This window comes from Chionomys nivalis, chromosome 23 (genome assembly GCF_950005125.1).
Source record: "Chionomys nivalis chromosome 23, mChiNiv1.1, whole genome shotgun sequence".
Taxonomy (NCBI): domain Eukaryota; kingdom Metazoa; phylum Chordata; class Mammalia; order Rodentia; family Cricetidae; genus Chionomys; species Chionomys nivalis.
The window spans coordinates 2055983-2113465 of NC_080108.1; the positions used below are offsets into that span (position 1 = coordinate 2055983).

Genomic DNA, 57483 nt, shown 5'->3' on the forward strand with positions numbered 1-57483 from the left:
GGCATGTCTTGATCTCCTGCTCCCCAGAGATCAGAGCCACAGGTCCCTCCATCAGGTGTCCTCAAGACACCACTGTTTCTCTAGATTTCTTGTCTCACCTCTCAGGAAAGTGGAAGCTGCCAGAGGTGGGCTCTGAGACAGGGGTCTGGGATGCTAATGCGGAGGCATTCCCCAAACAGCGCGGTGTGAATGGGTATCACACGTCCCAATTTAGAGTAAGAAACCCAGGCTCGGTGTGTTCCATGCAGAAGGCCATGTAGAAAGAGCCCCAAAATCTGGGTCCTGCTTCTTCATGTTACACATCCAGCGCATATAAGCGACCGGGACAGGATAGGGCCAGCTTTCCTTAACTGACTGGGACCCTCTGGGCACCCCACCAGGGCCTATATTCCTCTTCTCCAGTCAAATTCTAGGAATGGGTGTGGAGATACAGATGGAAAGGGAGGGGTGTTCGTCCCATGGGTCCTCCCATTCCCAGTTGTCCTGCCTAGGCCCTGATGTAGTCCGTGTGAATTGCATATCCCAAGTCAGTCACCATCTTCTGCCAGCACTTGGTAGGGCATGCAGATCCGCCAGAGCCAATGCCACACTGGGCAGCCAGCGGCCCGTGATGCTCTCCTACCGCGGACAGCACTGGGGTGGGAAGGAGGGAGTGCTGGGGCCAGGGCCACCCTCTCACTTCCTAGCCTCTGGAGAAGCGGCCTCGCCGGTTCGCATGCGCATTCAGCTGCTCGTCCTAGCTCCCCGGGACCACGCCTCTGCCTCCAATGGGCGGAGGCTTAGAAGCTGGGCGGGACAGAACGAAGCCCCGGGGTCCAAGCTCCAGCGCCCAAGCTCCAGCCCCAGCCCGCCCGCCTCCCGGACAGCAACTCCCCGCCTAGTCCCAGGCTGCAGCGCGGGCTGGTCCAGCCTCCGCTCCGGTGCCCGTGCTGTGACCTGCATCCCGGGAGTCCGGCTCCAGCTGCGGCGACGCGGCAGGTAGGAGGCGCTGCGCGGAGGGAGGCGTGTGCGAGCGCGTGTGTTAGTGTGCGTTTGGATGTGTGGTGTGTGTGTGTGTTTGTGCAGGTGCAGCGAGGGCCCGTGCGTGCCTAAGCAGCACGAATCGGAATAGGGGCTGCACATTCCGCGGATTCAGGGCTGGGAGGTGAGCGCTGGCCTGCAGGCCTAGGAAGCGGAGCACCCCTACACACACACCTCCCCACCCCCGAAGATCCGCCCGCACTCAGCCCCACCTCCACCCGCAGCAGCCCTGGGTGAGGGGCATCCCTTGCCTCCACCTGGGTATTCCGTTGCTGTGCTTCTAGTGCAGAGGCGCTGGTATGTGCTTAGCATCGGGCTCGACTCTTTCTAATCTTCCTTACAAGTCCCCTTTCCTGTCCCCACCTCTGTCCCCCTCACCCCAGTCACCTTCCAACCTTTCTAAGTGCCTCCATCTCACAACTTGGAAAAGGGCATGAGGCCAAAGACCCCAGGCGCCCCTTCTTGGTCATGGTCCGCAGGTTGAATGGGGTCCTTCTCCCTGACTTTAGGGCTGGGTGTGTGGTACTGGGAGCAGGACGGATCTGGCCGAGACTGGCTCCCCACCCCCACCCCTCAGGATTAGGATTCTTCCTAGGGAGCTCAGAGGTGGAGTATAAATCAGTATAGATCGTTAACAGGTGCTGCATGTCCAGCTCTGCTCCTAGCCTGCCCTGTGATAAGATTCAACCCCAGACTTCACACAGATGAGCCCTAGCCGCCATAGGGAAGCCAGCCCCCCTCCAAACCTTAGAGGCTAAGGTGACCCAGCCAGAACTGGCACCCAGGTCCCTAAGGCACAAGCTATGATCTTCTCTCTGTGCCAGAGGGTGGAGCAATCAGCCAGTGCTGAGGGAAGCTAAGTGTTCAGGGAGCAGGGGAGACCTTCCTGGGAAGCTCTGCCTTGGCAAGGGAGGGGGGATTGAGACCTCCCATTATTCCTTCTGGTTCTCGCTACAGGCTTAGTGTCCAGGGTGGAGTTGAAGAAGACCAGGTGTGGGGTATGGTAGGCCCAGTGGTTGCTGCCACTGCCCCAGGCTGGGTCAGAGCTGGAGCCTGGGTGGAGTCCGCCCTGAGAGGCTTCTCTTCCCATTGAGAGGCTGGTGGGCCAGCAGATAACCCTAACTCCTGAGGATAAGGCAGAGTCAATACCAGGCGGGGCCATCCTTGCCTGGGAACCAATAGGTTCATCCACACAGGGATTGGGGAAAGTTCAGCAAGGTGAAGAGTCTTATAATCGAAACCATGAAACAGACCACAAGCAAAGCACACAGAGATGAGAGGCTGCATGCCAGTCTGGAAGGGGGGTGTGTCTGACAAGGGCCTGCTCTGCTACTCTGGGGGAGAGGCTGCTGGGGAGGCTCCAACAGGGAGGGGCCCCACTTCCTCTCTCTTCTCCTCAGCACCTCACCCGGGTGTGACAGGAGAGGAGAGGATCTGTTTGGAGCAGGAGTGGGAGGTCCAGGGGGACCCTTACAGACCCCACTGCCGTGTAGAAGCAGGTGGCTGCCTCCGGGGTGTGCCCCAGTGAGGTGGGGCTTGGGTGCTGCTGGCGGGAAACCTGTGGCTTTCGGTGGCACATCTGTGGGCGTTTCGGAGGCCTCTTCCGTGTTAACCTACCCCGCTTTCCCGGATAGCTCTCGGGATGACACCGAGTTCCCATCCCGCAAAAGGAAGTCTTCCTTGGCGCCCCAGACAGTGCTAACAGACTACCCTCCACCACCGTCTTGCCTGAAGGACCTGTCTTCTTCGTCCTCGAGACTGGCTCCTTGTCTTCCTACTTGCCCGTGCCCTTAAAGCAGAGAGCTGTCTTTGCCTGTGGTTCAGTTTCCCCTCGTGAGGCTAAATGCTGCCTTGTCACAAGAGACTTAGGGATGCTGCTGCTGACGTTAGCTCTGGTCACTCTGCACTTATAGGAGGTGTTTGGTAGCCAGTCAGCAGCCATTGTCAGTGAATCCCCATCACTGAGGAAACAAAGAGGTGGACAGCAGTGGTTTTTTTTCCACTCCTGACTTTAGTGAATGAGAGGACCTGCTGATCACTGTAAGGCCCCTGCTTACTGTTCTCTGTCAGACTGGCCAAGTCCTCTGGCCTCTCCACATCCCCCTTATCCCCGGGGAGAAGCAGGGGTAGAGCAGCTGAGGGGCAGCCTACATATGTCTTGCAAAGGCTCATTGGTGTGAACCGTGGCTGTCCCCAGTTACAGACAGCGGGCCTGTCACTCCTTCTCCAGTAGCCCTGTAGGTTGTGCAACCACCGGCAGGCTATCTGTAGCTAGTCCGTCCATTGAGCCTTCCTCTGCCTTATCTCTCAGTGCCTGCGGGGCCCCTTCCAACTACCCAGGTCCTCAGACAGCCTCTCTCCCTATCGTTTCTTGCTTTCCTACAGTTCCCTAAGGTCCCCAGGCTTGACCTTCAAGGCCCCCACCTCTGTAGTGTGGTCTCTGGGTTGTGGTGCCACCCTGGGGTTGCCTCAAAGCTGGCGGAACTGGTAGCTTCCTTTCAGCCTTAGACCCTGTCTTTCCTTGCTCACTAAAAGCAAAATGTGCCGCATGCCTTTGGGGTACCAACCTGAACTTCATGAAGCCCATATTTGAACTCAGGTGTGAGTTTGTAGAGTGTTTGCTACCCAGCAAGGGTTGAGTTACCATGTCCTGCTGTCATTTGCTGGGACAGTTGTCCTTGGGACCCCAGACTTCCCAGAGCTGGTTGTGAGAGTAGGGAGACCACAGACTCTGTGGTCTTGTGTCTCTGTGGAGCGTGTGGTCAGGTACAGAAAGTGCCAGTGGCCAGAAGAGACCAGGCCTATTCATGGGCACCGGGTTACCCATCTCCGTCAGGCGTACACAGGTGTGGGGGAGTCTGCTCATGTCTGCTCTCGTACCCTCTGACCCCTGCTGGGTGACCTGCCAGTCAGCCTGAGGTAGGGACTCCATGACTTCTCACTAGTAAGGGTAACAGGGAACTTCATGGTACATTGGGGGGCAGTTGGAGCTGTGATGTCGCCCTCCTTGGAGCGGGAGGGAACACTTAGGCTCCATCACTCACTCACCCTGTCCCCTGGTCCTCATCTTCGCTAAACCCCAAATGCCAGAAAGTCAGTGGCTTAAAACAGCGTGGGTTTATTTCCACTGTCCTCGGATGTCGAGGTGAGCCATATGGGACGAACACCCAGCCTAGATTCTTTGGGGGGGCTCCAGGGGAGAGTCTGGGCCTTGCCTCCTCCAGCTGCTGGCATTCCTTGTGACTGAGTCACCCCAGTTTCTGTTCCTCTCTGTTTTCCTCTTCTGCCCTCGAACCTCCCCCGGGCCTCCCTATCCTCCTGCTCTTATTTAAGTTTTATATTGTTTATCTCTGTGTGCCCGTGAGGTTTGTGTCTGTCTATACCCATGCCGTGGTTGGCGAGTGGTGGTCAGAGGGACAGTGTGTGTGGTTGTTTTACACCGTCTGTCTTTACGTGTGTGGTGGGCAGCAAGTGCCTTTACCTGGTGAACGGCTCATTGGCCGCCCCTTCCTGGTTTTTTGAGCCAAAGTCTCCTGTAGGTCAGAATAACCTAGACCTTGGACTCCTCATCCTCACGCCTCTGCCTCCAGAGTGTTAGGGACACCAGCGTGTGCTACCACATGTGGCTTCATTCGTTCATTCATTCTTCATTCATCCATTGTGGGCAGCGGTGACAGACGACCCCAGAGCCTTGTACATACTGGGCAGGCACTCTGCCACTGAGCCACATGCCCAGCCCTGCGTCTCTCTTATGAGGACGCTTGCTTGCTATTGCCGTTAGGACACATCCAGGGTCCTCTCCCTGTCCATCTGAAAACCTTTAGTGCTACATGAGGCCCACATGAGGGTTTAAGGGTTCCCATATAGATAGCTTGGGAGCCATTATCGGCCCAGGGAAGAAACTGATTGTTTTGTCTTTGCAGACGCCCCCCTCCCCCCACCATCCCCACACCCAGCTCTCTGGTACCTACAACAGCTGGTTCCCCTATTCAAGGTCCTGGATATCTCACGAGATCACCCTCCGTGACTGAGTGTATCCTCTGCCTGTTTCCTTCCTTTCAGGCAGGCTCAGGGCTACTTTATCTCTGACCCTGGTGCCCAGCCTGAGTCCACAGAAGCCAGGACTTCGTGACATTAGGAGAGAGGTCTGTGTCCCCAGGTCCCTACGGTCACCCCAGTGACTGGATCCCATTCTCTAGGATGTGCTATGGTTTTTAGCTCACATGAGATATGCATTGCAGGTCACTGGACCCTCATGGGCACATTTTAAGAGACAAGTGAGGTGAGCGTGGTGGCTTTAACTCTAGCCCTTGGGGTGGGCAGTGGGGGCTGGGCAGTGGAGGGCAGAGGCAGCCCGATCCCTATACTCTATATAATCAGTTCCGTCCTAGGCTATGTAGTTCACACTACGTAGCGAGACTCTGGAAAATAAATAAATAAGAAAATAAAGACACAGGCCGGTGAGAATACTGCCGGGTGGGAATAGGTCTGAGGGTGAGGGGTCAGATTGGGCTTTGGTTCCCAGAGGTGAACTGCTTGGCCCTTCCTGGCCCAGGGCATTTCAGGCCCAGCTTGCTATCTGGAAGCTCAGTTTGTCTCCACCTGGGCATGGAGAGGGGGCACTGGCATCCAAGGCTGCTATGGGCAAGAACTGCACTCATTGATAGCCGTGCACAGGGTCTGGACATGTGACCAACATGTTACCCAGTCTGCCATCCTAGGAGGCAGTGTCTCCCAGGAAGGAGCCCAGAGCACTGTGTGTGTCCTGTGAGCCGTGGCCTGCTTTCCGTCCCCACAGCCAGCACCATGCCCTGACAGTCGCTTCTCTCCAGTGTGGCCGGGTCTCCTGAGTCTTGTGTGTGCCTCCTTGTCTCTTCTGCCCCCTGTAAGTCCCGAGCCTGGCTCTCAGGGTTTGCTTGTTGCTACTTCCTTCTTCCCTTTCCCCCACACCCATCCTCCAGCCTGCCCTAACTGGTTTCTCCATCCTCCTCCTCCTTGCCCCCCCACCTCTCTGAAGCCCTCCTCCTTCCCAGAGCAGGCTCGTTGGCACTCCTGAGGTCCCCCCGCCCCCCTCCACCATCTGATCTCTGGAGCACAACTTTTTCTGACTCTTGCTTCCCCCTTGGCCAGACACAGGGCAGGTGTAGGGGTGGGACCCTGGGGAAGAGGTAGTGGGTAGAACCCAGCTCTTACATAGAACAGGCTCCTGCCTCTGCCCTCTTGGCAGGGGAAACAGTCCAGTCTGTTTCTAAAGCTGGAACTTGAGTTGAGAAAGGGTACCTCAATTTCTCCACCTGAGAAATGGGTACTATTACTCATTGGGTTTTAAACCCTCAGTTTTAGAAGGAGGTGGAGTTAGGGTGATAGCCTACCCATGCAAAAAACAGGGGTGGGGGAGCAGGGGAGATGACTGTCCTGGTGACAGATCGATCTATCAGGTTGGAAATCAAAGCAGTCTCTGCCCCACCATCCATGGTAAGAACCTGTAATCCCGAGAGGGCAGAAGCTTGCCTGGGGTCCCATGACGAGATCAAGCCTCCTTTTATTAGATTGTCTATCCTGATGGGGAGTGAGTGGCACCTGTGTCCTGGGCCTGAGCATCCCGTCCCCGCCCACCTTGGTAGGATACACTCTGCTGCTGGGAATACAGGCTGCATCTGCCGCACCCCCACTCCATTCCCGGCTCAGTGTCAACTCTACAGCATGTGGTGCTGGGCCGTGAGGGTGTGGAAGGACCCCCTGCCCTTTGCTGCCCAGGCTGAGGGCTTCCCTGCGAAAGTGAGTCTTTGAGAACTCAAACTGTGGCAAATTAGTCGCCAAAGCAGAGCCCATGCAGGAAGCCTCTTCGGGTTCTTGGCCACATTTTCAGCTTCTTCCTGTCACTGCCATCGGCCTGCAGGAACCCAGGGACTGAAGGACTCTTCCCCCAACCCCACCCCATCTCAGCAGCCTTCTGGTTCCAGAGGCCTCCCAGCTCCTGCCTGTTTATGCCACCTTCAGCAGGACCTAAGTCCCAAACGAGGAACAGCTGTGGGGTCAGGTCTGTGACTCAGGCCACACAGACAGAGCCAAGAGAGAACTGGTTTCTCGCTCTGCATGTATGTGGAGGTGTCCAAGTTCCCCAACCTCCACCCCTTAGGGCTCAGACTCTGTGATCCATGCGCCTGGCCCTGCCCTGTGTGGCCTTGGTGGCAGGGGAACAGGGGTACCTCCTGGCTGTTGGTGCATCAGAAGCTCACTGTGGAGGGGGATTGGACACCAACAGAAACGATAAGGGGAAGGGAAGGAGAAAGACAGGATTTCCCAGTGTGGGTGCCAGCCTGCCTGGCGTTGGCCGGGTGACTCATTTGGGCCTGGCCGCCTCAGCTGCACAGCCAGAAGCCTCTACAGCCAGAAGCTGGGAGCCTGGAACCCTGGGTGGCCTAAGCCCAGCTTTCTCCATCCATCTGCCTTCCTTCCTCGGCAGAGAGAGAGAAAGAGAGAAAGAGAGAGAGAGAGAGAGAGAGAGAGAGAGAGAGAGAGAGAGAGAGAGAGAGAGAGAGAGAGGCCTGGGCTACAGCTTTGGAGGGACATAGAATATAATTAAAGCCTCCGCTCACGCTGCTAGGGATGGAATCCTCACACATGCTAGTCCCACACTCTAACATGGAGACACATACCACCATGCTTCATCTGAAAGAGTAATCAGCATTCTCCCTACCCTGCAACCTTCCCTGCTCCTGGGAGCACTGACCACAGTGTGCCCTAGTGCCCGCCCCCGCCCCGCGTGTGCCCAGAGCACTGGTTACAGCCTGTCTGCCACCCTGGGCTCCTCTTTACCTGTACTGCCTGGAGGGTTAGCAGTTCTGAGTATACCCAACTGGAAAGCAAAAATAGTGCCATAGTTTGGGTCTGGATTGTACCCTCAAACCCCCAGCGAGGTGCTGTTGACTACTGAGGAGCCCTATTTCTTCCTCCTGCTTTCACTACGAGCCACTATGGGTTGTGAGGTTCTGACTCACCTCGAGGTCCCCAGCGTTGCCTCCAGCCCCACGCTGGAGGTCGGAATGTTATGGGTTCGCCCATCGCTTTTTGGAACCACAAACTGAGTCACTGTTAACCTTGTCTCTCTGGGAGTCGGTTATCTCTGGTGTTTATCATAGTCACTGAAAGCTGATTGATACAGTCGTCATTAGAGGTGAGTTACAGCTGCTTTTTAAAAATTCATTAATATTGTTTTGTTATTATTAGTGTGTGGGAGTGGGGGGGTCATGTCCCAGCAGGCATGTGGAGACCAGAGGACTACTGTGAAATCAGTTCTCCCTCCCTCCCTCCCTCCCTCCCTCCCTCCCTCCCTCCCTCCCTCTCTTCCTTTATGTGGGTTCTGGCTGTTGAACTGAGGCTGTCAGGCTGTACAGCAAGGCTCTTCACCCTGAGCTATCTCACTGACCCATGTTTGGGCTTTTTCAGACAAGACCTTATGTAGCCCAGGCTAGTCTTGAATTTCCTACGTAGCAGAGTCTGGCCTTAAACTCCTGATCCTCCTGCCTCTAATTTCCTAGTGTTGAGGTTGCAGGCTACACAGCACCGTGCCCACTTCTCACACCTCTGGGAGCCACACTAAGTGGGCACCGTGCCAACAGAGCAGCACCTCAGTCCCTAGTTCACAGTTCCATTTGTCTGCTGCTGACATTCAGGTTGTTCCCATATCTGTGGTGAATTCAACTGTAGTGACCATGGCCTGCGGACATCTCTTCAGCATGCTGATTTCATTTCCCCAGGATACGGACCCAGGAGTGGTATTGCTGGCCGAGGCTAGTTCTATTTTAGATTGTTTTGTGAGTGTGACAGGGTTTTAGTATATAGCCGAGGCTTGCCCAGAACCCATGGTCTTCCTGCCTTGACCTCCCCGATGCTAGGATAGTCGAGGCTTGCCCAGAACTCACAGCCTTCCTGCCTTGACCGCCCCATGCTAGGATAGCCGAGGCTTGCCCAGAACCCACCGTCTTCCTGCCTTGACCGCCCCATGCTAGGACTCTAGGCGCGTACATGTTTGCTGCAGTCTGTGGAGGCTGCACATCTTACCCGCTTTGTCTCATTTTTCAAGGACTCTCCCAGGTGTGAGAGAGCACGTCTTTTTGTTTTGATTTTCTATTTCCTCGTGGCTACTGATGCTGAACTGCTGTTTGCGTCCCCGATGGCTGTTCATGTTTCTTTTTCTGAGAAACACCTCTTTAGGTCATTTGCCTGTTTTCCAACTGAGCTTCTGCTCCACAGGGCTGCCCAAGTTCCTTATTGTGTTAGAAAATTAGTCTCTTATCTGAAGTGGGCTTTGGTTCTGTGGGCACTCGGTGCTCCGTGGACCACTTCCTGCGTGTGGAAGTTTTTTAGTTTGAAGTCAGGCTGTTTGTCTACGTTTGCCTTTGTTTCCTGTGCTTATGGGGTCATAGCTGAAAAATAAGTGCCCAGGCTAATATCGTGGGGTTTCCCATTGCCTCTGACAGTTTGACAGTTTCTGGTATTTGTGTTTGAGCTGGGTTTTGCATATGTGAAGTTAGGGTATAATTAATTCTGTTGCATATGGGTTTCCCCTGTTCTCAACCCATTGCCTGGAGTCTAGACCCTTTTCCCAGGGGTGATGTGAAACCTTTGCTGAAAGTCAATGAACTGTAAACATGTATATAATCGTCTCACGCCCCAGTGCCATGATGTTTGGATGGTCATGTGTGTATGTGTGTGTTTGTATGTAATCCAACACAAGCTGGAGTCAATGCCTCTGTAAGATCTGACTATAGGGCGCTTTCTTAGTGATTGATGTGGGAGGGCCCAGTCCACTGTGGGTGGGGCCGTCCCTGAGCTGGTGGTCCTGGGTTCTATAAGAAAGCAGGCTGAGGAAGCCATGACGAGCAAGCCAGTAAGCCGCATTCCACCACGGCCTCTGTAACAGTTCCTGCCTCCAGGTTTCCTGCAGTCTTTGAGTTCCTGTCCTGACTTCAGTGATGAACAGCAATGTGGGAGCAAAAGCCAAATAAACCCTTTGCTCCCCAACTTGGTTTTGGTCATGGTGTTTTGTCATAGCAATGGAAAGCCTAACTAAGACCACACACACACATTTGGACTGGATCTCATGTAGCTAAGGCTAGTCCTGAACTCCTAGTTATTCTGCCTCTATCTCCTTTGTGCTGGTGTTACAGGGATGCATCTCGCACCAGCTTAATTCCAGGAGTGGGGGATATTTGTTTATTTATTTATTCATTTATTGCGATACAATCCTATGTAGCACATTTGCTTCATTTTCTGGGTAGGCAAGGATGACCTTTAATTCCTGATCCTCCCCGCTCTGTCCTGAGAGCCAAGATTATAGGCATGGACCAACACACTGGGTTTATGTGGTGCTAAGGGCAGGGCCCAGGGTGTTGCACAGGCTAGACCAGCACTTTACCCACTAAACTGTGTTCCTGGCCCCTGTAGTATTTTTTTTTCTACCAACAATTTGACATCTCTAACTTTGTCCTTTTTGCTCAAAATTGCTTAAGCTATTCAAGGATCCTTTGTGGTTCTCTATGAATTTTAGGGTTCTGTTTCTCTTTCTGTGAGGAGCGTCTTCAGAATTATGCTGAATGGGATTGTAGGATAGTATCTGCTTTGACATTATTTCTTTCAGTGCTTAGCGTGGAGTATCTTGCCTTTTATTTGTGTCTTCCTTCATCTTTCTCTATGTTTTACAGTTTTGTGTGAAGGGTTTTCACCTCCCTGTTCACATTTTTTGTTTTGTTTTGTTTTTCGAGACAGGGTTTCTCTGTAGCTTTTGGAGCCTGTCCTGGAACTAGCTCTTGTAGACCAGGCTGACCTCGAACTCACAGAGATCCGCCTGCCTCTGCCTCCCGAGGGCTGGGATTAAAGGCGTGCGCCACCACTGCCTGGCTTCACATTTATTCCTAAGTATTTTACTTTGTTTTCTTTCTGTAGCTGCTGTGGATGGGATGGGATTCTCTCAGTTTCGTTTTTGGGTAGTTTGTTGTTAGCACAGAAACACAGCTGAGTTCTAAGGTTATCCACCTCTTTTTATCCTCCTTATTTTATTAAGTTTTGAACATTACTGTTCTATCTGATTTTGGGGGGATTTATCACTAAAGGACGCTGAGTGTTCTCAAATATTTTCTTTACTTCTGACAAGAGGATTGTGCCGTCTGTCCCCTATGCTCCTAACTCCAGGTTTTTCTTTTTCTTTTCTTTCCTTTCCTTTTCTTTTCTTTTCAAGACAGAGTTTCTTTGTGTAGCCCTGGCCCATCTGGAACTGTCTCTTGTAGACCAGAGCAATGCCTACCTCTCCCTCCCAAGTGCTGGGATTAAAAGCGTGTACCCCCACCACCCAGCAAAACTCCAGGTTTTCTGTGTTTGTGCTCCTTAGGAACCTCTGGTCTATGACTTTTTCTTTTTTATGTATGCGTATGTCTATGGGTGTGTGCACCCTAGTGCAATGCATGAAGGGACCAGAAGAGGGCATCAGATCCCTGGAGCTGAAGTCGTAGGTGACGTGAACCCCCATGTGGGTGCTGGGAACAGAACTCAGGTCCTTAAGAGAGCGGAAAGTGCCCTTGTCCTCTGCACTTCCTCTCCAGCTCCCCTGTAACTTTCCATTTTGACTTTGGTATCAGAGTGATCTGGCTCTGCTTTTTAAATTGATCTAATGAAGTCATGCAGTAAGGCCTGTTGTTTAATGCTATGCCCGTGAGCTCCATCTGTGGGGCTGTGTATAACCAGGAGTTCGTTTTCTATTGTTCTAACAGACAACAACAAAGCCCTCTCACACAGTCCCTTACAGACGGTCCTTGAGTAGTTTCTAACATTCCACATACCAGTTTTTACTGGGGTTTGACATGTCTGGGATTCCCACACTTGGGCAGTAGGAGGAAGGGAGTCAGGAGTTGAAGGTCTTTAAAAAAAAAGCTTTCAACAGAAATCTGTGCAAACATTCTTGTGTTTCTGTGGGACAGCCTCCATGTCTCGGTGTAGTGAACTAACTAGATGATGGACTATGTGTTGCTTGTACTCAGGGGGACAAAGCAGCTCTGCAGAGTCACTGTGTGGTCGACCACACCTGCTGGGTGTCAGAGCTCCTCTTGTGCTTTCCTTGTTTGGTTTCTGACGATGGAACCCAGGGCTTCACTTGTGCTAGCCCATCACTGTGCTGCTGAGCCTCGCACCCAGCCTGTGCTTGGGTCGCGTGTGAGCAGTCGGGTCGCGTGTGAGCTGTTGGGTCATGTGTGAGCTGTCGAGTTGCGTGTGAGCTGTAGGGTCACATGTGAGCTGTCGGGTCGCGTGTGAGCTGTAGGGTCGCATGTGAGCTGTCGGGTCGCGTGTGAGCTGTCGGGTCATGTGTGAGCTGTCGGGTCATGTGTGAGCTGTCGGGTCGCGTGTGAGCTGTCGGGTCGCGTGTGAGCTGTAGGCTCGCGTGTGAGCTGTCGGGTCGCGTGTGAGCTATCGGGTCGTGTGTGAACTCTAGGGCCATGTGTGAGCTGTCAGGTCATGTGTGAGCTGTTGGGTCGTGTGTGAGCTCTCGGGTCATGTGTGAGCTGTTGGGTCGTGTGTGAGCTGTCAGGTTGCGTGTGAGCTGTCAAGTCACATGTGAGCTGTCGGGTCGTGTGTGAGCTCTCGGGTCATGTGTGAGCTGTTGGGTCATGTGTGAGCTGTCGAGTTGCGTGTGAGCTGTAGGGTCGCGTGTGAGCTGTCAGGTCATGTGTGAGCTGTCGGGTCATGTGTGAGCTGTCGGGTCGTGTGTGAGCTGTCGGGTTGCATGTGAGCTGTTGAGTCACATGTGAGCTGTCCGGTCATGTGTGAGCTGTCGCATCATATATGAACTATCATGTCGTGGTGCCTCCTCTCTCTAGCCCTGCTGGTAGGATGGGATGGTGTCTCACTATGATTTGAGTTTGTGCCTCCTTGCTGATGGGTGAAGTCCAGCACTTTTCCTTCTATTTGCTGGGTGTTTGGAGGAGTTGCTCTTTCTTTTATAGTGTGCTATTTTGCTATTTTTTGTTTGTTTTTGCTAATGTTAATTTTAGTTTTATTGTTATTTTATGTGTATCGGTGTTTTGTCTGCATGTATGTTTGTGTACCACACACACACACACACACACACACATACATGCCTACTGCCTTTGGAGGCTAGAAGAAGGAATTAGATCCCTCGGAACCAGAGTTACAGATGGTTGTGAGCCACCTGGTGGGTGCTGGGAACCGAATCTGGGTCTTGTGCGAGAGCACCAAGGGCTATTAACCGCAGAGCCAATTCTCTGGCTACAGGCGTTGCTGGTTGCGGGCAGCCCCATGGCTGGAGTTCCCCTGCCGTTTTCTGGGGATTGGTTCTGTGTGTAGTGTGAGGTAGGGTCAAGAACCTCTTCCTCCCATGTGGAGAGCAAGTGGAACCATTCATTGGAACAATGGTTCTTCCCTCGTGCTCCAAGCCATAAAGCAGGTGTCCTTACACCTATGGACTGAGTAGACACTTCTGTTCTGTTCCGTTCCACTGATCTGTTTGTCTACCCTGGCAGTGTCTTGGTGACCAGGACTTTAGGGTTGGCTGCCTGACCTGGGTGTGGCTCCCCTAACTGGGCCTCTGTTGATGGCCTTGGTTGTTCTTGGTCTTTTGTGTGCTGTTGGGCTTAGGACTCAGCCTGTTCTCTGATTGTCCTGGCTCTGTTATTTCTCCTTCCAGAGGCTCCCACTCCTGACAAAGACCCTGTAGGCTGTGTGGCCTCTGCCGGCCTCCAGCCTAGTCCATCCCTGGGGCCCTATAGTCTGGGCTTAGTCACAGTGGCTGAAGGGCAGGGCCACAGTCAACTCAGCCCGGCCAGTGGGGTGTGGGCCCTCGCTGGCACACAGCCATCAGGAAGGTCAGGAGGCGAGCAGATGCTTGGTCCAGCAGGCAGAGGTGGGTGGTTCCAGCTAACTGCATGTATGTTTGGGTATCACGGGCATGCCTCGTGCCCATGGAGGCAACAAGAGGAATCTGAATCCCCTGTTAACAGTTATGAGCTGCCATGTGGGCGCTGAAAACCGAAACTCCATCCTCTACAAGAGCAGTCAGTGCTCTTAACCACTGAGCCACCTCTGCGACCCCGGTCCTGCCTCTCCCGAGCTTGCTCTTTGTAGCTGGGATGGAGTTCCTGCCACCCTCAAATTTGTTGGGATGGTTCTGTGGTTACCGAATCCCAGTGTCTCACTGTGCGTAGTGGAGATGCAGAGGTACTTTGTAAGCCCTGTGCTCAGAGCTCTGTGCTCAGAGGGGGAACTGGGAAAATGAGCCAGAGTATCCAAACGGATACAATGTAACTGGTGCTGGGCTCCTGGGGGCTCCCAATGGCCAAGGCAAGGGCTGGATTGTGTAGGAGAGGGGAAAGCCTTGAGCCCACAGCTTGAAGACCTGCGAGAAAGGCCTGACACCAGAATGTTGGGCTCCAGGGTAGAGGATGCAAGGGTGAGATTGTCAGGGAAAGGGACGTGGGTGGACATCAGATGGCTGGGAATCCCAGCCTGTCCTTAACGTGACACAGGGTCTTGTCAACTCAGACACAGCCATAAGTGGTCACGCCTGGAGCACAGCCCTGGGGAGAGAGGCTGGTGGGTCAGTCTGCGTCTTCCTGTTTATGCTTTGCTTTCGGAGATGGTGCCTGGAGATGGGAGAGGCTACGGTCTGTGACCCCTTGAGACTCTGACCCCATGGGGGTACTATGTGGCAGCAACCTCTTGGTTGGCGCGCAGGGGCTGAAGGGTTAGAGGTCAGGTCCCCAGAACAACTCCAGAAGTAGGCCAGGGTCAGCCTGCCTGTCAGGGATGAGGGAAATGACTGGGGTATGCATGGTCGAGCCTCTGGTGACCTGCTCCTGTCCATCCATGCCCTACTTCCTACCCACCCAACTCCTCCTCACCCAGTTTCTTCTGGCTACCCCATCTTTTCTTCCTGAGAGCGCAGATCCTCCCTGTAGTGTTGAGCCCTCTGTGGCCTGGCGAGTGGCCAGAAGTTTCATTTGCCGTCCTGGCTGTGTGATCTCAGCCTGCTTGCTGCTGCTCTCCCAGCCCTCTGGGCTCCGAAATACTGGAATCCAAGAGCTGATTTCTCGGCTCCCTGATCTAATTCTTGTGACTTAAATTGCTTCCTGAGCCCTGGCTGCTGAAGCCTGTAGGGCTGATGAACCTGCTTCGTGCCTAAGGGCCCTGAGGTTTTCCAGTCTCTCCTTTCTCTTTTCCCAGGCCTCCAGGGCAGAGGGAGGCCTAGGGCGGAGGAGCCAGGGAAATTAAATGGTTGGCTTGAGGCTACCCTGCAACCCTGGGTAGATGAGTGACTGCAAATAAAGAACAAGGTTTTGTGGAACGGTCATCTTTTCCTTCCCATCTCTTCCCCTCCCTGGAGAATCCTCCACCTTCCCTTCCTTTGGGCCGCAGCTCAGTTGGGGATTGTATTGGGAGCCATTGCCTAGTGCTCTCCCCTGAGGCCCAGGTGGCCACCTCAACCTGAGGACCTGGGTTCCAATCCACTGTCTCCATGGGGACATGAATAAGGTCCCTTACCTCACAGAGCCTCAACCCTCATTCTGAAAATGGCAGCAGTGTGCCCGCCATTGCTCTCAACACTGGACACAGCAAGCCTCTCACTTAGTGGCTTGCCCATGGTGGGTTTCAGAGAACAGCAACCTCATTCCTACCTTGGCGATGAAGGATAGGGGCTCGGAGAGGCTGAGCGACTTTTCCACGGTTATTACCCAACAGTTGAGTAGTTTGGCCAGGATCAGCGCCTACATCCATCCTTCTATCAAACTTTGCTCAGAAACCATTCTATGAATTCTGCCTCAGTTTCCCTCACGGTCAGCCTGAACCTCAGTGAATACCACAGTGTTGTTTACATGTGCCCCAGAATGTGTAGATTTGGGGAGGTTGAAGAAGGAGTGTGAGAGACCAGACCTCTGTCAAATCTCCTGATGGGTCAAGCCCTACTGGTTCCGGGCACAACCCCTGCTCTCCGGGGCCTTCTCTGACCATACTGATGCAGGGTGTGTCCCTTGAACTTGGTCATTGTTCATTTAGGGCTGGCTAAACAGGATTGGGAGTGTGAGGTGGGTGTGGCCTGGCCAGCCCTGGACACCGGGCACTGGTGGCCTGAGGGCTTGGTATCACCTTCCAGACACCAGGAAGGAGAGACTCTTAATAGCTGAGGCAGGTAGTCCGTACCTGTTGCCTCTTTGCCCGATAGCAGGTACTGGCTGTGTGAGCTTGGGCAGACCTCGGCCCCTCTCCCTACCACCTTTCCTGCCTGTGCTATTGGGATGTTTCTGGGAGGGGGGTACATTCAGTGGTCGGGGTTCAGCGGGGGCTATCCATGTTTGATGGTCTTCTTGCCCCCCTTTCTTCTAGGTGCCGCCTCCTCTTGTGGTCGTGGTCACCATGTTCTCCTGCGTAAAAGCCTATGAGGACCAGAACTACTCAGCACTGAAGCGGGCCTGTCTGCGCAGGAAGGTGCTCTTTGAGGACCCCCACTTCCCGGCCACTGACGACTCACTCTACTATAAGAGTACCCCAGGGCCCGCAGTCAGGTGGAAGCGGCCTAAGGTTAGTTTCCCCCCAGGGAGACTGGGTCCCCCATCCCACCGGCAGCCTCCTGGTCAGGTCCTCTAAGGCATAGTGCACTCAGGGACCAAGGACTGCAGATCTCGGCCTCCCTTCCCATGGCCATGTCGGGTGTATGTGGGCCCCGTGTGCAGTAAGATTGAAGGGCAGTTTGCTTTGCTGATTTTCAAGTCACTTCCTGTACAAGTAGAAGCATGTACTCTCATGAAGCTATAAGGATGGGCAGCAGGTGACCAATGTAGGGACCTGTACCCTGAGTGTTGGTGGCCTTGCCAGCTCCCAGCCTGGTCTAGGGCCCGTGAGTTGTATGCTTAGCAGAAATAGTTGGCCCTGGGCCATGACTTTTGGTTCTGGGTCTTATGTGTGAGGTGGGCATAGGAGTTCTGCCGAGTGGGGCTCCTTGCGTTTCCGTGAAGGGGAGGGTGCTGGAGGGCTCAATCCAGGCTTCACCTGGTGACAGAGAGACAGTCACTGAAAAGGGACTTTAGTGTGGGAAATCAGGCTTTTCCAGGTCCCTTGGGCAGGACGTCACAGCCTCCTTCATGCCTGTTCTCAGAGAAGGCGCCTCTGCTGCAGGGTCAGGCTGGGGGGGAAGTGCAGTCACACAGAGACTATTACGTTGGGGTATCGGGTCCCCTCTGGCAATGACAAAGCAGGTGGGACCTGGGGCCCATGAGGGAAGCACCCCCACCTCCTGGGCCTGGCGTGTTGGTTCTGAGGGCATGTAGAACCCTGCACGTCTCTACGCTCAGAAGCAAATAGCGGTCAGATTTATACTGTCCGGTCTCTCTGGTCCTTGGACATTTGGAGAAAAATGAAATTCCACATTCATGCCCCTCCCACCAACCAGCCTGGGGCATCACTGTGAACTGGGGCTCTTGTCAGGGAAGGGAACTGAGGCTGAGAGGAGAAGGGACCACATATTCAGGAGTGTCACTCTGGCCCTTCCCTGACACCAGATGGACCCTGAGTTCTTTGGCCTCAGACCTTGGGACTTTGGGGGAGCTTCTGACCCTGGCTTCCTTCTCCAACCTACTGATAGGATTTTGGCTTTATAACCCCATGTCTGCTTCGGCAAGACGTGGGGTAGGAGCTGGTTCTAAAAGGGCCTTTGTGAGATCCTGATTCCCAGGAGAGAGGGTGGACACCTGAGCCTCCTGCCACCACCCTCAAGGCACACTGTCCTTGCCCTGACCCTCTTCCTAAGACCGTGGACCACAGTCTGGAACGGGCTTCAAGAGGCCCAAGGCTATGCAGGGCAGGCTGGTGACTGGGTGTGACCCGATGGAGTCACTGCCCTCTCAAGGCCCTTTCCCCAGGGTTCAGGAATCCTATCTCCTCCTTCCTCCTCCTTCCTTGGCACCTGTCCAGATGCCTTTCCAGCTCCTGCTGAAGACAAAGAACACATTGCCTACCCTGGCAGGGTCACGGCACACATGGCTGGCAGCAGAGCAGGGGCCACAAGGCAGCCGCGGGGCTCCGGTTTTGGTCAGGCCTGAGCCCAGTAGGCAGAGTGTGTTCCCATGGGCATGATGCCACAGTTAAGACCTAGACTTAACTGGGGAGGGCAAGGTCGACAGTGGAGGGGAAGTGGAGCAGCCTGGGTTGGGGTGGGTTGCCAGCTCCTGACCGTTAATGTCCAGTCGCTTGGCCTCTGGCCTGAGGCAGCTGTGCTTCTGAGTGGTCCTATTTCCTGGGTCCTGGGCCTGATGCATTTTCCCTACGGCCCGTTCTGATTCCACTTCTAGAAACCTCTCTCTCAGTTGGTCATTATGGTGACTTCTCTGTTCGTAGAGATTCTCCTTAGACAGCCTCTGAGGCCGAGCCACTCAGTATCCTCATCCCTTACCCTCCCAGTCTGGAGCTTCCCAGCCTCCCAGGCCCTGGGCACTCAGTCTTCCTGTCCCTGGTTTCTCAGTCCTTCCAACCTTCCTGCCTCCCAGGCTCCCCTCTCCGTAGTCCCAGCTCCCTAGCCCCTTAGCGTCCTAACTTCCCAGGCCTTCAGGCAACAGCTTTCATGCTTCCTAGCCTCTGAGTCCAACATTCCTCTCCCAACTTCCCGCCTGTCCATCAGCCTCCCTTCCTCTAAGGCTTCTCCCGCCCCGCACCCCAATATTATGAAGAGCCTGCTTTTTGAGCAAGTCAGGCTTGACTCCAGCCTGAGGTGTCTTCTTTTTTTTTTTTTTTTTTTTTTTGGTTTTTCGAGACAGAGTTTCTCTGTGGCTTTGGAGCCTGTCCTGGAACTAGCTCTTGTAGACCAAGCTGGTCTCGAACTCACAGAGATCCGCCTGCCTCTGCCTCCCAAGTGCTGGGGTTAAAGGCGTGCGCCACCACCGCCCGGCTTCTGAGGTGTCTTCTTGAAGTGAGGTGTGGCTTTGAGTAAAGTGTCCCCTCTTTAAGTGGGGAGAATAATTCTGGCCGAGTATGGTTTCTGGAAGTTGAGGAGCTGGAGGCATCAGACACATGGAGGCAGCAGCCAGCCACCCTCATCCTTCTGGTCAGCCCCTTGGTGGGGAGCCAGAGCTGGCCAGTTTCCTGCCATTCCCCCTGCAGGGGGCACCAGGCCTGCCCTCTTTGGCGTTCCTCTTTCTACTCCCCCGCAGGCCTCTGTTGTGTTCTTTGCCACTGAGGGAGCCTCTTCCGCCTTCCTTACTGCTGGAAAGAGGAGGGGGAGGCAATGGGGGTTTCTGGGGAGTCAGGATGTGGGCAGAAGCCACTTCTGGTTCTCAGGCTGAGGGCTACAACAGTCTGGCCTCCAGCCAGCTCTCTGCCTTCCTTATGTCTGGGCATTCATTATCTTGGGAGTTCTAGATGGAATGCATGGGGATTGGTAGGAGCCCTGGGAATGTTTTCTAGTTTTGAGACCCTAGCATTCCTTGAGGCAGCCTGGTGTGCCCACTGCCCAGGATCTCACCTCATTTTGGGAAGAGTGATCTTCTCCGAGTGCTGACCACTTGGCCTGCCTTAGGAAGACCTCTGCTCTGCCTAAAACAGCCCTTTGGGTACCTTCCGCTAGTCTTCCCAGAGCGCCAGGGAAGGCCCCTGGCTGGATTGCTGAAGAAGGAGATGGGGGAGGGAGAAGGGGCAATTGCAGAGGGGGCACCATGTCCTGTGACTTTCCTGTTGTGTCCAGGCAAAGTTCCTGCAGCGGCCACTCTCTGTGACCTTAGATTCAGGAGTGGACAGGAGGAAGGATAAGGACAGGTAGTGTCTCCTGAGGGTGCTATTGCATGCATGGCTGCCCAGCTCTTCTGACCATCCGCTCCTGGCTGGGCTCCTGACTCTACACTAGCTGAAAACCTGAATTTCCTGCTCAGCCAGGAGGGGCGTGGCTCTGACCTGGTCAGACCTGGGCCAACTGGTCTGACCCGCTGAGGTTACCACAGGTTCAGAAGCTAGGGCCCTGGAGGCTAGTTGGCCAGAGGTGTGGCACCCCAACCTGGGGGTGGTTCAGTCCGCAGGGCTCACAGCAGGCCCCGTGCAGTCCAGTCTAGGGCACTTGGTTATCCCTCCTCGCCCAATCAGTATCCTCTGTCCCCAACTTGCCTCCCCGTGCCAAACACATCCCTTGTCAGAGAACTCACCGGCAGATAGAGGGACTTACATGCAAGGTGGTGCCCAGTATCCCAGGTCCAGCTCATGGTTTCCAAAACAACCAACCAGGAATCAGGAACCCAACAAAGGAAATAGATTCATTTACAGATTTGACCTCGCCTGCTGCAGTGTTAAAATCTGTAGGAAAAAGGAAGCAAAAGCCATGAAATCTGCAGACACCGATGCACCTCCGATTGGTGGTGAAGACTCATCTGTCCTAGGAACTGGCTTATCCCTAGGGGACTTTCTCTTCTGCAGCTGAAGGGATCTCCTGGAATAATTAAATGTTCTTTTAGAGCCACCACTAGTAAGATGATGTGGAAAGGACTGGAAGGTGAATGGGTGGCCTGGCACCAAGGTGGGATGTGTGTGTGTGTGTGTGTGTGTGTGTGTGTGTGTGTGTGTGTGTGTGTGTGAGAGAGAGAGAGAGAGAGAGAGGAGAGAGAGAATGAGGGGAAGGGTAGTATTCCTCTGATTGTGGCTGGACTGATTTCATCTTCAGGGCATTTGGGGGTCCTTGTTCTCTCCAACTCCCTGCTCCTCCCCCACACCTAACCCCTTCTTCCCCGTATCTGCTCTGAAGGGACCACATTCCTGGCAACCTCAACTCATATCAGGTTGTCATTAACTCCATTCATCCGGAGACTCGGGCCTGGCTGTAGTAGGGCCTGTCTCTAACTCGTGGTCAGCTAGTGACTCTTCTGGCCTACAGTGGTGGACAGGGACAGGACACCTCTTCCTCCTGGGTCTTGTTGACGCACATGGAAGGGTAGTTTTTGTCACTTATAGGATGCAACACACCTAGATAGAGGCTGGGAAGCATCTGAATTAGAATCTTAGTTCATGGCGCTGCAGGGCCTTGGACCTTGGCTCTCTCTGCCTCGGTGTCCTTATCTCTGAGAGCACTACCACCAGGAGCACCTTCCACAAGATCAGTCCTCGGAGCTATTTTTGTGATGTTTTTTCAGCGGTAGCAAAGGTAACATGTGCATCCAGGTACCAGAGGTGTCAGGTATCCTTGATCAGAGCTGGCAAACCTGAGCCTTCAGGTGCAGGCGGCATGCTCAGGGGTGGGATGGAAGTGGTTCTCTGGAATTCCATCTCTCTCAGTTTGGGGTGGGCATGGCGGGGCGGCGGGAGGGCACTCTGGAGTCCAGAGCCAGGCCGGTACAGGTGGTACAGGCGTAGTGGCAGGGAGAGCCCATTGGTGTACCCAACCATCCTGCTCTGCCCTGTCTGCTCAGTCAGTTGTACTTGACCTGGGGTGCCCCTACCTTCTGTCTGTCACAGGGCGAGATGAGCACCTTGCTGCCATCTCCCGCTGCAGCTCTGGTGGCACTGGTGGCGGCTCTCTCATTGTGAATTCATGCTACAGAGTCCTCTAGATGCGAGGCCCCGCCCCTGCCCCCTTTCGGAGCCTCCCTCTGTGAAGAGACATTGCTCTGTCTCAGTCTGGGACGCTGCATGGGTACGGTTGGCTGGAAGATAAGATTAGGAGGAAGCTGGGTGGCACCCAGAGCTTCCTGAGAGTGGTCTTGGGGACAAGAAACAGGCCGCCTGGCTGGGTTTCCTTTGATCAGAGACAGCAGGATACACACCTGTGCCTTGGAGAAGCCACCACGCAGTTTGCCCCTGGCTCCCCTATAGCCACAGCTAGAAGTGGTCCAGGCGTCCGGTTCAGTTAGTGCCCTCAGAGGAATTACCCTTTCGTTTCCTGGCTTTTTTTTTTTTTTCTGAGCAATTGAGTCCCAAACACTGTCCTGAGATCCCATTATCCCATTTTCCCTGGCAGAATACTCCACCGTCACCATGGAGGCCACACATACCCTTTAGGGCCAGCATTTGAGGACGTGGAGGAACAGAGAGGATGAGCATTGGCTTCTGTTTGCGTGTCCAGCAGCAGACGTGCAGGAATTGAGGTCTGCCTTCCAGGCTCTCCTGCCCTCTGCTGGCCGTCTGTGGAAGGGTTTCCGCTGCTGTGTTGTGACAGCTTGAGCCTAGGAACAGACCTGGAGACTCCGAAACAGGCAGAGACGACTAGCTCTAGCTCCCACGATATGCCTGGGACATTGAAATGTGACCTTCCCTGGAAAGACAGAGAGGGCACCAACTACCAAAGAAAGGGATCTTCCTTAGGCCACCCTGGGGGAACCAATGAGTTTGAGTTTATGGGGACACTTATGGTGGCTATGCCACCAAGAAGTCCCACCCCAGTTAACTGTTTTGTAGTAGTGATGAGGATCTCAGGGTGGGGGAAGAGAGGGCTCCAAAGTGATTTCTGGTCCCCTGGGCATCCGATTTCCCGCCCTCTGTCCTGCCGAGGGACATGGCCAGCTATCGGATGTCTTTAAGTCTGTGACACATTTAGAGGCAATTGCACTATAATGGGATCTTTTATGAGGTTGGCAGGCCCTCTTGAAGGTCTACTGCGTCCATTCCAAGTAAATGCCAATTGCCCTGGGGCTCATCAGCTACAGGAATGTTAAAGATCAGAGCCAAATTAACAGAAGCCTCCTGGGCCGCCAGTGTGAAGGGCCGTCAGTGTGAAGGGCCGTCAGTGTGAAGAGCCATCAGTGTGAAGGGCCGTCAGTGTGAAGGGCCGTCAGTGTGAAGGGCCGTCAGTGTGAAGAGCCGTCAGTGTGAAGGGCTTTCAGTGTGAAGAGCTGTCAGTGTGAAGGGCGAAGGGCCGTTAGTGTGAAGAGCCGTCAGTGTGAAGGGCTGTCAGTGTGAAGGGCTTTCAGTGTGAAGAGCTGTCAGTGTGAAGAGCCATCAGTGTGAAGGGCCGTCAGTGTGAAGGGCCGTCAGTGTGAAGGGCCGTCAGTGTGAAGAGCCGTCAGTGTGAAGGGCCGTCAGTGTGAAGGGCTGTCAGTGTGAAGGGCTTTCAGTGTGAAGAGCCGTCAGTGTGAAGAGCCATCAGTGTGAAGGGCCGTCAGTGTGAAGGGCTTTCAGTGTGAAGAGCTGTCAGTGTGAAGAGCTGTCAGTGTGAAGGGCCGTCAGTGTGAAGAGGTGCCACCACGTGTATGATGATGATGGTTCCTTCAAAAGGGCGAGGATGGGGAGGACAGGCCAGGGGGCCAGGGGACCAGCGGGCCCAGGGGGCCAGCGGGGCGGTTCAGCTGATCAGGCAACTGTTATTTGAGTCCGGGCCTGGGTTGATTCCAGCGCCGTTTAAAGGTGGAAGGAGAAAACTGAGTCTACGGAAGTTGTCTTCTGACCTCCACACGTGTACCCGTGCACACATGTGCTTCATCACACATGCTCCTACAGGAAGGATACTAAACTAATGCGTTATTTTTTAAAGGAAAAATATTGAAATAGGCGTGCTATCTGCCTTGTTTTGTTTTTACCTGCTCCGCCTGGCTACGGAAACGGCTTCAGGTAAACTTAGTGAATGATCTCTCCACTGTATATGATCCTCATTTCAGGGTGTATCCCAGCAATACGCCCAGCCCTGCATCGAATCTGGAGTGGGTGTTAATTACAGCCCACTCAGGACAAGATTACTCTCAATATTTTTCACCTACATGGCTCCATTTCCTGATTCATCCATTACTCCCACCCCCGTGTTTTCAGAGGTTGTCATGAATCAAGGTCCTTGTGACTCCATCAAAGCTCAGGTGTTCTGCATCTCAGCAGGGGAACAAAAGACCCACAGTTCACTGTGGGGCCTCAGGTCCCTCCGCCTAGCCCTTACCTGCAGGGAATTCCCACGCCAAGTAGCCCCTTCCCCCTGCAGCACTGGGTGCGGCAGTGATCACTTGCACCTCCCCCACCCTTCACCCCTTTGGGGAACAGTTGTCCTTCCGGGGGCTCCCAAACACAAATCTGACTTTCTCATCCTTTAGGGTGGCCATTTTCCTCTGGGCTCAGCCTCAGCTGCTTGCCTTGTCCTAGCCAGAGCCCAGTGGCTGCCACCACAGCCTTCTTTTTTTTTTTTTTTTTTTTTTGGTTTTTCGAGACAGGGTTTCTCTGTGGTTTTGGAGCCTGTCCTGGAACTAGCTCTTGTAGACCAGGCTGGTCTCGAACTCACAGAGATCCGCCTGCCTCTGCCTCCCGAGTGCTGGGATTAAAGGCGTGCGCCACCACCGCCTGGCTACCACAGCCTTCTTGAAATCTAAAATAGAATTAAGAATTAAAAATTAGCCGAGTGGTGGTGGCGCACGCCTTTAATCCCAGCACTCGGGAGGCAGAGGTAGGCGAGTCTCTGAGTTTGAGTCCAGCCTGATCTGTACAGTGAGTTCCAGGACAGCCAGGGCTACACAGAGAAACCCTGTCTAGAAAAACCAAAACCAAAAAAAAAAAAAAAATTAAAAATTAAACAATTTTTAACTTTTTTCCAAAGGTTGGTTACTCTGGAACCTCCCCTCAGGGTATGCCTCAGCCTGATTTTCCCTGGGCACAGAAAGTTCAGGCTCGGTTGTTAAGTCTGAGGGCCCATGAAACTGTCACATCAGTTAGGAGGCGTGTCACTCCCCAAACCAGGGATGCCCCACCCGGCTCATTTTTGGTTCAGTCTGTTCTCTGTAGGTACCACTGGGTGTGGGATTTCCTGGGGGTGTAGCCGCCTATGACCTGCCCCGCCCCCATAACTCCATTAAGTTCACTGGTTCACAGGGTTTGGCTTGGACAAAACCCTCTCTTTGATCTGCTCATGCCCTGTCTATCTTGGGTGAATAGAAGTTTCTTCACATCCCCCAGAGAAAGTCGCACACCCAGTGGACTGTCACCTTAGGGCATAGCAATTACAGACTCAGGGGTGGGGAGCCTCATGAGGGTCATGTGATGATTTCTCAGGGTCTTCTAGCCTCTCTCCTGCCGGCCTCCCAAGGGGATGCTTGAGTTAGCTCATGGGTTATCACAGCTGCTCGGCTTCAAGATGGGGACGATCTTGTCGAGCCCATTAAACAGGCATCGTCCTCAACCTCTCATCTATGAAGTGGGCACAGTGCTGGGTTCTCGGGGCCAGGGGGGGTTGTCTGAGTTAAAAGGCTCTGTCTCAGTGCGAGGCCTCCCCGCCCCGCCTTCCTGCCCCTCAGCTCAGGTCTTCTCAGTTCATAGTCTCTAAGGAGGCGATGATGGTGTGTCTAGCTGCCTTCCTGGGCTGGGCATACTGTGGTGCTATCTGCTCCCTCAGAGATCCACCCACATCTGACTCCAGCCTGGGCAGGGTGTCCTGTCTGTAGGAGACAGGAAGCTATGCTTTTGGCGTGTGTCTCTTGGTGCAGAAGCCAAAGCTGCACTTTTCCCACTCTACAGCCCTGCCTTGGATCTTTAAGGGCAATCGCGGAGTGGAGAGATTGGAAAATTAGACCAAGACCGAGGAACTAGGACGGGTAGGGCCTGAGTCCTGCCAGACATGACTCCGCCCAGCTGCTGCCCCCGCCTGGTTCCTAGCATCTCCTGTGTCCCCGTGGCCATGCCTGTGTATCTCCGTGGAAAATTAACAGAATTTCTGCCCCACGCTGGCATTCATATGACCTGCGTTCCAACAAGTCCTGCCTGTCTTTGAGCTTCTGTTCCTCGTCCTTATAATGGAGTAGCAACCCCATCACCACCTGAACGTCCTCATTTTCTACTCAGCGTTAGTCCTTTTGGGGCTTGTCATTTGATTGCTTCACGACTGGCCTTGAGGGCCGGCTGCACGGGGAGATCTACTCAAGGCAAGAAGAAGGTGGTAGGGTCCAGCAAGCCGAGATCTTTCTTCAGCTGTCAGTTCACCATAGTGGAAATGCCCTCTGGCCGAGAAGGGAGACACAGTCCAGGCAGGACTTTGGGATATGGTTGGCCATGTGGAGAGAGAGGGCAGAGAAGCTCCTATGCCCCCAGGTTCTCATGCTCTTCTCTCCCTCCCTGCAGGATATCTGCGATGATCCCCGCCTCTTCGTAGATGGCATCAGCTCCCATGACCTGCACCAGGGCCAGGTGGGCAACTGCTGGTTTGTGGCTGCCTGCTCGTCACTGGCCTCCCGAGAGTCCCTCTGGCAAAAGGTAAGGTCTGGGGAGCAGCAGCTGCAGGGGCTATCAGCCCGTGGCGCTCACTGCCAGGAAAGTGTGGCATTGGGAGGCTTGTGGGGCTTTCTGAAAGCCTGCTGCTGGGTTGGGCTGGGCCTCAGCAGACTGGCCTTCCCTCGCCTGTTTAGCCTGGGATCCTCAGGGTAATTCCCAAGGTGATTCTGATGTGTCCCCTCTCCAACTACTGAGGGATGAGGGACCGTGGAGCAGAGGCTACCCCTGTAACGTGTGCATACTGCCTGTGTTATCCTCAGTTTAGGGATACCACTCAGCGCTCAGTAACTGCTGTGTGACACGGGCCAGTTGCTGGCTTTTCCTGGGCCTCAGTTTTCTCAGTTGTTCATCAGAGTGTGGTCTAGACAGCTCCATGTTTCATGATTTCCGGATTCATGCTGTTGATGTTCTGGGCCAAGGGCAAAGGTTTGGGGATTGATGGAATGGGTCCCTGGCCTGCCTCTTGAACCTTCTTGGCAAGGCTCAGCAGGATACCTTAAATATAACACTTGGAACTACTTTCCCAAGGAGGGGAGGCCATTTTCAGTTACATAGTGAGTTCAGGACTAGTCGGGATGTGTGAGACCCTGTCTGAAAGCCATGAAGAAGAAGGAGGAGGAGGAGGAAAGAGGAGAAGGAGAAGGAAGGGTAGGAGGAGAAGGAGGAGGAGGAAGAGACACTGTTTTTATAGCACCCCTGGCAGGGTAGCTCTCGGTCAGTGATGGCCTCACTGACCTATTTGGCAATAATTATTATCCCTAAACATAAGCATGTTCCAGGTGTTCCAGGCAGGGGAGATGGCTCAGTAGGCAAAGCCTTCAAGCCTGAGTTTGATCCCTATGACCCCACTGTGGAATAAGAGAATATACTCCCACAAGTTATCTTCCTGCCTCCATATAAATAAACAAACAAACAAACAAGTAATTGAAACAGGATGCAGGAATAGGATACGTTTTTTTCTTGCTTTCCTAGGCATCCATCAGCCATCAGAGGGAGCTGTGTCCTTAGCACACCCAGGCCTTTGCAGGGCTTCTATCCTCCTCTCCTGTCTCCTGGAGAGTCTGGGCCCCTAGCCACCCAGTAAGTGTCCCTGTCAGAGTCATGGCCCCTGCACACTGTGGGCCTTTGGTACTCAGAGCCCACTGCTATGGTGTACAGGGGTGGGAGTCTATGCTGGACAGCCCAGACTGGAGGGCGAAGAAGGGTGTGTCTGTTGTGGGTGTCAAGGGCTGGAGAGAACTCAGCCCGGAACCATCCACCATCCCATCCACCATCCGGGTGGAGGACTGGTCCTCAACACAGCAACCTCCAGCCCGACTCTGAGCAAGGGCTGCACGGCCTTGGCTTGCAGGCATGTGGGCCCTGTGTGTTGCTCCACCCTGCCCTGTAATTGCCTGTTTATCCGAGTCTCCCCTCTAGAGGTGAACTCCCCAGGGGCAGAGCTGGCCCAGTCTGCCCCTTCTTGCTGAGTCTGGTGCGATGAGCAAAGGTTGGGGAACAGAGGGCTGCCCCACCTTGAACCCAGGACATCCCTGTGACTCTGAAGCTGACCTTGGTGTCCATTTCCCGTGGGTCTCTTGATGGACTGGAGCCTAACCAGGTCTGGCAATGCATTGTCAAGGAAGATCCTCACCTTGCTGTCCCACCGACTTGGCCTCACAGCTCTGCTCCCTGTCTAGCTGATGGAGAAGCTGGCCTGCTTCTCATCAGTGTGGAGCCTCCACCTGATTCAGGACTGAGACTCCATCCCTGGTAGTCTCCCAGGCTGACCTCGAGGAGTTTGGCGGTGGGGGAGGCTGGGCCAGGGTTGGATGCGCTAGGCTGATTGAGGTCCACCTCCGGGAGCTGCTGTGCTGACAGTCCCTGGTTCATGCGAGGAGGCCCTGGGGAGCTCATTACGGTGCCTTACATCCCCTGCGGTCCCCACTGACTGGTCCCTGTTTGTTGTCACCCTCTTGTTCTGGCCTGTTGCCCCGCAGAGCCTCCCTGACCTTCGTCTGTTTTTTCCCCTGGAAGAGCAGTAGGGGGAGTTGTGCCCCGAACCCCGCCCACCTCTACTCTCCCAGTGCTGAGTACCAGATGCTGATGTATCTTACCTGGGGCACCCCTGCCCTTCCTCTAGGAAGCTGTTCCTTTCTTTCAAGACCAGACGGAGCTGATGGGCACAGGATTCCAAGCTTGCCAGGCTGAGTCTGTTCTGGCTGTTAGTCACTGACGTTGGCTTCGGTGTCAGCCTGGCTTTCCAGGCCCCGTAGACAAATGCTGGGCACTTAGGAGTGCCCTTGCTGACACAGCTTCTCTCCCACCCTTCCCTCGTGTGTCCCACCCAATCTTCTGCTCCGCAGGGCTCCCTCTCGTGTGGGTCAGTATGGCCTCCTCCAGCTCAGTAGTTTGTTCCCTAAGTCAGATGGTGGGTCTGAGGTGACCAGGCCCCGTGAACCCACAAGTAGGATATGGTTAGGTTAAATACTTGTCATGGGGCTCAGCTTAGGCCAGATCCAAGGTTCTTTGGGAGGTGGCCTCGCATGGGCCTGCTGCCTGCTTGTAGCTGCCCAGGACCTGGGAGTAGCCAGTCAGAGTCCTGGCTGGCAGTAAAGACAGAAGTGTCCATCATGCAAAGCAAGAGTGTTGGGGTAGCGAGTGAGGCAGGGGTTGTCAGTCCTGGGCAGAGTAGAGGGTGCTGGGACCAGGCAATCTTTGTTGCCAGTTTAAATGTTTCCCAGTTTTCCCGGATTGCAGCAGAGAGACCTTGCATTCAAGGCCCACCTGGGCTATTCATTAAACCCTGTCTCAGCAACAACGAAACAACAACAATGATAAATCGAATGTCTCCCACTCTGTCCCAGCCCATGCCTCAGTTATGAATCGGTTCATTAGGAAGTGATGAATGGGGGCGGTGGAGAGATGGCTTAGTGGTTAGGAGCCCTGTCTGCTCTTCCGGAGGACCTGGGTTCCAGTCCCAGGCATGGCAGCTGACAACTGTGTGTACCTCCATGATCCATCACCCTCACACAGACATACAGGCCAAACACCAATGCAGATAAAATTTTAAAAATTGAAAAAAATAAGTAATAAATGGAGGACTTAGCCATGTCCCGGGTACACAGTATGTTCTGGGGTCTGAACATGTGAAATGCACAGGAGGACTTAGCCATGTCCCATGTACACAGTATGTTCTGGGGACTGAACATGTGAAATGCCCGTAAGGTCCACGTGCCATTCTCCACCCAGAGGCAGCCGTGTTAGGGTCTCCTCATCCTCTTCTCTGCTGGGGCTGAGGAGATTGTCTGGGGTTCTCCCTTTGTTTTCCTGCACATGTCTGCAGCCACGGGGGGGCCCCTTCAGAGCGGCCTTTCTCTCCTGCATCCCCTCCTCCATCCAGCCTCCGATGGCTCCTCACAGGGTCTGTCTGTCCAGTGGCTGGCAGAGTTGCTGCGTCCACCTCCTTCCCTTTCTGGCCACAAACGTATATCACAGTTTTTCGCTGGCTCCTCCCGCCTGCCCGTCTGTGGGTCCCCAATTACAGCTGTCACAGCTTCCTTCACCCCTGACTGCCTGCAAGGTGCACCCCCTTCCCCGGCTGACCCTGGGTCCCCTTAGGGATTAGAGAGGCTGACACCCCACCCCCGCCTTCCCCCGGGATGTAGAAGCCTGAGTGTCTGTACAGATACCAGTTTCCTCAGCCTCAGCCTCTGGCTGTCCTTGCCCGTCTGCTGTGCTGGCTGGCTACCTGGCACAGAGCGCTTGGCACCTCTGATTTCTCAGCCTTTCTGGACATCGTTAGGTCTGTGAGGTTAACACCTGCCCTCGGCCCTCGGCCCCGTCACTCTGGCAACAGCTCCATCCGTCCTCACCTTCAGCCACTTGTTACTGTACCCACAGCTTGTGTAGGACCCTTTCCCTGGTGTGCTTCTAGGCTTCTAGGTCACCTTTTGTTGTTGCCATTCATTCATTCATTCATTCATTCATTCATTCATTCATTCTGTTCAGCATTTCTGCCATTCACTTAGCTTTCGGAACATCCCCTGAGCACGGAAGCCATGTTCTTCTCACTTACAGGGATGAACAAGACAGACACACACCTGCCCTGCCAGGGTCCAGGGGAAACACAAAACAAACAAAATGAAGGCTGGGATCCAGTTCAGTGGGCAGGCACCAGCCAGCCCCGTGCAAAGCTCGCGTTTGCACCCCCACTCACGCACGTCGGCTCTCACACCGCACACTTTCTCTTGTTCACACGCATGCACGCACACTCTTTCAAGCACTTACGCAAACACAAATACGAACTGGGCTTGCCATGTGGCTTGGTCGGTAAAGGTGCTTGCCAACTAACAATCAGGGTTCAATCCTGGAACCCATATGGTGGGTGGAGAGAACCGGCTCCTTCAAATTGTCCCCGACCTCCATATGTGACCTATGGCATTTACACACACACACACGCACGCATATACGCACACACAAATGGAATGAAAATGATTTAAGATCAGAATGTCACTCTGGAAGTGCAGAAGGCATTCCTCTTCAGAGAGGAAGTTGAAGCCCCTCACTCTGTACTCCTCAGCCATATCGTCCTGAAGGCTGGCGAGCGAGCAGGCAGCTTGATTCAGCTCTTACCGTACTGGTTTCTGGGTGCTGATGGTGGCCCCAGTTTGTTTTTCCCAGTGCTGGGAACTGAATCTAGGGTCTGTCCGTGCTAGGCAGGGGCTCTGTCGAGGAGACCCTGGACGCCTCCTCCTTACCCTAAGATCCCCAACAGCGAGGCTGAGGCAGGAGGATTGCGAGGTTGAAATCAGTCTAGGTGACCCACTGAGATCCTGTCTTCAAGTAAAAGGATCAGATCTAGGGGCTGTAGTTTGGTGAAAGAGGCTTTGGGTTCAGTTCCCTGTATTGCCGAAAAAAACAACCCAAATGAAAAGCAGCTTGCCATGATGGCTCACACCTGTAAGCCCAGCACTTGGGAGACCCAAGCAGGAGGATTGCTGGGAGTTTGAGGGCAGCCTGGATAGCTACACGGTGAGACCTTGTCTCAAAGACAAACAAGCAAACATAACAAGCAAGCTATGCTAATTATCAACCCACTTGGCCTCCATCTAGCAATGCAATGTGCTTCTGTCCCCTAAACCCCTCTGATTGTTTCCAGTTACGACACCTTGCCCCCTGACTCTTTCCTGTGTGTGACATCCTGTGACAGCCACATCTCTCTATCGCCACTGCCCAGACACACTTCCATCTCTAGTCCCACCATCTGTCCGCATACACTGGCTGGGCTCTGCCTCCAGCCGATACTTGCCAGGATGTGGGTCTCCTGCTTGCTCCCTGGCCTGGGGAAGGTGTCTCCTAGGGGAGGTGGAGGATCAGTGTAGGCGGAAGGCCTGGTGGGATTCGGGTGGAAGTGAGAGCCGGGCCTGTGGCTATGTGGTGTAGTGTGTGGTAAGATGGATTGAACCACGGCTTCCAGGAGCAGAGTCAAGCAACTGTCTGGCAGGTGATTTGGGATTTGAGAGTTGCAGGTTCAGCCAGGTTGGGTCCTAGTGATGCTAAAGGAGAGGAGGATGCCCAGGGCATTTGGGAAGCAGAATTGACAGGACTTGGCAGGTGGCTCAGAGAGAATGAAGAGAGGATGAGGCACCGGTGGCCCCAAGCTGGCCAGGAAACCAGTGACGGACGGGTGCATCTTGGTGCTGCCCTGTCCCCTTTCCCGAGTTACCTCCCTGTGTCTGTACCCCTCACTTCTCTCCCAACAGCCCCATGCAGCGCTCCCTCCTTCACAAACAAGCAAGCCTCCGGCTTGTTGCTCCTACTGTAGTCAAGGTGATTGCCACAGCAGTTGACATCAGCGCTCCGGTCCCGAAGGAGCCTGTCACCCTCCAGCCTGCCTACAGCATGTTACCACCTCTGCAAGGAGCAGAAAGGAGGCAGCTGGACACACACTCCCGTCCGTGTCCCCGTTCTGAGAACTGGGCGGGGCCAGAAAGGGCCAGTGGCCAAAAAGGAGAGGCTGGAAAGGGAGGCGGGCCTTCAGGGGGCCTCCTCTCTTGGCACCTGAGGCTCCAGCCCACTTGGTTCCCTGACTTCGGGAGTGGTGGCAGTGGCAACAGCTGTAGCGCCTGGGCCATGGCAGAGGACGGGCCGCCGAAGCAGCAGCTGGACATGCCTCTGGTTCTAGACCAGGACCTGACCAAGCAGATGCGGCTCCGAGTGGAGAGCCTGAAACAGCGTGGGGAGAAGCGGCAGGATGGTGAGAAGCTGCTCCGGCCGGCCGAGTCTGTGTACCGTCTCGACTTCATCCAGCAACAGAAGCTGCAGTTTGACCGCTGGGATGTGGTCCTGGATAAGCCGGGCAAGGTCACCATCACGGGCACCTCGCAGAACTGGACGCCTGACCTCACCAACCTCATGACGCGCCAGCTGCTGGACCCTGCTGCCATCTTCTGGCGCAAGGAAGACTCCGACGTCATGGATTGGAATGAGGCCGATGCCCTGGAATTTGGGGAGCGCCTGTCTGACCTGGCCAAAATCCGCAAGGTCATGTATTTCCTTATTACCTTTGGCGAGGGCGTAGAGCCCGCCAACCTCAAGGCCTCTGTGGTGTTCAACCAGCTCTGACAACAGCCCTGGCTACCCTGCCTCTGGCCCTCAATTCCCCTTGCCTGAACCTCCTGCCACATGTATATTTTGAGGACATTCTTCTAACTGCTCCTTCTGTGCTTGACTTGGCTAGAGGCCCCCTGAGTCCTACATGGCCCCCTTTCCTGTGCTGCGGCTCACAGGGCTTACCCATGGCTCCATAGTCTAGAAGCTGGACACTGCTACTGTAGACAATAGACGTCTTTTGGGTTCGTGTGGCCAGATGGATGGACTTCTTGGGCATCTGCCATTTCTGCTTCATTGTGGTGGAGAGAGAGGGACTGAGAGACCAAAAGGCTAAGCAAGAGATCCAAATAACCAACCACTGGATTTCCTACAGGGATGGAAGACTGAGACGTGACAGGAACCGCCTTCTGGGGAACCTGGCAAGAAGGCATTTGCCTGACGGCTAAAGCTGGCATCAGGAGATGGATGCCCAGTGGCACTCTGGCAGCGGGAAGGTGCTTTTCCCAGTGTCAACATCAGCCTGCTGTGACCTTAAGGCCTTCCAGACACTGGGCAGGATTCCAGCAGGGCTTGGTCTGTCTGGCTGAGGGTGGCTGGCTTTGCAGGTCTCACTCGGGTTGCTGTGGAGAAGGGAAAGAGCATGTAGAAGCTGATCCAGCTCTAACTGCCCACACATACGTATATGTTGAGAGATAGCATGCTATATTTGTACGGATGCATGCCCAAGGGCGAACACTAGTCAGGAATAAGGCTGATTTTAGTTTAATTGTTGAGCAGTTGGTACTAGGTCCTGGGCTTGGTGGAGGTGACCCTGACTGTGTCCTCCTTGGTACAGGGCTTTCTGAACTGGGAGACTAAGGCGCAAATGGGGAAGCAGAGAACTGAGTTAGGGGGGTCCAGGGCTGGAGGCACATGGGTAAGGCTTTGGGGCAGTTATGATGTCTGATGTCTGAAGTGGGTTGAATGTTTCCAGGTGTGATGTCTAATACTGGACTGGCTTCAGAGGCTATCCAGGAAAACCCACTCCCCAGACCAACAGGGAAACAGAGGCACGGGTATCGGCAGACTCCGTCCTGCCCCAAGCCTCATTTCCTTCACCCTGTGCATGCCGAGAGCCTCCTTTTAAGGAGAAGCCTCACCTGCCACCTGGCATCAGTCAGAGGCACCTCAGTGGTGCCGCCCACTCTGCCTCAAGGCGGCCTCATCTGAGATGCCATTGCATGGAGCTCTGAAGGTAGGATCTGTCCAGTGGGTGGGCGGCCAAGAGGGCAAGCCCCAGCTCAGGGTCAGGACTCTGGAGGCAGGAGATAGGCTGTGTCGCTGGCTCTGGTGGCTATTGCTTGCAGAAGCACCTGCTAGTGCCTTCTAGACGCTGCTGACTCTAGGGAGCCATACCTAGACAGGGGCCCCACCTTTCTGACGTCTCCCTACAGCTCTCAAGACCCCCTTGGTTCACACTGCCTGTCCTTCAATTCTGTCTCACCCCGTATTCCCTGTGGGGGCTTGAGTGTCTCTGCCGTGCTTGTCACATGTCCCCAATAAAGACTGCATGCCCTCACTTCTGCAGTGCGGTGTGCCTCTGTGATGTGGTTTGTATCTCTGGCTGCAAGCCCACATCAGAAGCATTCCCTCCCTGTGGGGACCTTGCAGTTCTGAGGAACTCCATCCTGCCAACCTCCAGGATGATTGAGCAGTGAGGTCCCACGTCAGGACGGGGTTTCATCTGTCTCATCTGTCTTGGGTCTCCTGGCTGCCCTGCAGGGACCAACCCAGCCCCTGGGGTATGAAAGAGCTGAGGCTGTGCTTGGGGCGGGACCTTGGGAGTGGAATGGGTGAGGCTGACACAGGTTTAGACTGGTCTTGGTCACTGCTTGGGTGTGTCCTCTAGGAGTCCCTGACCCTCTCCTGGGTTTGGCCTTCCAGGTCAGTCCCTGGTTTTAGGTCACCTCTTCAGAACTGTGTCCTCTGACCCTGCCACTGGGGTAGCTGGGGAAACTGTCATCTTAGAGGCCCCCTCATGGCTCAGCCCTCCTCATCTCCCACATCCACTCATTTTTGGATAGGGACAATTGAGGCCCATGGGAGGAGGCCTCCATCCTGAGACATGGAGGGGTGACCTGGAAATCGGGTTCTGAGCACCTGAACCTTTGATCCCGCAGCTGTGACCTCCTGTGATGGGCTCGGGAAATACATTCTTCCACCTCTTTTGAGGACCCAAGCGTCTTAGGATGGCTTCCTACAGAGAGAGATGTCAGAGGGCTCTGTGGGTTGGCTTGCTAGCTTCAGAGCACTCCGGAATTCTCTCCTTAGCTTCTGTCACCTGGCTCCCATGTCTCATAGTGTCCAGAGATGCCCCCCCACCCCCGGTTCAGGAGCCTCTGTGTTCCCACGTTCCCCTCCCAAACTACCTCCTTCCATTTTATCCAGCCAGCCTTGAAGCTGGCCTCCGAGAAAGGCAAATTCCAGGAGAGAAATCCAGCTTCCAGCCCTTGTGAACTGCAGTGGTCTGGCCCTGTCCCCAGAGTGTACACACACGTGGATATGACCCATTCACCACGGAAACCACTGACAATCGTGGAACCAGGAGTCCTGCTGTTCTGGAGCCTCTGCCTGGCAGAGAGCCAGTGTCTGTAGCTCCAGGGCTCTGTTCTGCCTGCCAGTGACTGGCTGTGTCTGGGTTGTTTTCTACCTGGTAGTTAGCAGTGCCTCCCTTACAGGTGCTGGGAAGGTCACACGGAGAATGTCGGCGGAGCTAAGACCCTGGAAGTCACTTGTATGTCAATAGCTTCCTACAGACGCTGTAGATTATCTTGGGAGAAGGGTTGGGAGAAGTTACACTGAACAAGAGCTTAAGATTCAGAGAGGTAAATGGCATTGCCTGCGACTGCACAGCCGGCCAATGCTGACGGCAGTAGGTGTGGGGGAGGGATCGGCTGGTGCCCCAGAGAGTGGTAATGGACCGAGTTTTCTCTCATTACTATTAGGCTCAGATGTCCCAGCGGGAAGGACATCTGACCATCACACTGTGCCTAGAGAATGGGGGACCAGAGTTCTCTTGCCCTGGCCCAAGCAGTGGTGCCTGCCCTGGGCACACAGGGGTGGTTGGATGGTACGTGACTGCCTGACCTCTCCAGTCTCTGGGTCCGAGACCTGGGGAATCTGAGACCCGTGAAACCAGGCCGAGACTCGAGGAATACCACAGTGGAGGCGGGGGGGGGGGCTGCTAGTGGAGCCACAGGGAATCCCCCTGGCGGCCCCCACCCTGGCGGTTCACCAGGGTTGCTCAGAAGTAAGGTAGCCCTTGGGATCTAAGGCAGACATCTGAGCGGCTCCTACCTGTTTCCCATTCTTCACACTCATTTTCACACTTGTTCACACTACACACAGGTCCTGGGCAGTGTCACCCTTCCTGGGCTCTTGACCCCTAAACCCAGCGTAGTCGCTGCTGCCCAAGGGGGAATTCTGGTCAGGTTCTTTAGTCTGAGACGTGCTTAGGAAACTCAACACCAGAGGGCGCTCTAGGGTACCCTCTCTGCACGGTGTGGCTCACACACACAGAGACACACACACACACACGCACTTAAGGTGGGTAGTGTTGGAGGGTGTTTTTTTTGTTTTGTTTTTGTTTTCAAGACAAGGTTTCTCTGTGTAGTGCTGGCTGTCCTGGAACTCATGCTGGCCATAGACCAGGCTGAGCTTCAACTCAAAGAGATCCGCCTGCTTCTTTCTGTCTCCTGAGTGCTGGGATTAAAGGTGTTTGCCTCCACTACCAAATACATTGGAGGTTATTGATGACTCTGGGAGGGAGCTTTTCTCAGGGGCTGTCTGCCTCCCTGTCCTTAAGTTCTCAGACTGATGTATCTGCAGATACCACAGCCCTCTACAGTGTGTAAAGTTCCTGATGGCCATCTGTTATCACAACAGCCCTGGAGGTGAGGGAAGGGAACTTAGAGGCCTCCCTGTGACCAGCATTCACGTTTTCCAGTCAGCTTTGGTGCTGGGCCAGGCCCTGTACTGGGTGCTGGGAATCCGAGGAGGAACCACGTTTGGCCGTAGCCCCATTAAGGAAATCCCTAGTGCTGGGGAGCCAGGAGGGGCTGCCCAGCTGCCAAGGGTTAGCCTCTTGGGGGTAAAGGAAGGAGGGTGCAGGTTGAGCCAGGCACACAGGATGTGCCTTGGGGCATCATGAGGTGTTGTGCAGTTGTAGTGGATTTTGGTGGAGCCTGCAGAGAGGAGATGTTGGGGCAGGAGGTGAGGAGGTGAGCAGATTCCCAGGTCATGCCCTGGCGATGCCCGTGACATATAGGGACCACAGAGCATCCTTCAGAGCAGCCACTCTCAGTCTTACCGCATCTTACACCTCTCACCTCCCCACGTGAGTTCATCCGCAGATGTTGATGGGTACAAACCTAAAGGAGAAGGAATCGTTTGAAAGATATGGAGTTATAGGCTGGAGAGATGACTCAATGGTTAAGAGAGCTTGTTGCTCTTCCAGAGGACCTGAGTTCAGTTCCCAGTACTCACGTGGTGGCTCACAACCATCTGTACCCCCTGGCCTCTGCAGGCACCAGACATGCAAGTACACAGAGACATACATACAGGCAACATACCCATACATGTTAACTTTTAAATATATATAGTAAATATATTTACTCTTGAAGTAATCCAAACAATGTTTGGAATCCAAAATTTTAGATTTGAGGTTACTTAGGTATTTTTATATTTGTTTTACTTGTTGAACATTTTTAATCTGAAACCCCCAAACCCACAGATCCAAATTCTCAAATCTTCTGAACATCACATCTGTGCTCAAAACATTTGGGAGTCTCGCTTTTCCAATTAGGGACGCCTACCTTGAATCATTAAATACACAGTGCAGTTTCAAAGATAGACACTTGTCAGTTTGCTTAAAGAGAAAAGTCCTTCATAACCGTGGCTCAGTTGCCTTTGCTGCTTTTCATTTTCTCTTGCAATTTATTTGTTGAAGAAACTAGGTCATTTGTTATGTGGATTTCTCACTGGGTGGATTTTGCTGGCTGTGTCCTCATGGGGACGTTTGGCGTGTTCTCTGGTTCCTGTGCTTCTGTAAGCCAGGATTTGTCCCAGTGGCTTGGAAAGATTGATGCAGAAGACACATCTTGTCCTCTTGCCTCTCTCTCTCTCTCTCTCTCTCTCTCTCTATATATATATATATATATATATATATATATATATATATGGACCATTGTATAATGGTTTTCAGACAGGGTTCCATATATGAAGCCCACCTAGAACTTGGTATGCAGCCATGTGGAAATTTCTGGCCGTCTTTCCTCCACCTCGCAAATTCTGGGATGCCAGGCATGAGAAACCACATCGGGATTATTTGGTGCTGGGGATCCGACCCAGGCTTCCTACATGTTAGGCAAGCACTCACCAGTGAGCCGCATTCCTAGCCCTTATTAGTCCCTCGAAACAGGGTCTAGCCCAGGCGGGCCTAGAGTTCGTCTTCCTGTCTCAAACTCCCCAATCTCTGCCCTGCAGCCCAGTGCATCCATTAATTCTTCAATGGCTTCAGAATAAAAGGGACAAAATTTCACCCTTTCCTCCACACTATTGCCTGGGTTATGTCTTCAGACAGAGACCCCTTCCCTTGCGGTGCAGAGAAAGGCAGGGTAATGCTCCATTCTCTCTCTGTATTTCCCATCTTGAGAAGTCGGTCGCCGCTGCCCTTCTCCCATAGTGGCTGTTCTGAGTCTATGACCTCATGAGCTTGAACACGCTCACTGCTCAGTGCATGGCAGTCCCTTGCTAAAGCTCAGGCGCATCTACCTGTGGTAGCTTCCCGAGTCTTCTGGCCTAGATAGCGAGGCTGGGGACCTCCTTGCCTGGTGATGTAGCCGGATGTGGCCTGTGGGTTGATGTGCTTGGACCGGCCCCTCCCACCCTCACTGCGCAGCAGGCAGCACAGAGACCAAGCAGCAAGAGCTACTCTGAACCCACACTATGCCGATTCTAATGGCTTGACTCAGGAGGGGAAACTGAGGCCACTAGGGATCCTGACTCTGGATCTCCAGCCCGGGAGCCTCATTATCTGCTTCTTGGCCGACCGTGGGCTCAGGGCCAAACCCTGCGGCTGACTAATGATCCTCCCAGGTCCCGGCTTATCTCCCGTGCCCTCTGAGGGCTCCTCCTCCTTCCATTGCTATCCAGAACACCCAGTGCAGAGTCTCAGGGGAGGAGGCAGGCCCTTGGGCATGACTCTCCGCCATTGGGTACGATTCTGTATCCCTGGGCAGTTTCTCTGGACCTCAGCTTACCCATCTGTGCAGTGGGATGACCCCACCTTGTATAGGTCCCATTTTTTTTTTTTTATTCAGTGTTCTGTGTTCAGAGAAAGCTAAAGAGACAATGCAAGGGGTTAGGACAGAGGTGAAAGCCCACAGAGTTGGGTGAGGGCACAGGTAAGGAGAGGAAAGGAAGGAACTGGCGATACTGGACCATGCCTGGTTACAGACCTGGGCCCAGGTTGCTAAGCCTGTATTGGAACCCTGCCTGTGGCAGTCTTGGCTAGCGACTTCCCGGGGCATCATCCTGCATAGCCTTGGGGGGGGGGGCACAGTAGACAGCCGTGTGCCTGGCACCTCACAGGGCTCCTTCCAGAAGAGGGGTGGTAGTGCTGCTCCCGGAGTTGGCACCTTCATCTCCCTAGAGACAGCGCTCCTTTGTGTGTGTCCCCATTGATAGAGTAAGTTGTGTGAACAACACATCCCAAATGAGTGTGAGGGCGGAGGCTCCGACCAGCACAGCCTCTCGGTGAAGCTGCCGCCCAGCCTGTGTGTCTGGGCGCTGCTGTCTGAACCAGGGTGGCTTTCTTCTAGAAGGAACTTCCTGTGCTCCTGGTGGGGCTCAGCCGTACTTTTTTCATACACAGCGGAGTGAGCTGGTTGTCCTGACGAGGAGGGCTGAGTGGTCCCCCTTCCTGCCTGCCGCCTGCTGTCAGAGGACCTCTGTTTGTTCTCTTGTCCTTGGGGACACCTCTGCCAGCTCCTAGGACATCTCAGAGCTGTGGCCAGTGCCAGGGTACTCCCTATTCTCCCTCCCCTCCACACCATGGGCGCTTTTGTCCCTTCCTTTCCTGCCAGACTCAAAGCGTCTTATGGGAATGTACTATGTCTGGGTGATCTTGGTCCTCAATGTCTAGCACAGTCCAGGGCCCACCCAGGAGTTCATACAGCTAAATAACTCATCTGTCAGTTCACAGGCCTGGGTTTGAATCCCAGCCTCAAACCCAGCTCTACCTGCCTCCAAAGACCATGAGCTTTTATTGTTGTTGTTTTCCTGACGCATTAATTTTCTCACCTGTCAAGCGAAGATGGGGCCACTGTGAAAAGTACACTGACCTAGTCTGTGTCAGGTTCAAGCGTTGCAAGACGCTCTATAAATACTAGATACTAGAGTCCTAAGGGGTGTCTGTGCGTTTGTGCATGCAGTCAACATATGTGTAACACACGTGCACCTGGGCCAGGTGGATGTAAAGCAAGAAAATAGGAGGCTCCGCCCACGGGGAGCTCCGCCCATGGACAGCTGTGCCCGCGGGGCTGACACTTCAGATAGTATAGCTACTGGGGCACTTGATGTATTAACCCAGTGAAAGTATGGATTTTGGGGACGTGCTTGGCCCAGAGGCTGAGGGATGGGGTCCTTGTCTGGTCTAGAATTAAGGAGGGCTTCCTGGACAACAAAATGGCCACTGAAGGAGGAATCTGTGAGGAATGAGGGCAAGGAGCTGGCCTGGGAGCCCAGAGCAGGTCAAGACCTGCGGTCAGGTGGGAGACCCCTTAGGAGAGTGACATCATTTGTCTGTTTGCTGCTGAGTGGGGACCAGGGTGATTGTGGGTGTCAATGCCGTTACAGTGTCTGGGAGTCAGAGATGCTGAGGGGGCAGGGTGGTACTTGTGGGAAGGCAGGAGCGGAGAGGACCTGCTTAGGTGGAGAGGGAGATAGGAGTCTGGCATGGCTGCTGGCTTCCAGCTGGGGCTGCCTGGATGGCTGGGGTGGACGGAACAGTGTGAGGGAGGCTTGTGGTTAGGAGGGGCCCGAATCTCTGACTGTGATAGATACAGAACCCAGGTCCCAAGACCAGAGTGCTGACAAGTCCAAGTGTCCGTGCAGTGGTGGGCTGGAACCCAGTACTCCTGTTTCTTTGGGGTCATGCACTCCCTTTCTCTCAGGAGTCAGATGCCTCACAATGTCCTCATCTTGTCTCCCTAGGTCATCCCAGACTGGAAGGAGCAGGAATGGGACCCCGAGAAGCCTGATGCCTATGCTGGCATCTTCCATTTCCACTTCTGGCGCTTTGGGGAGTGGGTGGACGTGGTCATTGATGACAGGCTGCCCACAGTCAACAACCAGCTCATTTACTGCCACTCCAACTCCAGAAATGAGTTCTGGTGTGCCCTGGTGGAGAAGGCCTATGCCAAGTAGGTGTGGCCAGGCGGGGTGGCCAGGTGGGTTGACCAGGCAGAGCTGTCTGGGTGGGATGGCCAGGTGGGTTGACCAGGCAGAGCTGTCTGGGTGGGATGACCAGGTGGGTTGACCAGGTGGAGCTGTCTGGGTGGGATGACCAGGTGGGTTGACCAGGTGGAACTGTCTGGGTGGGTTGACCAGGCGGAGCTGTCTGGGTGGGATGACCAGGTGGGTTGACCAGGTGGAGCTGTCTGGGTGGGTTGACCTGTGGAGCTATCTGGGTGGGTTGACCAGGTGGAGCTATCTGGGTGGGATGACTAGGTGCATTGACTAGGTGGGGCTGTCTTGGTAGGATGACCATGTGGAGTTGACCAGGTGGAGCTGTCTGGGTGGGATGACCAGGTGGGTTGACCAGGTGGAGCTGTCTGGGTGGGATGACCATGTGGAGTTGACCAGGTGGAGCTGTCTGGGTGGATTGACCAGGTGAGTTTACCAAGTGTAACTGTCTTGGTGGGTTGACCAGGTGGGTTGACCAGGTGGGGTTGTCTGGGTGGGTTGACCAGGTGGGTTGACCAGGTGGATGGAGCTGTCTAGGCGGGATGACCAGACTGAGTCACTAAGCCAATGTGGACTGTTGCTGGGTGTCTGGGCCATTTGGGAAAGGCTCTGTCACAGAGAGGTGAGGGACTGGTGTCTACAGCATGGTCAGAGCCTTGGCCCAAGGACCCTACCTGCTAGGTCTGTTGGGGTGGAGTGGAAACCGAGACTATAAGGAAAGGAACTGGGAGAAGATGGGGCCCAGGCAGGCATCACGCAGCATTGGGTGCAGGGTTGACACTCGGGGCTATGGCAGTAGATCTTACCCTCGAGTGTGTATTGCCGAGCTCCCCTGGGGCCTTTCCTGGTCTGGATGGCAGACCGTGGCCCAGATGCCTGTCTTCCTCTCGTAGGACCCGGCACAGAATGAGCAAGAGTGTGCTGAGGAGTGAGACATTTGGGGGCAGGAATGTCAGCTGGTTCCAGCCAGCATGGAAGGGGTCTCTCCCTGGGTTCTCTTTCCAGGCCTTTGGGGGATGTGTGTGTGTGTGGGGGGGGGTAACAGAAAGTGTGAGAGGAATCACAAGAGTCTGCATTCAAGAGCCTACATGGAAGAGAGAAAAAGGAAAGGAAAAACAAATCCAAAAGAAAAACACCTGAGAATTTAACCCTAGGAAAGCAGAGCAGTCCCTGGTGGCCAGTGTGTTTTCACTGCCATTGGTGGGGCTGTGGTGGAAGACCTCCTGCCGGCTACGCAAGTGCTCCACCACTGAGCTACAGTTCCAGCTCTTAGTTTTGTTTTTTTTAAATAAAGTTTTATTGATTATATATGACACACACATATACACAGTACTTCTTGCTAAGCCACCAATTCATTGTCCAGTAACTACTGCCCACAATGCTATCACCATTACCTACATCCAAATCTTTCCACACACACACACCCCAGCAGAAATTCTTCCCCATCAATCAGTAACTCCGTTTTCTCTCCCTGAAGCCTGCAGAACTCTGTTATTCTTGCCTATGAACCTATCTCTCTTGGGCACCTTGTATATAGGAAATCCTGCTATATTATTTTCTCTGGGTCTGGCTTCTTTTACTCAGCATGATATATATATTTTAAAAGATTTATTTATTCATGTATTCTATGTGTACAAGTGCTCTATCTTCATGCACACCAGAGGGAATTTGATCCCCTTACAGATGGCTGTGAGCCACCATGTGGGTGCTGGGAACTGCACTCAGGACCTCTGGAAGAGCAGTCACGTGTTCTTAACCACTGAGCCGTCATATTTCCAACATCCCACTATGTTACCGTTTATTCCAGCACTTTCCGCCGGAGCTCTCAGTCATGCTTTACCTGTTTGCAGACAGACAGTTGGGCAGCGCCCCCACTCGGCTGCTGTGAACGGTGCCACTGTGATCACGGGTATTCAGGTGTCAAGTCTCTGTTTTGATTCTTTTCCAGTGTTTCCCAGAAGTTCCAATGCTGTCATGTCATGTTATGTCATGTCATGTTGAATGTCATGTGACATTCAACGGGACTCTTTAAGGAACTCTCTTATTTTATGTTTGCTTTTCATTCTTTATTTACTTTTAATTTTTAAATTTCCTCTCTCTTTCTCTGTGTGTGTTGTACTTAGGCACATTTTTGTGTGTGCATACTTGTACACGCGTGTGTAAATGTGTGCACACTCGTGGGTACGTTTGTGTCTGCATACTTGTACATGCATGTGCACACATGTGTGTATGTTTGTGTGTCTGCGTGTGGAGTCCTAAGGCTGGAAACATCCTGGCTTGCTCTTTCCCTTCACTCCCGAAGGCAGGGTCTCTCAGTCAAACCCAGAGCTCACTGATATGACTAGTCTTGCTAGCCAGCTTGCTCTCGGGATCCCATCTCTGCCTGTCATGGCTGGAACTGCAGGTGGGCCCCCATGCCTGCTTGCATTTACTCAGGTTCTGGGGATTTGAACTCTAGCCCTGGCATTTTCCTGACAATTGCTTTAACCAGTGAACCGCCTCCCCAGTTCTTCTTCACTTTTTAAGTTGTGAAACGAGCATATGCCTTTTTGAGCAAATCCAAAAAGTATGGGACAGTGAAGGCCACACCCCTTCCTGCTTCAGGCATCACGACCGTTAGCATCTGGGCCTCCAGCTACCTCTTTTAGTCTCTGCACCCCGCTTCCTCTATCAAGGGCATCTTTCGGTATCATTTTGTTGTTGTGAGACAGGCTCTCACGCAGGCTTTTCCCAGACTCACTGTGTAGCAGAAGCTCGCTTTGAACTCCTGGCCCCTGTGTGGAGGTTACAGACTGGTGCTACCAGGCCAGCTTCTTTTAACATCTCTGATGCGTTTTTGTTCACAGGCATCCTTACAAAGCGTGGCACTGTTTTGTGTGTCTGTCTTTACCGTGCTGTGCTATCTCTCTGCTAATCATGCTCAGAGTCACTGTGTCATTACAGAGTAGATTCTTAATATCTTTTTAAAGTTCCCTCAGGGAACTGGTTACTGATCTCCCAATTCTGCACACAGTTATTTCATCTCTCCATGCCAGAAGCTACTTTATGGAATTATTGCTTACCCCTCAAAACATAACTGGAATTCAGTGGTCCTGCATTTTCAGGCATAACAAGCAAACACTACCATTTCTCTCTACCTCAAAGGTTCTTTTCCAACACTTTCTAGAATGTTCCAGAGCATAGATACAGCATTTGTTGTTGTTTTTTTTTAAAGCGCTATTCTTGGTTGTACACTTTTTAAAAATTTATTTATTATATAATGTATATTATATAATATATAATGTATATTTATTATATATACTGTGGTCTGCCTGCATGTACACCTCCAGGCCAGAAGAGGGCACCAGATCTCATAGATGGTTGTAAGCCACCATGTGGTTGTGGGACTTGAACTCAGGACCTCTGGAAGAACAGTCAGTGCTCTTAACACCTGAGCCATCTCTCCAGCCCCAGCATTTGTTTTTAAGACCAATTCCTTATAGTTGTACATTTTTATCATTATGAATTATATAACTTATGCAGAATTGTTGGGAAATTCAAGTCCTACAGTGGTGACTGGCTCAGCCCGACAGCTCGAGACTGGGAGTCTAGACCTGAGCCCCATCGTTGGCCGTGCTGTGGCTTGCTGTGAGACCATAGCAGTTGGCTTGATTTCTGAGCTTCAACTGGGAACCCCCCGCCTGTCGTTCCCCAGGCTGGCAGGCTGTTACCAGGCCCTGGATGGCGGCAACACGGCAGATGCTCTAGTAGATTTCACCGGCGGTGTTTCCGAACCCATCGACCTGACCGACGGGGGCTTTGCCAATGACGAGGCCAAGAGGAATCAGCTCTTTGAACGGGTGTTGAAGGTGCACAGCAGAGGCGGCCTCATCAGTGCCTCCATCAAGGTAGGAGCGCAGAGTACACCTGAGTGGGACCGAGCCTGGCATCACACCGACCCTTGTCTCCCATGACTGACATACTTGGAGAGCACAGCTCCCCTTCCGTGGTGCTGAGCAGCGATGCAAGTCCAGCCTTAACCCCCTGCACCACGCAATGCTCCTAACACCATTTAGACTCCCTCAGACTCCTTTGGGTGCTCGCGTCCCTGCCTCTGAGTTACATTGTCAAGGCAAACGGTGTCAAAGCTAAGGGCAGCTGTAAGTGGGCAGCAAGTCCCTGAGGCAGGTAGCCTGAAGCCGGTCTCCAAGGGTCCTATGCTCGGTCACTGCTGGGAGATAGGTGGGTGCATTGGAGTCAGTGTTTGAAACTGTGGTACCATGAGCCTGGCCCGCTGGCTCTCTAGATACGTGGAGCCCTGGTTTGCGGTATCTGCTGAGTCCCGTGGAGTAAACACTGCCCATGTTTTCACAAGCAGCTCTTAAAATTTCTGAGTGTTACCAGCAGGCATGGTTCTGCACATCTGTAATACCAGTACTTGGGACCTGGGAGGCAGAGGCAGGAGAGTTGCTCCAAGTTCAAAGTCAGCTGAATCCGCAAAGAGAATTCTAGGTCACTCAGGCCTATGCATTGAGACTTGAAGAATTCTAAATATATAGCAGTTGGCTTCACTGGGGCAAGTTGGCACCAACATACTCTGGAATGGCCCCTGCAGGTGGTTGGTCCCATGGGGTTCCGACCCTTAGTTCTGTGTCTGTGCAGCTGCAGTTCCCACCCCTACCTGAAGGGGGCGTCGCGGCTCCTTAGCTTGGATTCCAGTGTGACCCTCCTGTCTGAGATCCTTTGTCCTCCTGCAGGCTGTGACAGCAGCTGACATGGAAGCCCGCCTGGCATGTGGCCTGGTGAAGGGCCACGCGTATGCTGTCACCGATGTACGCAAGGTGCGCCTGGGCCATGGCCTGCTGGCCTTCTTCAAGTCGGAGAAGCTGGACATGATCCGCCTGAGGAACCCCTGGGGCGAGCGGGAGTGGAATGGTCCCTGGAGCGACACGTGAGGCCTGGGGTTGGGTGGGTACAGGCACAGAGGCCAGGACAAAATGTGACACTGGACTGACTGGGTCTTGCGGGTCTGGGGCAGACGGCCTGAGGAAAAGACAGGACACGTGCTTTCCAGTGTGTGTGGTGTGTGTGTGTGTGGTGTGTGTGTGTGTGGTGTGTGTGGTGTGTGTGTGTGTGTGGTGTGTGTGTGTGGTGTGTGTGTGGTGTGTGTGTGGTGTGTGTGGTGTGTGTGTGTGTGTGGTGTGTGTGTGTGTGTGTGTGTGTGGTGTGTGTGGTGTGTGTGTGTGGTGTGTGTGTGGTGTGTGTGTGGTGTCTGGGGGCGGGGTCATCAAGGACAGTGGCCTGGAGAGGGTGAGCTGACCTTGACCTGTGGGGACGCAGAGGCCAGTGTGACGCAGACAAGAGTGGGGAGGGAGGCCATTAGCTCCCCAAATGCTCTGTACTTGGCCAGTGGTCCCGAGGGGTCGGAGTTCCTCATCCCAGCTTTATTCCTTGGCTTCGTAGCCCTGGCAGGAAGACAGATCACAGTCTCCAGTGGGAGGGAATGGAGGCTTGTTGGAACTGGGTCGGGCATGACTTTCAGCTTCCCTAACCACGATGCTTGGTCCGATGCTGTGTCTTGGGGAGGTGGCCCTGGCAGGCCGCTCCTCTTAACCTGTTTCCTGATGCTCACATCCCAGCTCGGAGGAGTGGAAGAAAGTGAGCAAGGGTGAGCGGGAGAAGATGGGCGTGACCGTGCAAGACGACGGCGAGTTTTGGTGAGCGTTCTCTCATCCTGGGTTGGGCTGCCGGGGACCCGTGTGACAGGCAGCAGAAGCCGGGGCTCCATCGTCATCGTCAGTTTGCTCTGTGGCCACCTCTCCAACCTGCTCCCTCCTCTGTAAGACGGGTCCTTGTACCCTGTGTCCTCTCTGCACGCCTGAGAGACACTGGAACTCTTCCGACTTCCAGGCTAGTCCTAGCAAGCAAGCCACAGGGCCAGCAGACGGTCACCTCAGGACAGCCATCTCCTTCATCCAACTTCCTGCCTCTGTCCCTAGCATTGGTCTCCCTGTGTCTACCCTGCATCCATCCCAGGTCCATCCCCCCACATCCAGTCATCTCTATCTATTCCCTTCATCTTTCCCCTGCATCCATTCCTCTGTGCCCATCTCTGTGGTCCGTCATTCCCTGTATCTGTCTCACATTCCCTGCACCCATTTGCTAAAAACCTATTCCCTAAATCTGTTCTTTTAACCCAACACCCTGTACCCATCCCTCACATCCACTCTCTCCATCCTTTTTATGTACCCCTGCACCTACTCAACCCCCTGCACCCATTCATTCTTCTGTAGTCGTCCCTTTATCTGTCTCTGTACCTGTTCATTCTGTAAATCCAGCCATCCCTGTATCCATCCCTTCCTCCATCCCCCATACCTCTTCTTTCCCATGTCCATCAACTCCTCTGACCCCCATGCTTGTTCATTCTCCTGTATCTATCCCCTCCTCCACCCCCCATATCTCTTCATTCCCCTGTATCCATCCCCTCCTCTGACCCCCATGCCTGTTCATTCTCCTGTATCCATCCCCTCCTCTAGCTCCCGTACCTCCTCATTCTCTTGTATCCATCCCCTCCTCTAGCTCCCATATCTCTTCATTCCTGTATCCATCCCCTCCTCTAGCTCCCATATCTCTTCATTCCTGTATCCATCCCCTCCTCCATCCCCCATGCCTGTTCATTCTCCTGTATCCATTTCTTCTTTTGCACACACCCCTCTTCTTGTATCCCTTGAACTCATTCATTCCCTTACAGTCCTCCCTTGAATCCATTCCACCGGCTGTCTGGACTCTGTTCTGGTGCAGTGCTGTTCTTCACAGCACACTTGATAAGAGATTCAGCCACCTATGGGAGGGGAAGGTACAGGGTACCGTGTGTGAGGTAGATACCACGCAGAGCCCAGGCCAACCAGATCAGATGTCAGTGATACTAGCATCCTAATGAAGCCCCCTTTTGCTGTGTGGGTGAGGGCTAAGCAGGAGCTCCAGTCTGCACTGCTGTGGACACAGTCTGCTGTGGAGTGCAGTCTGACTCAGAAGTCAGATGTCTTAAAACAGTAACATGGCTCCTCCATGGAAATGGGCTGCTTTTATAAAGTCCCTTCTCATGCATATTCATGTTGTGTGCTTTCCCTGGTCTGGCCCATGCTCCTTGAGGTGTGCCTGGCTACTGCCTGGAAGTAGGGATGGGGGCATCTTGATTCGGGCCTTACAGCAGCCACGGAAGATAATGGGTAGCAACAGATTATGCCTGATGTCCATGGGCAGTGAGAAGGCACTGTCCGTCAGTCCGGACAGCCTCACTTCAATCTCCGGGATCCACACAGTGGAAGGACAGAACCAGCTCCCCTAGGCTGGCCTCTGACCTCCATTGCATGCCATGCACACCTGTACCCACCTCCCAACAATCAGTGCTTAACCCAGCAGTAGGATAGTAAGATGCGCACACTGTTGTCAACACTGTAAAATGCCCTCACAGCCAGCGTACCAGCTGCTCTTTGTGTTGGTAACAATGTTGCACTCTTTCATCTTGCTCAATCCCCTGCCGGCCCTGTGAGGCAGGCAACTGTTGCTAGACTCATCCCCGTTTTACAAATTGAGGCCGGAGAGAGATTTGGGGTCTTGGTAGTATTGTGTCTAACTTGCTTCTGTGGAGCTGTGGTTAAGGGCATTGTGGGGTTCACCGAGCTCCGTGCCTTCCTGCACACAGGATGACCTTCGAGGACGTGTGCCGGTACTTTACCGACATCATTAAGTGCCGCCTACTTAACACATCCTACCTGAGCATCCATAAGACATGGGAGGAGGCCCGGCTGCGTGGCGCCTGGACGAGGCATGAGGACCCGCAGCAGAACCGCAGTGGAGGCTGCATCAACCATAAGGACACTTTCTTCCAGAACCCTCAGGTGGGCATGTGCAAGGTCCCTACCCTGTCCCACCCCGTCCCACCCTGCAGCAGCTGTGAGACCTCACCCCTGCCCTGCCAGGGGCCCTTGCATCCCTCAGGAATGACCCTGACTGTCTTTGAGCCTTATTATGACTATCTGTGCATTGAGGGCCAGTGGACACCGATTGGGGTCATGACGTCCCATTCTTACTGTCTGCACTGTGTGTGGTCACAATGAAGACACTGGCTCTCGGGGACTTGGCTATTCCCAGGAAATGTCGCCAGGTTGTGCCCACCGTGGGAAGTCTCCCCAGTAGCTTCTTCGGCCAGTCAGAGCCCATGTGTTTATTCCTTAGACTCAGGGTGTCCTTATTGAGCACCAAGAGTGTGCTAGGCTCTGAGGTGAGCACTTACCACCACTGAGGTCTCCCAGTCTTCGGGTGGGGTAGTCACTGTATGAGTTAATAGGTTCCTCTCCCAGAGAGGGACTGATTTGGAGAGCTAATGGGGTGGCCCAAGCTCATGCCACCAACATGGCTTAGGCTTAGTCCCAGAGGCCAGGCTCTTGGGAGCACGGGAGGTTGACCCCGGCCCCACCATGGGTCTCTTTTCATGGCCACACCTGCAGTACATATTTGAAGTCAAGAAGCCAGAAGATGAAGTACTGATCTGCATTCAGCAGCGGCCCAAGCGGTCAACTCGCCGAGAAGGCAAAGGAGAGAACCTGGCCATCGGTTTCGACATCTATAAGGTGAGACCTGCAGCCAGCGGGACTTGTGGTGAGGGGTGCCGGCTGTTGTATGCCTGCTGGCCCTGCTGGCCCTGCTGCCCCCCCCCCCCCCTTAGGGCTGAGCTTTTCCTCTCCTGCAGCCTCTTTTGGGTTGGAAGCTTTGCAACCTCTTGGGCTGCCAAGTAGGCGACCTTGTGCAGAGATAGGTAGACTCAGCTCTGGCCACTCCCCTTGGCTTATTGTCCTTCACTTGTGATGCTTAGTATGGGGGGGAGGACAATTGGCATGACAGGTCCCCACACATGTGCCAGCTCTTGAGAACCTACTGAACCCACACAGGTGTGAGATACTGGTACGTGCGTGGTCCCCTGCCTTTAGTGGTGATGACAAGACTGTTTACTTGCCCCTTGTGCTGGCTTATGCGTAGTGTGTTGACGTGTTGTGACGCTTGGTGTCATGTCATGACTTGCACCGATTTGACTGTAGCAGACAAGATTGTATGGGATCCACGACTGTCTAGGATGTGCTGGCAGCTGGTGGTGTCATTTCATGGATTTGGGCTGGGAGTTAGGCACGTCTTGGTAAGTAGGCCTCCCAAACTACAAAGATAAGTTCTGAGACTCCCAGTGAGTGTGCCAAACTGCAGATAGCACCACACCACGGCCACAGTGAAGACAGCTCCTGAGCGGCTAATCTGTAGGTCCAGAACACGGTACAGATGCGCTGGCCAGACAAGGGGCTCATGTCCTAGTTTGACAAAGTGAAATGCTGCAGATTTCAGCACTTCTGAAACCGAAACTGTATAAATTATCTCTGCGTTTCCCCTTTGCTGTTTTCAGAGCGTGGTTGACTGTAGGTAACTGAAATTGTGGAACTGTGGGTACGCAAGGGGTGGGGGTCGGGGGCGACAGCACTTGATCCCTTGGTGACAGAACTCCAGGGTCAGGTTGGGTGTGGTGACACCTGCGTGTAATCCCAGCACTTAGGAGGCTGAGGCAGGAGGATCAGGAGCCCCAGGACAATCTTAATGACAAAGTGAATTCAAGAGACTTTGTCTCAAAAGCATAAAACAAAACAAAACAAGAGAAGAGTAGTCTAAGGCCGGCCACCTGGTGACACCATCACTAAATTACCCTTGCTGTGAGGAGGATCCACTCCAGTGGTCATCACCACCAATCCAGTCACCCTTCCTTGGGGGGGCAAGAGAGCGTCAGTCTGTGTGAAGCAAGAAGAAATTCCAGTTCAGCACAACTCAGTAGCGGGTGCTGCTTCAAACTCTGAGAGTCTAACAGCGGGTGGTTGATTTCAGACGTATGTAAGCACAGCGCAATCTGGGGAAAAGCTTCCTGATGGCGATTAAGCAATCCTGTGTGCACAATAAAGATAAAGGTTTAGGCGTGACTGCTGTGACATCTCCCATAAAGACAGGCTCTATAGATTGGCTACATGTGACATCTTAAGTCTGTGGGAGGGCTTGGTGTGGTCTCGGTCATACAGGTAGTGCAGGGGTCACCAGGCTGTAACTATCTCCACTCCCAGCCTCCTGGGTGGAGGGCAGGTTATACATTCCTCCCTTTGAAGAGACAACCCTGCATGTGTGACATTACTCGTTTCCCTGGTGTTTATCTGTGAGCACAAGGACCTCTGTGCTTTTTCACCCTTCTCCTCTGCCCTAGCCAAACACTGACCTGATTTTGTCTTCATAGATTTTCTAATTCTGGACATTCCCAATCCATGTATCCTACTGATCCTTTGGTGGTGGCCAGCGGGAGGTGGGATGGACTCGCGTGTGGCCGCGTGTGGCCGTGTGTGCCCGCGTGTGGCCGCGTGTGGCCCATCTCCTCCTGTCTCCACACAGGTGGAAGAGAACCGGCAGTACCGTATGCACAGCCTGCAGCACAAGGCCGCCAGCTCCATCTACATCAACTCGCGTAGCGTCTTCTTGCGGACAGAGCAGCCCGAGGGACGCTACGTCATCATCCCTACCACCTTCGAGCCGGGCCACACTGGCGAGTTCCTGCTCCGAGTCTTCACAGACGTCCCCTCCGACTGCCGGTGCGCGGGGATGAGAGCTGGTGGAATCTGCAGCCCTAGACTGTCTGTGTCCGCTCAAGGCTTGGCACCCGGGCATTGGCATCCTCAGAGATAGGCATCCCTTGCCTCTCTCCTCCCCTGCTTGCCTGCCCAGCTTCTCTTGGTCTTGACTGGGAGCAGCGACTCGGTTTATAAAGTGACTTTTGTTTATTTTGTTTATCTTCTCACACCCAAATGGGGGGCCTAACCACTCCACCTCAGAGATGAAAGTAGGGACCAACTCTAGAAAGAGGGTCTGACACCCTCGAACCCTGTCTGTCTGTGGTAGTATAGGCGGGGTCACCCACCCAGCTGGATTGTCACCCCTGTCTCATGGAGACTGGTTTGGGGGGGCAGTGTGGCTGCTAAACCCATTTTGAGGATGCAGAATAATATCTATAATGCCCAACAGAGGATGTGGCATGCAGGAAGTGCTCAGTGCACTGTGGTCCATGAGGAGGATGGGACCCTGCTGGGGTGGGGTGCAGGGGGGACAGAGAAGCTGGAAGCCCATGGCAGTGGATGGTTGGGTCTGCCATGAGGTTTGGCTTAGGATTAAGTGAATGTCTGCAGTAAGTACTGCTCCTGAATTTGAACCCGTCTTCTTATCTTCCTGCCATCTGCTCCCCGCCTCACCCTGTATCAGGGAGCTGCGCCTGGATGAGCCCCCTCGTACCTGTTGGAGCTCCCTGTGTGGCTATCCTCAGCAAGTGACCCAGGTCCATGTCCTAGGGGCTGCTGGCCTCAAGGATTCCCCGACAGGTGAGCTCATGAGGAGATTACCTCAGGCCCTGCCTCCTTCCACACAGACCCCAGCCTCCTGAGACCCCAGCACCTACAGAACTCACTCTGCAGGCCCAGCCATCCAGGAGGTGATGTGAGCTTCCAGAGAGGCCCACCTCCTCCTTCCTCAGATAGCACTGGGGGTTCAGGAAGGCTTCCCGGGGAGCAGGCCTTTCTCTAGGCCAAGGTGTGAAATCTGTGTGTAAGGAGTGGGCAAGGACTGCAGGCCAGAGGCCACCTCCACGCCTCCCTCTGCCTGGCCCTAGAAGGTAGAGGACTCCTGTCTGTCAGGCTCCTGTCTTCCTTCCCCTTTGTGACTTAAGACCAGATTAGCTGGTCCCCTCCCAGACACCCGTCCCGTTGGGCTCTGCCCAGCTCTGTCCTCAGCCCAGCTCCTCACCTTTTCTCCAGGGGCAAACTCATACGTGATCATTAAGTGTGAGGGTGAGAAGGTCCGCTCGGCCGTGCAGAGAGGGACCTCGACCCCGGAATACAATGTGAAAGGCATCTTCTATCGCAAGAAGCTGGCTCAGCCCATCACCGTGCAGGTAAGGTCCCGCCCTCTCCCAATCTCCACCCCAGCCAGTCTGGGTCTGAGAGGCAGCAAGACTGGTCTCCCAGCTGGCGTCAGTGGTCCAAGCCTTGGCCACTATTCCTCAGCGCTCCCACCAAGTGTCACTTGGGAAAGTGATACTGAGATCACGTGTGACTTGTGGCTGTTTCCATAGGGCCTGAGGAGGGGATCCGAATGCCAGTGTCCTTGGGCACAGCTCCTTTCTCTCAGGACACCTTCGGTCCCCCAAGCCCAGAGCAGCCTCTCTCTGGGCGAGAAACCATCTGTAAACAAATGTGTAGCATCCCAGGGGAGCTGCTAGATTTTCCAAGTGTTCTTAACAGTGGATCCCAATGGGGCAAATCATAGCCTTGAAGATACTGAGACTGGAAAGGACCCTGAGGGGCAGGTGATTCAACCTGAATCTTAAATATGAGGTGTTGGGTGTGGCCGCACACATCTTTAATCCCAGCACTCAAGAGACAGAGGCAGACAGTACTCGATGAGTTTGGGGCTAGCCTGGTCTACATAGCAAGTTCCAGGCTAGCCAGGACTACACAGTGAAACCGTGTCTCAAACAAAGGAAAAAAGGGGCTGGGGGCAGAACTAGGTCAAGTCTGAGTTTACCTCCTCAGTTCAAGCTAGTGGTGAGAGTTTAGGCTTTCTACATGGTAGAGAGCTTTGACGGGAGCTGAGGCTCTAGAAGAGGGTATCAATCCCTCAGTCCAGGACAATTGAGGAAAGAGGCTTCTAGGCCCTGCCCTCACACCCTGCCTGCCACAGGCTATACCCCTGGTCTTGGACATCCCCCCCCACCATCTCCCCTCAGATCTGGAATCACCGAGTTCTGAAGGATGAATTCCTAGGCCAGGTGTGCCTGAAGACGGACCCGGAAGACCTGCAGGCCCTCCACACCCTCCACCTCCAGGACCGCAGTCGCCGGCAGCCCAGCGACTTGCCGGGCACGGTGGCTGTGCACGTCCTCAGCAGCGCCTCCCTCACGGCCATGTGACACCGGCCCGCTTGCCGGGCCACGCTAATTCTCACCAGTCCTTGCATGTCTGCACCTGGCCTGGGACCAGCCCTGGAACCAGACACAGGGGGCCCTTTCCCCACTCCTCCACTGACCAACTGCGTGACCTGAGGAGAGCCCTGCCCCTCTCCGAGCCTCCGTGTTTGGAGGACGTCTTCTTGCCTAAGATTTCAAGTAGCTCTCTCTACCCAGTGGGCTCTGCTGCTAAGGGGCCATCTGTCGAAAATGTTTCTCCAGGCCCCGTCTGCTGAGGAGTGCCAAGATGTCACTGTTTACACACAAACTGCCGTGTCCGAGCCCGGCCCCTCCCCTCCCGTTTTCTAGCTCCCCTTCCAGGTCTTTACTCTATAGCAGCATAAGGTAACCTTAATCTTCTTATCTTCCTGCCAACTTTCACAGTGGTGAGATTATAGGCATGTACCACTACACCAGTTTATATGGTGCTGGGTCTCGAACCTAGGGTTTGGTGTATGCTAGGCAGGCACTCTATCAACTGAGCTACATCTCCGGTCCCATTACACCTCTTTTTATGAGCTGTTTTGAAGGAGCCCTTAGTGGGCATCAGCCGGGACGTATGCAGGAGGCATTCGCTCCTTGTCTAATGCCCTGCCCCATCCATTTAGCTACTCAACATAGATTTGCCCAATTAGCCCAAAGAGCCGCCCTAGGCTTCCCTATCTTCAGGTCTTCTCAGAGGTAGACACCCCCTGACTTCGCCCCCATCTCTTAAAGAGCTGTGGCCACACCCCTGAGAAAGTGTTATCCCCCAGCCTCTGTCTGTGATGTTGGAAGGAGTGGCCTGGGCCAGGCAGGTGGATGGAGGACTCTGGGAGACCCTAGGGGGACACACACTGCTTCTGTTGAAGGACCTGGGGGTTTTCTCAGAAGAAAGGGCTTCAGGAGCCAGGGTGGCTGGTGCCAGGCCTTCAGGGTGATGTCATCTGTTGGGTGTCACAGGCAGGGACTCGCCTGTCCTGTCCAGAGACCTCTCTACCAGCATCCCCCGGACAGTCAAGGAGGCCACCATGCTCTTGCTGTGCAAACCACCAATATCCCTTTCAGTCGTCAACATTTGATAGTCTCAGCACCTAAAAAAACAAAACTCCATGTAAAGGGAAGTCTGCCCCTACCCGCCGTTCTTTCTAAAACTCATTTTGTTGGTCCTCGGCTTTTATTTTGACATTGAGTGTGAAAAGTCACGGGTGAAGTGGGACCTGCGCAGAGGAGTCCCGGAGGAAGATGGAGAAGAGCGTGCTGGTTCCTGGGCATTCTCAGGCTAGTCCAGACTGCCTTCCTGAGGAGGCTCTTGTTCAGACTGGTGCTGTGGCTCACAGGGTCCCTCCTGTGCCCTCCTTGGGCTTCCAGACCAGGCTTAGAAGATTAGGTCAACAGCAGCAATCCCTTTTGGGAGTGTGACTTTCTGTCTCTGATCCCTAGTATGTGATCCTCTTCCCTGCTGGAAGGGCTGGATTCTGACTGCCATCTTGTTCCTTGATAGCTCTGCTATTAGCCTGAGACACAGGCCATGGGAAGGGCTAGGCAGCAAAATAAAGATCATTGAATTCCTCCTGCACAGTTGGGCCTGGGCCTGGATTGTGCATGCCACCACGAGCAAGCACTTAAACCTCCTGTGCCTCAATTCCTCCCTCTGCAGCGTGAGGCCCATGATTCCTGTTTGTGGGGACTCTTACAAGAATAAGAGCGAGGTCACACCACTTCCGCACTACTGCGTGTCTCTGTATCGTACGCTCCACACGTTCAAATAACCACTTCTCAATGGCTACTGCAGACAAAGACTGCCGTCAGGAATGGAGGAGAAAGCACCCGCTATGCCGTCTTGGGTCTTAGCTCAGCCATATCCCTCCAAGGCACAGAGCAAACCAGAACCAAGAAGCGAACTTGTTTAAGCTTCTCCTGGTGATGAGCCACTGCCTGCCGCCTCCAGCAGAACCGGGCCAGCACCCCTCCTCTTGCCTCCTCCCTCTCAGGCTAGGCCAGGCTGGCTCCTGGCTGTGTAGGGACCTCTGGTCCCCAGGAAGCCGTGAGGACTGGACGGGGTGAGGACAGTGTGGAGCAGGGAGAGCAGTGGCTTTGTCACCCTGTGCACCCGGGAGGCTCCAGTGTGCCTGTTGCAGGTGCTCAACCCTGCAGCCCACACTACAGGGACCACCAGGACCTGGCCTTCTCTCCTCCAGGTCACCGCCCCCTGGGGTCAAGGAAATGTTATCTTCTCAGAATAAATATTGACTGCCACTCTTGAAAGACCTTCCTGTGTCTGTCTGCTTCATCTATCCACAGCCCCGAGCCCGGGGAAGATGGGAAGGGACGTTGAGTAGCTGACCTCGGATCAGAGGGATAAGCAAGGAAGGACTTGGGGGTCCCAGGTGAGGCTGGCCTTGCTGCCTGCCTGTTGAGCTCTGTGGCATCCTTCAGGTTCCCTCCTGTAAATCCGTGGGACTGGTTTTGCTGAGCCCTGACCATCCCAGGCCCTGGGGAACCTTTCCAGCAATTTAGGAAGATGCACAAATCCTCGCGGAATTAACTCTTAGCCCGTCGGTTCAAAGCCTGTGTCCTGGCCCAGGGGAGAGGAGACAGCACACAGGTCAGGGACACAGGTGGCCTGAGCAGAGATGCTGGGGAGGGAAAGGTACAGGTCCCTAGAGCTCGGAATTCATGGGCGGGGCCACGGGCGGAAGCCGGGTTAGAACTGACGCAGGCTCAGGTGAAAAGGATGGACCGCACTGACCGATGGGCAGTGAAGGGACGGGAGGTGCCTGAGGGCGGTGTGAACCAAGTCCAGGTTTGCAATGGTTCAGACGTGGTGCCCTAAAAAGGCTCAGGCGCTGGGAATCCATGTCCCTTCTAGATGGCGCTGAAAGCAGGCCGAGCCTGGAGAGGTACGGTAGGGTGTGAGCTGGTAAGAAAGGGATTAATGCTTTCTCGAGAGGCAGGGTTGCTACGACAGGAACCGCTATGCTGAGTCTTAGGTTTCTGTCCACAGTCAAGGTGAGCATCTTTGACAGACCACTTGATCTCAGGTGACAAAACAGACCCAAATGAATTCCTAGACCACTCTCTCACCCCGTCTTTCCATACCATGCACCTGCACCCCAAGGAATCTCTGGGTG

General features: G+C 54.0%; 2 protein-coding genes across 2 annotated transcripts; both read left to right on the top strand.

The window, feature by feature from the left end:
- The first annotated feature begins 800 nt into the window (after window positions 1–800).
- On the top strand, window positions 801–56602 carry Capn5 (calpain 5). The gene is made up of 13 exons (XM_057756501.1): window positions 801–978; window positions 16411–16605; window positions 26074–26205; window positions 41071–41279; window positions 45017–45209; window positions 46059–46252; window positions 46941–47018; window positions 49007–49202; window positions 49812–49934; window positions 51772–51968; window positions 52633–52748; window positions 53181–53317; window positions 54152–56602. Exons 2-13 carry the CDS (start codon window positions 16441–16443, stop codon window positions 54332–54334), a joined length of 1923 nt encoding a protein of 640 aa, XP_057612484.1. The 5' UTR covers window positions 801–978; window positions 16411–16440; the 3' UTR covers window positions 54335–56602.
- Window positions 32338–32829, top strand: Omp (olfactory marker protein). The gene has a single exon (XM_057756503.1). It carries the CDS (start codon window positions 32338–32340, stop codon window positions 32827–32829), a length of 492 nt encoding a protein of 163 aa, XP_057612486.1.
- Window positions 56603–57483: the final 881 nt, after the last annotated feature.

Coding starts and splice junctions, on each gene's coding strand:
- Capn5 (XM_057756501.1), top strand. CDS start 16,441: ATGTTCTCCTGCGTAAAAGCCTATGAGGACCAGAACTACTCAGCACTG. Junction 46,253..46,940: donor AATGGTCCCTGGAGCGACAC/GTGAGGCCTGGG, acceptor CTCACATCCCAG/CTCGGAGGAGTGGAAGAAAG. Junction 49,203..49,811: donor CTTTCTTCCAGAACCCTCAG/GTGGGCATGTGC, acceptor CCACACCTGCAG/TACATATTTGAAGTCAAGAA.
- Omp (XM_057756503.1), top strand. CDS start 32,338: ATGGCAGAGGACGGGCCGCCGAAGCAGCAGCTGGACATGCCTCTGGTT.